The sequence below is a fragment of the Emys orbicularis genome, chromosome 13 (assembly GCF_028017835.1).
Source record: "Emys orbicularis isolate rEmyOrb1 chromosome 13, rEmyOrb1.hap1, whole genome shotgun sequence".
Lineage (NCBI taxonomy): Eukaryota > Metazoa > Chordata > Testudines > Emydidae > Emys > Emys orbicularis.
The window spans coordinates 13,331,010-13,403,098 of record NC_088695.1 but is presented as its reverse complement, the minus strand read 5'-3'; the positions used below and the strand labels follow the sequence as shown (position 1 = coordinate 13,403,098).

The following is a 72,089-nucleotide window of genomic DNA, read 5'->3' as shown; positions in this document are numbered from 1 at the left end:
AAATGACCTAACACAAGTAAATCAGACAACCCAGAGTTTTTGGCCAGAAACTCTTCAGAGTTAATCTGCTGATGTCCATGGAGCTACTCTGCATTTGCACTAGTCCAGCTAAAATGACTACGGAACCCTTACATGCCTTGCACTCTCTTTCTCCAGGCTGCCTTTAGCCATATTTGGATCCTTGTGTGTGTGTGTTGACTGTTGGCCAAACCCTGATCCCTTCAAAGTGAAGAGGCTAAATCCCAGTGAATGGCATCCACATTTGGTCTCATTTTCAAGAGTCAGCTTGTCTTTAGGAAACACTGCAAAACCTTCCCTTCCAAAAAGTCTTTCCACCTCAGCAAGAATGACACAGCATTATGTATTCCGGTATAAAATAATACAAAGATACATATCCACAGCTCTAGGCACCCTTACATATTCTTAATAACACAATAAAATCACAGCTGCACTAACAATCATTTCAACAGGAGTTCAGCCTTCCAGACACCCTCTTCAGAACCCCTCTCTCATTGTGGGGAGCAAACTTTCAGCTCCCTCAGAAAACCCCATTAAAGAGATGATACATCAGCACCCCCAAGAGATGACAAAACATCAACTACTGCATGTAACCAAACATTCCCTTCCCCCAAATATACCCACCCCCTAAAAAAACAACAAATATCAGGAACAAAGGAACAAACCACTCAACTAACTGATGAAACAAAACAAAACAAAGAATAGACATGCCAATAAACTATAAAACTCCAAAATCTCCATTCCCAAGCAGGGCTTTTTTTACCTAAAAAAGGAGAAGTACCAGAGGTTCCAACAGGGACTATGTTATGGCTACAGATTTTGTGTGGAAGCTGCTCAGATAGCATGATGAGAAGTAGTACAAAGTCCTAAAATAGCTAGATTTTGATCTTATGTACACTGGGGTAAAATTAAAGTGGTGTTAGGTTTTTTTTTTACCACTGTAAATACAGTATTTTTCATGAAGACTCTGCACACCATGTTCTGATGGAGACAATATTGTCACCTGTTGATTAGATTTATAAAGAAACACAGATTTAAAAGACAATCACGAGAGGAAGACAGACATTTTATTCTTGGTCAATAACCTGTGCCAAGTCAGTTTCTTCAGGGCAGCTTTGATCTCCTTGTTTCTCATGCTGTAGATGAGGGGATTCATCATAGGATGGACCACGGAATAGAGAACAGTGAGCAGGAGATCCAGGCCTGATGCTGAGTTGGAGATGGGTTTCAGGTAGGCAAAGGTGCCAGTGCAAACTAACAATGAGACAACAATGAGGTGAGGAAAGCAGGTGGAGAAGGCTTTATGCCGACCCTGCCCAGAGGGGATTCTCAGCACAGTGGTGAAGATCTGAATGTATGACACAATTATTAAAACAAAGCAGCTTAAGCCCAAGAACGCATTAAAGGCAATAACCCCAACTTCACTGAGATAGGAGTCAGAGCAGGCAAGCTTGAGTAGCTGAGGGATTTCACAGAAGAATTGATCAACCATGTTACCTCCACAGAAGGTTATTGTAAATGTGTTCCCAGTGTGCAGAGCAGAATTGAGAACACCACTGATCCAGGCACTGGCTGCCATTTGGACACAAGCTCTCCTGTTCATAACTCTCTCATAGTGCAGTGGTTTGCAGATGGCAACGTATCGATCATACGCCATGACAGTGAGTAGGGCAAAGTCAGCCAAAGCAAAGAAGAAGAAGAGAAAGACTTGGGTGATGCATCCAGAATAAGAAATTGACCTGGTGTTCAATAGGGAATTTGCCATGGATTTGGGGACAGTGACAGAGATGAATCCAAGGTCTAGAATGGACAAATTCATCAGGAAGAAGTACATGGGGGTGTGAAGGTGTTGGTCGAGGGCTACTACAGTGATAACGAGAAGATTCCCTGTCAGGGCTGCCAGGTAAATCATTAGAAACACCACAAAGTGCAAAATCTGGAGCTCCCGAACATCAGAGAATCCCAGGAGAAAGTACTCGGTCATGGTGGTTCGATTGGCCATTGTCCTTCTCAATACACCATGTGCTGCCTGTGAAGGGAAGGACAAGGCAATGTCAGGATTAGAGTGCTCCTCCCCTCCGACAATCAGCCCCCTAATCAGGAGAATTATCACACCACTGTAAATTGCCATATCTCCTTTAAAGTTAATGGATGGCGCCTGCTTCCATCATCTGAGGATCTTGTCCAAGATGTGGCTCGATAAAATGCAGTGTAAATATGGAACAAATTACAAGCCAGACCCAACAATCTTAGGAACGATGCTCATCCTATTGAGACAATGGAGCGCTATTTCGAGAGGAGACTAAAAAAGTTCAGCTTGTTTAGCCTGGAAAAGTGCAGAATGAGCAGGGGTCTGGTCGCACTTTGTAAATACATCAGGGGGGTAAACATCAGGGAGGGAGGAGAGCTATTGGTGCTAAAGGACCATGTTGGCACAAGAACAAATGGGATATACTGTCTGTGAGTACATTTAGGCTGGAGATGAGAAGAAGGTTTGTCCCCATCAGAGGAGGCAGGATCTGGAACAGCCTCCCAATTTGAGAAGTTCGGGACAATCAACTTAACTAGTGTCCACACGGGGCTGGATCAGTTTTTATTGGGGATTATATAACAGGGTTGCCAGTGAGAGCAGGGGATTGGACTTGATGACCTAAGAGGGCCCTTCCAGTCGTATGTTCTTATGACAAACAGCAGGCTCACAACTTGGACAGTAAACTAAACTTCTGAAACACCAACACATCCTGATTCCCTCTTCCCAGGGAAACACCACATAGACACACCCAGAGCCTTGAGCGCTAGCTTGCCTGTGATGATTCCACATTGAATTCTGTGCATATACGGCCTGCTACTTGCTTACAGATTGATTCATGGTACCAAGTCCCAGTTGCAGTGCCATCTCTGTGTGATGATGGACTAGGAGTATCATTCTATTACTTCCATGTTGTATCATTTACCTCTGTGACTTTATGTCTGTGCTGTGCGGGTCAGTGGCAGTCAGAGACTTGGGTTTTGTTCTTAGTTCTGCCACTGACATTCTGTGTGACCTTGGGCCAGTCATTTCCCCTCCCTGTGCCTCTGTTTCCCCTCCCTCTCTTTCTCTGCCTTGTCCACTTGATTGTGTGCTCTTTGGGTGACAGACTGTGAGGCCTTTTAAAACTAAGGGCTGGGGGAAAGATAACAGATGCAGAGAAGCACACAGTTCAGGTGGAGACATCCCTTAAGGATGAATTTATTAATGGGGAAACTCTATATCCTAGTATAGAGGATTGGAAAGATATTGGTAAAATAAAGGCAGGAGCTAGTGAGGAACAGAGTCCCATTTAAACATAACATATAAAGGCAAGCAACTAAACATCGACAAAATGTGCTCATATGCAAATAGTAAAAGTGCAAATAATAAGATGTGTGAACTCCAGTGCCTGCCATTAAACGAGGATATTGATATCATATGCATTATGGAAACTTGTTGTAATGAGGATAATCAATGGGACATGGTAATACCAAATTACAAAATATATAGAAATGACAGAGTAGGTCACGCTGATCGGGGAGTGGCACTAAACATTAAAAAAAAGCATAGAGTCAAATATGGTAAAAATCTTAACTGAATCAAACTGTGCCATAGAATCTCCATGGATAGAAATTCCATGCTTGAATAATAAGAGTACAACAGTAGGAATATACTACCGACCACCTGGCCAGGATGGTGGCACTGATTGTGAAATGCCAAGGGAAGCTTGAGAGGCAACAAACTGGGAACACACAAAAATAATGTCAAGTATCAGAGGGGTAGCCGTGTTAGTCTGGATCTGTAAAAAACGACAAAGAGTCCTGTGGCATCTTATAGACTAACAGAAGTATTGGAGCATAAGCTTTCGTGGGTAAATACCCACTTCGTCAGTGATCTACAATCCGTCCTGGAACGGATCCCTCACTTTCATAGGCCTTGGGAGGCAGGCCAGTCCTCGCCCACAGACAACCCACCAACCTTAAGCATATTCTCACCAGCAACCACACACCGCACCATTGTAACTCTAACTCAGGAACCAATCCATGCAACAAACATCGATGCCAACTCTGCCCACATATTTACACCAGTAACACCATCACAGGACCTAACCAGATCAGCCACAACATCACCGGTTCATTCACTTGCACATCCACCAATGTAATATATGCCATCATGTGGCAGCAATGCACCTCTTCTATGTACATCGGTCAAACTGGACAATCCCTACGTAAAAGGATAAATGGACACAAGTGAGATATTAGGAATGGCAATATACAAAAACCTGTAGGAGAAAACTTCAACCTCCCTGGACACACAATAGCAGATTTAAAGGTAGCCATCCTGCAGCAAAAAAACTTCAGGACCAGACTCCAAAGAGAAAATGCTGAACTTCAGTTCATTTGCAAATTTGACACCATCAGATCAGGATTAAACAAAGACTGTGAATGGCTAGCCAACTACAAAAGCAGTTTCTCCTTCCTTGGTGTTCACACCTCAACTGCTAGAAGAGGGCCTCATCCTCCCTGACTGAACTAACCTCGTTATCTCTAGACTGATTCTTGCCTGTATATTTATACCTGCCGCTGGAAATTTCCACCATATGCGTCTGATGAAGTGGGTATTCACCCATGAAAGCTTATGCTCCAATACTTCTGTTAGTCTATAAGGTGCCACAGGACTCTTTGTCACAAAAATAACGGGTGATTTCAACTATCCTCATATTGACTGGGTACATGTCACCTCAGGGCGTGATGCAGAGATAAAATTTCTAGACACCATAAATGACTGCTTCTTGGAGCAGCTAGCCTAGGAACCCACAAGTGGAGAGGAAATTCTTAATTTAGTCTTAAGTGGAGCACAGGATCTGGTCCAAAAGGTAAATATAGCTGAACTGAACTGACCATATTTAACACCCTTGTAGGGGCGGAACTTAATTTGACAAAGTCCCTCTCCAAAGGCTCTTAAGGAAACAAGGTAGCCATGGGATTACAGGGAAGATCCTCTTATGGATCAGTAGCTGGCTGAAAGATAGGAAACAAAGGGTAGGAATAAACAGTCAGTTTTCACAACAGAGAGAGGTGAACAGTGGAAACCCCCAAGGATCTGTACTGGGACTAGTGCTGTTCAACATATTCATCAATGATTGAACGGGGAAGTGGCAAAGCTTGCAGATGATACAAAATTATTCAAGACAGTTAAGTCTAAGGCAGACTGTGAGGAGTTGCAGAGGGATCTCACAAAACTGGGTGACAGGACAACAAAATGGCAAATGAAATTCAATGTTGATAAGTGCAAAGTAATGCATTTTGGAAAAAATAATTATATATATATATATATATATATATATATATAAAATGATGGGTTCTAAATTAACTACTGCCACCCAAGAAAGAAATTCACTATTGCCATCAGGCAAACAGAGCCAGAGGCAAAGTCAGACACAGAGTGCCAGAGCCAGGGGCAGAGGCGAAGAGTGCCAGAGCTGGAGGCGGTAAAGGGAAAGAACTGGACTGTAGTCCCTGAAGTGGGGGGGGGGGAGTAGGTTGTGTGACTCGGCCGGAGGGCTGGGTCACAGGAGGCCTGGCTTGGAACCATCAGCCAGAGGGGGGGGTGCACCCCGTTAACAACATAGAAAAGGTTCACACCCAACACAAACAATAATAAAGGGGGCAGCAGAACCAGGAAAGGGGGCACCCATGGAAGGTAGGTTTGGCCCAGAAGAATGGAGATAGGGAGTTGTGTGCAGGCATGCCGGGGGCGAGCATAGGGCCTCGTAGGCAGATGGGTCCTGGAGGACGCGCGACCTCGCTACAGGGTAGGTTCATGGAGTATATGTCCATCAATGATTAGTAGCTAAGATGGTCAGGGATGCAACCCCATTCTTGCGGCGACCCTAAACCTCTGACTACCAGAAGCCAGGACTGGAAGACAGGAGTGGATCACTCCAAAATTGCCCGGTTCTGTAAACTCCCCTGACGCTCTGGTATAGACCACAGTTGGAGACAAGATACTGGGCAAGATGTACCGTGTTCTGACCCAGTCTGGCAGCTCTTATGTTTTTGTTTTCTTATGTCTTAATATGTGTATGTTCTGTGTGCCCATTTACAGCATTTGTGCTCATCTGGCAGCAATGTTATTCACTAGGTATGGTGCTAGACCAGCAAGTCTGGTTTCTAAACCCATTGCCCTCTCATATGTCCATGGGTAGTGCCAGGATATATTGGCTGCTTAGTTCATCTCTGACCCTGGGTTTAAAAATGCTAGTCTGTATCAAACATATTATTTGGCTTTCAGCTTTGCTTCTTATTCAGTTTTGCCATCCTGCAGCTATACCTCTGAATCAAAAATAAAAATGGATGCAATAGAGTGAATGGGTTTGAAATTATGGTATCATTGGACAGTATTAGTGTTCCCCAAACTTGCTTAAAGTTAAGTTTGCAATTAGGGGTGGTCAGAAATTTTCTACTTAAATTGTTTTCAGAGAAAAAATGGGTTTTCAATTAAACAAATTTTCATGGGAAAATAGGGGAGACTTACCATGAAAATTTGTTTAATTGAAAACCAAGTTTTTGGGGCAGATTTTCAATGAAAATATTCAGCCTTCAATGGTTTTTAGCTTCAATGGTTTCTCAGTTGCCAAAAAAACCAAATTTGGGGATTCGGGAGACTTCTAAAAAATGTAATTTTTTCCCATTGAAAATACTTTGACTTACTCTAGGTGTTAGATGAAATTGATAGTATAAAATATTTAAAGAGTTCCAATTGCAATTCATGTTTATGATTATAAATGTGTCCTGTGCATTAATACTCTAACATATTATTTGAAATAGCAAACTTACTGTGTCGGTCTTTGTGGAATTTTTCTAAGCTTGTGATGCATTTGATCTTCCAGTTCTAGGAATCATTGGTCATTATCTATCTATCTATCTATCTATCTATCTATCTATCTATCTATCTATCTATCTATCTATCTATCTATCTATCTATCTATCTATCTATCTGCACCCAACACTCGTTTCCATGTCACTCCACCAGATTTCCTGAGTTGTTGAGTCTCTCTGCAGTTCCTAGCAGACAGGGATCCACTCCACAGCAGAGCGTTCCCTGCTTCTGTCCTTGGGCAGGCTTGGATGAGAGATGGGACTAAATGGGATCAGGGACTGAAAGTCCCTCCCAGCTCCAGAGCTGATCCTCACTTATGCAGGCTTTAAACATGGTCACAGCCCAGGATGTCCCTGATCTGGGGCTAAATAGATGAATCTACTCTCCACGTCGGTGAGCCCAGCTCTGTCTTCGCTGCTGGAGCAAACCACCCTGACAACCTATCCTAGCTGACCCTAACCCCACAGAAGGGGAACATGATGCCCCTGGATCTCACCTGGTGTCCCAAGGTTTTTACGGAATTATATATATATATATATAGCACAGACATGTGACCTACAATAGCTCAGAGCCTGGTGGCACCAGAAGCTCAGCTGGCCTGGAATAGCCTGTTCCTTCCTTAACTCCACATAATTACCTCTGGGTGAACAGAGATGTTTTTTTCTCCTGTACTGCATCAGCAGCTCTTTGGATGCAGCCACCAGAAGAACCTACAGCTCAGGTTGCCTTGGGTGTTTGAAGTTGGTCACTAAGAGGAACCCAGAGGCAAAGACTAAAAATGAAGGGCCATGTCCTCAGCTGGTGTAAATCAATCCAGCTCCTTTGATTTCAGATAGAGTGAAATCTGGGGTGTTGGGGGAGCAGGAGGCCCATAGTGAAAGTGAGTGGTGGTGGAGCAGCAGGGAGACAGGGGTGAAAAGGGAGATTAGGAGGAGGGAAGTGCTTTGGAGATGGGGGATTAGGGTGATTCTAAAAGACGGGTTTAATGGGAAATGGAGCTTGGGGTGATGGTGCACAGTGACAGGGAAGGTCTCAGGGATGTGGGGCTTTGGGGAGTGCAGGGGGCAGGGTTTTGGCAGGGTGATTTTTAGAGGGGTGTTTATTTGCATGGTTGTGTGACAGGTGGTTCATTTGGAGAGATGGGTGCTGGTGTGGCAGGGAGGTGGGATGGATAGTGGCTGTGGCAGGAGAACATTTTTAGTTTATTTGGGGTTAGGGATGTTTGGGGAATGTGTATTTGGGGATGTGGTAGCAGGGGTTGGATGGGTTTAAGCAGGGACTGGAGGATTATTTGGGGTTTATTGGTGGCCTTGGGAGGGAGGTTGAAGAGAGTTGGGTGGGACAGAGACCGGCTTGTTCAGTGTGAAACTCCAGAATGGTCGGGCATAAATGAAGATGGAAGGGCAGAAAATAAAGCACACAACCATGGTCTGGGCATGGATGATTGACAGAGCCTTGCCCTTCCTTTCTGTGATGTGCATCCTTATTTTGACCAAGATGATGGTGCATGAGAATATCAAAATAATGAAGATGACTGTGCTGATCAGCCCCTTACTGGAGACCTTCAGAAGCTCCCACCATAAAGGTGTCTGTGTAGGCCAGTTTGAAGATTTGAAAAAGATTTGGGGGTTGTGATCAAAAATCAGCTGAACATGAGTTCCCAGGGTGATGCTGTGGCCAAAAGAACTAATGCAATCCTGGGATGCATAAACCAGGGAATCTGGAATAGGAGTAGAGAGGTTATTTTACCTCTATATTTGGCACTGGTGCGACCACTGCTGGAATGTTATGTCCAGTTCTGGAGCCTATGAATCAAGAAAGATGTTGATAAATTGCAGATGATTCAGAGAAGGGACACAAGAATGGTTAAAGGATTGGAAAACATGCCTTTTAGTGATAGTCTCAAGGAGCTCAATCTATTTAACTTAACGAAGTGAAGGTTAAGGGGCGATTCCAGTCTGTAAGTATCTACATGGGGACAAATATTTAATAATTGGCTCTTCAATCTAGCAGAGAAAGACAGAACACGATCCAATGGCTGGAAGTTGTAGCTAGACACATTCAGACTGGAAACAAGGCAGTCCTCCCCTCCCCCCTCCCCCCCCAGTTCATTATTGTCAGGTAGCGCATGGGTTTGTTGATGGTCACATATCAGTCAATCACCATCACCACAAGGAAAAAGACCGCCGCAACACAGTGAAAGGGAAAAAGGACATCTGGGCAAAGCAGCTGGCCAAGGAGGTGGCCTTGTGCTCAGAAAGAAACCCTGACAATTTGGAGGGAATGGTGCTGAAGTTATAGGTGACATCTGAAAAGGCCAAGTTGTTCAGGACAAAATATATAACTGTGTGAAGATTAAAGTCAGAGACTACAGTGGCAATGATGGTAATGTTTACCAGTCAGGTCATCATACAGAATAACCAAGAAAAGGAGGAATTGCAAACTATATATCTGGGAGAGACTCAAGAAGACAAATTCCATCACTGTGGTGGCAAGTCTCTCTTGTTCCGTTCAGTGACTTTACAATGTACGTGCAGAGAGAAGATTAACAACAACATCAGTGCTAGAAATAATATTCAAAGATTTTTAAAAAATAAAAACTTTGTGGCTGCTGTAGTGTAGACAAGTACTACAGGAATGGAAGGGGTTCTTCCATCACTGTAGTAAATCCACCTCTGCAAGAGGCAGTAGCTAGGTCGATGGAAGAATTCTTTGGTCTACACTGGGGCTTAGTTCACTTAACTGCATCTCTCACACCCCTGATCTTAGCTCAGTTTAACTACATTTTTCACACTATTGAGCGATGTAGCTAGGTTGACCTAACTTCCTAGTATAGGCAAGCCCAGATACAGAGGAAACATTAATGACATAATGTTCTTGTAATTATTGTAACTCTAGATGGGTTTGAACCCCCACCTCTCCTCCCCAAAAACCATGACAATTTTGATAATTTCTAAATAAATTTCTGTCCATTATTTTTCACAAGGAATTGGTTATGTTTTTCATTGTTCAAAATTTTCCACAGATTTTTTCCTTTTTCCAATTCTTTTTTTGTCATTTAAAGAATATGTTTTTCAAAAACAATTATTTTTAAATTTTGAACATAATCTCAGCATTGGCACAAGGAAATCAATGAAAATTGACAATGCAACCTCCAACATCAAAAGCAAGAACCCAAAGATGGTGACTGAGCACAGAGAAAGATGAGATTCTCAAAGATGCCTAGAGGATTTAGAAGCCCAATCACTACTAATTTTGGGTGGCCACAGCTAATTTCCTTTGTTACTTTTGTTTTCTTTCTCAGCTCTTCCCCGGAGGGGGGGGGTGTGTGTGAAAGGGCTTGAGGGCAACCCACAGGAAGGAATTCCCAAGTGCTCCTTCCTGGGTTTAAAGGGGGTTTTGTTGCATTTGGGAGGTGGGAGCATTTACCAAGCCAAGGTCAGAAAAAAGCTGTAACCTTGGGAGTTTAATACTTGCCACTCCAGGCTACCAGCTAATCAAACAACATGCACAAACTTCTTAGGACACCAAAAATCCAATCCTGTTCTTAAAAAAGGTACATTTTATTAAAACAAAAGGAAAGAAAATACATCTGGAACTTAGGCTTTTGCTAGATTTGAAAAGAGGAATTCCAAAAATCAAGCACCCAAAATAGCTTTATTGGAAGTTCAGTTTAAAGCTTACAAGCAAACAAAAGCATCTGGGATTAGCACAGAGGAGTCCACAAGCCAATAAGAAATAAAAGAAATAAACCTCATCACATCTAGCTAAAAATTCTGATCTACTTACACATTGGAGTTCAGATAAGTAGTTCTAGGCATGATCTGATGACTTATAATCATACCTGGCTTAGCTGCTTATAGCATGGCTGCCCTGTCCCTTCAGCCCAGAGAGACAAAGGGAAAGTTTCTTTCCCAATTTTAAAAAGTTTTACCTTCCCATTAGCTCTTTTGGTCAAGTGCCCACTTTTTTTTCTTTACCTGGGAGACTTTTAACCCTTTACAGGTAAAGCAATAAAGAACAGCTACCAAGTGGGATTGTACAGCTAACTGGCTGGCTGGGTGTCCATCAAAGGGAGTTACCCCCCTCCCTTTTATTTATTACAGCATCCATAGAGATGAGGCATTTAATTAACAATGAAGCATTATTCACATCTCCAAATCTTCAGCCTTTATAATGCTGTGTTTGTACCATACCTGTGAAACTACTCCACACTATTTCAGAGGAGGTGAAGCTACTCCACCAATGGAATGGCCCCATTTGCAACCTTGGCTGGAATCAGGCATCTTCCTACATCCTACCACTGAGTATATAGTGGAAAAAATGGGATGTATGGATGTGCCACTCAAGTTAAATTTCTCCAATATGGTTATGACACCTCAATGCCCCCACCGATATAATAATTGGTTTAATACAGAAATTGAAGTACAGCTACAATTTTGGAAAGGTTTCCAAAACCCTTTAATAAAGCAACAAGGATGAGAGAACAGAAGCTCAGGCCTTCGCATGTCCATATGGAATACAGCAGATACTGAGAACCTTAAACTTAAAATAAACAGCATCATCAGTGGAGTAGGAAAGGCAGTAAAAACTGTGGGAGGTATTAGCAACCTGTTGCTTAACATGCAATAACTATTGATAACATACATTTGATTGCTCAAGGATTTGAACATCTCAGTGCTATTATCCTTTCAATTATCAATAGTTTGGAAAATAATCATAGAATCATAGAACTGGAAGTGACCTTGAGAGGTCATCTAGTCCAGTCCCCTGCACTCAAGGCAGGACTAAGTATTCTCTAGACCACCCCTGACAGGAGTTTGTCCAACCTCCTCTTAAAAATCTCCAATGATGGAGATTCAACGACCTCCCTAGGCAATTTATTCCAGTGCTTAACCACTCTGACAGTTAGTAAGTATTTCCTAATGTCCAACCTAAACCTCCCTTGCTGCAATTTAAGCCCATTGCTTCTTGTCCTATCCTCAGAGGTTAAGAAGAACAATTTTTCTCCCTCCTCCTTGTAACAACCTTTTATGTACTTGAAAACTGTTATCATGTCCCCTCTAAGTCTTCTCTTCTCCAGACTAAATAAACCCAATTTTTTTAATCTTCCCTCATAGGTCATGTTTTCTAGACCTTTAATTATTTTTGTTGCTCTTCTCTGGACTTTCTCCAATTTCTCCACATCTTTCCTGAAATGTGGGACCCAGAACTGGACACAATACTCCAGTTGAGGCCTAATCAGTGTGGAATAGAGTGAAAGAATTGCTTCTCATGTCTTGCTTACAATACTCCTGCTAATACATCCCAGAATAATGTTTGCTTTTGTTGCAACATTGTTACACTTTTGAATCATATTTAGTTTGTGATTCATTATGACCCCCAGATCTCTTTCCACAGTACTCCTTCCTAGGCAGTCCTTTCCCATTTTGTATGCGTGCAACTGATTGTTCCTTCCTACGTGGAGTACTTTGCATTTGTCCTTATTGAATTTCATCCTATTTACTTCAGACCATTTCTCCAGTTTGTCCAGATCATTTTGAACTATAATCCTATCCTTCAAAGCACTTGCAACCCCTCCCAGTTTGGTATCATCCACAAACTTTATAAGCGTACTCTCTATACCATTATCTAAATCATTGATGAAGATATTGAACAGAACTGGACCCAGAAACGATCCCTGTGGGACCCACTTGTTATGCCCTTCCAGCATGACTGTGAACCACTGATAACTACTCTCTGGGAACAGTTTTCCAACCAGTTATACACCCACCTTATAGTAGCTCCATCTATTTCCTTAGTTGTATTTCCTTAGTTTGTTTATGAGAAGGTCATGCGAGACAGTATCAAACACCTTACTAAAGTGAAGATATATCACATCTACCACTTTCCCCCATCCACAAGGCTTGTTACCCTGTCAAAGAAAGCTATCAGGTTGGTTTAACACAATTTGTTCTTGACAAATCCATGCTGACTGTTATTTATCATCTCTTTATCTTCTAGGTGTTTGCAAATTGATTGCTTAATCATTTGCTCCATTATCTTTCTGGGTACAGAAGTTAAGATGACTGGTCTGTAATTCCCTGGGTTGTCCTTATTTCCCTTTTTATAGATGTGCACTATATTTGCCCCTTTCCAGTCTTCTGGAATGTCTCCCGTCTTCCATGACTTTTCAAAGATAATCACTAATGGCTCAGATATCTCCTCAGTCAGCTCCTTGAGTATTCTAGGATGCATTTTATCTGGTCCCGGTGATTAGTCTAACTTGTCTAAATATTTTTTTACTTGTTCTTTCCCTATTTTAGCCGCTAATCCTACCTCATTTTCACTGTCATTCACTATGTTAGACGACCAATGATGTTTCGTTGGCAGTGGCCTGTGTAGCCTATGGAGACAGAGTAATTGAAATAATCAAACAAAGTTTGCTACAAATGAGGCTACAAAATTGGTCCTGCCTATTAAATCTCACATCTATTCTAAGACAGATATAGGAACAAGGCATAGAGAATGTGACCCCAGATTTCTTACAATTTGCTAAATTTGATAGGGTTTCAGTCCTGAACAGTGATAACAGTAAGAGTATTATTTATATTATGATGTCTATTACATGGTGGACTCAAGCCTCAGTTAAGGTATATTACGCTAACAGTATGGGAACCTTGAGAAACAACACTTATGTGCAACATTATCCTAATGTGCGCCTGGTAACAGAAACAGCTCCGGAAATCATCCAGGCCTGCTGTACAAAGAATAATGGGTGGTGGTTGTGCAAGTGCTATGCTACTATTGACATTAATAATACCAAAAAGAGCTGGGCTTGATTGGTACAAAAACAATTGGTCAATGAGGAAGTACAAGTAAACAATGTAGTTTGTGCATTGGGATATTCTAATTTCACAATGCATGGACAAAGCTGTCCTGGAAACATCACAGGATTCTGTGAAAAAGGTAACTGATACAGTCCAAATTGGAACGCATGCACTCTGGCCAGCAAGTGGCATAAGCACTCTCACTGAACTCATCACCCCTCCTGGTAACATCAATGATCTACTGGTCATATTGTTTCCCCCTGTTATGCAATTACAGTCAGATATCCATGATTTGGTAAAACGGACTAAAGAAGCGTTGATACCCATAGCTAACCAAATTCAACAACAAATAGAGGAAATAGAAAGAGTATAAGAGGAGAGGGAAACACCTTGGTGGGCAATTCCAGAAGATGTTACCCTGCACCCAATAGTCACAGCACTCAGCCTACTACTGATGGTGATACAGGCAGTAACTGTGATTGCCCTAATAGGAATGTGTTGCTATCTGTGATATCCAAATAAAAGGGCTAGATTACAATATCAGATCAGAAAAGGAATGGCTTTGGCTATTAACAAACCCATGGTAGCGGATAAGATTTAAATATTTACATGATTATTGATATTTATTAGGGATTTCTATGTTATTCGATGCGTTTTTATATTTTTATGTTTGAGTATAGGCATTATATGCAGTCACTTATATCACATATATGTAACACATATAACACACACATATATAGCATATATAGTGTGCATATATTACTTCTATACTAATTATTTTAGGAATAGGGAAGTGCCTTCAAGGCTCGATCATAAAATTACACCCCTTAATCAAAGTCCTGGACCTAACATTCCCAGGCCCACTATATGGCACTAGCACAATTGAAAAAAGAAAACTGTCCACCGGTCATATGAGGGAATGTGCAGACCAAGGGACAAATGGGGCATGAATGTATGGATGGTAATGTAAGGTGACCATCTAACAGTGTTTAGCCCACTAGGTCATCTTCAGTTCATGCATTATGCTTTTCCGGGAGGATGGGTAAAACATCCTCCCCAGAAAAAAGACAAAAAGTAGGGGAATGTAGTAGAGAGAGAGCCTGGAGCATAGGACCTGGTGCAAAGCCCAAGGCCTGAACCAAAGTCAGCAAAAAACATGCTATAAACCAAAATCAGGTCTTGTCATAAACCAAACTCTTGTTTGAAAGATCACTGTCCGATACATGAACTTGGCAAAAACATGAGTGGCATTGCTAAAACACAGACACTACTAAGAAGTCCTAGGCATTGAGTATTCATGAAAACACATTCCAGAAAGTAATGAAGTGTTGTTGAGACCAAGTTTCCCTAACACTCTTAGGGCAAGATTCTACCCCATGGACTTGCTAAGTCAGATGCCTAGGTGGGGTAAGTCAGGGTAGCCCCACCGAAGTCAATATATGCGCATGCATTTCCATGCACTGTCTGGCTCAGTGGAACTTCATGTGGACTATGGGATTAGTCATTGTGAACAGAGCTATTTGGGGATTTTTTTTGTTCCTGTGCACAACTTTGACCCCCCAAAAGTATTTGTTTTCAACATTTTTTTCTTCAAATGTCCCCATGGTCTTCAGCAAAAATATATTGGATTTTGTGCTTCATTTTTTTGGGGTACAATCCAGCCCCCCTAAATCACTGAGACCAGATATTTTGCTCAGAAATTTCTATTTTGACTAAAAGCCATTTTTCATCTAAAAATGTTTCTAGCAAAAGGTCTCCACCAACTGTAATTGCCGATAAAGGTTGAAAACTGGCCAGAGGGACACCGCCAGCTTTACACTGGTCTAACCTCTTTCATTTCACAACTTCTGATTTATTCCAGTGAGGACAGAACCTGCCTGGTGCAAAGTAGGAGCCAAATGTGTCCTCCCACTCCCACCATCCACAGGTGCGAATGGCTGTATGAGACATACTTTTCATGGACTGGGATTGGAGCAAGTGCTTCTGCATCTCCCATTTTGCCAATGTGCAAAGTGGAGATTCAGTTCAACATGCAGGATAGCTCCTGCCGCCAGAGGTCAAGTGGACACCTGGGTTGCCTCTTTCCCTATAAATCTCTCGGGCCCCAAAGCATACTGGACTAGAAATGCTATAGGCCAATTTCATATGGTTTTGTTACCTTTCTTGTGGATGTCAAGATACCATGTTGATAAATGAGAGAGAGAGAAAGAGAGTCAGAGAAAGAGAGAGAGAGATTGTCTATGGAGATAGATAGATCAATAGATAGATCGACAGATAGATAGACTGACCATCTGTATAACATACCAAGAAGCACACCTGTTTCACTGTGAATTCCATGCTTGGTTCATAGTTTGAAGTTCTGACAAGGTCCCAGGGAAACACTGAAGAGAATTTAAAAACATCTGCTCACTCTGCTCACAGACATTTGGAACTCTCAAAGAGGCCAGTCCACCTGCTCCAGAAGAAGGTGAGGCATATCTGCATTTCAGAAGGGCTATGAACATTTCAAGTGCTAGGTAGGTTCCTCTCCTGTTGAGGTGAAAAGAAACGTTCTGCGTGTGCCAAATTCTGTGCTGAATAACAGCAGTGTTAATCTTTTGTATCTTCATAGAAATCAATACATTTCCTCCAGATGAACACTGCTATTACTCTGCTACCTCAAATACTCCTGATTTACACCACTTCAACTCCATTCTCTTCAGTGGACAGATTTACAATTCCTCCTGATTAACAAGTAAGTATCAATAGGGTCAGAATCTGAACTATCACTTTGAGTAGGAGCTGGAATGTTCCTTTGTATTTTCATCCTACTAGGCATTTTGGGAAGCAGAGGTCAGAAATTTTCCATTAAAACATTTTTCAGTGGAAAACAGGGGTTTCAAAAAAAAAATCACAGGATGTGTTTGCTTTCCTCAAAAACAAATTGATTTTTTTTGGCCAGAAAATTGAATTTTTTCAGGTTTTTGATGAAAAGTAAAAACATGTTTGATAAAATTTTAGATGAGAATAGGGTGACCAGATGAGAGGAGGAAAATATCAGGACACAAGGGGCGGGAGGGGGAGGATCGCCAGCTGAGAAAAAAAAAAGGCAGAGTCCTGATTTTATCAGCCTAGATGAGAACTAAAAATGTTCTTTTTAACTAAACTTTCCATGGTTTAAAAAAAAATTCTGACAAGGTCTAATTTTTTATTGGGTTTACAGTCCTTACTAATGCTGAATTGCACTTTTGCCTCTAATCCTATTCCTTTAACGGGGCAGTTCTCATAAGTGAAGCTGTGCAAATCATTTAGTTTTTGGTTCCTTGGCTGAACCAAAAACATCAACAAAAATCAGTTTGGGTCAGTGAAATGAAAAACAGAAAAAGAAAAAAATTCATGTCAAGAGAAAGGTCTTATTTAACCGGAAACAACACATTTGATTTTGTTTTCCAGATTTTCCAACCCCCTTTATTATTATTAAATGTAATCAAATTAAGAAATGAAACTTTGTTTTAAAATGAAAAATCAAAACATTTTGTTTCAACTGCTCTCTCTTTCCCTCTTTTCAGCTGAAACTATTTGCCAAATTCGATATGAATTTGGCAAATAGGTTTGGTTGACCCAAAAATGCATTTTTCAGTGAATAAAATATTCAGCTGAAAAGTTTTGCCCAGCTCTGTTCATGAGCAGGTGCTACTCAGAATTACTGAGGCTCTGCAACTGAGGACTTTGAAACCACTAGTCCAAATCATCAGCTGGTGTAAATCAAAGTTGCTCCACTGACTTTAGATTATACCTCAGTTGCTCAAATTAAAATCTACTGTTGATGTTAAAAGAGGAGGAAGGACAATCCTGTGGTTAGAACTCTGGCTTGACCCTCAGGGGACATGGATTCAGTGCCTCTTCTGCCTCAGATTTGTTGTGTGACCTTGGCCTGGTGAATTAGAGCCCAATTTTCAAAGGTACTTAGGCTCCTAATGATGCCGATAGGTACCTAGTTGGATTTTCAAATGTGCCTAAGCAGATTAGGTAACAAACTCCCATTGGTTGCAATGGAAGGTGGATGCCTACCCTGCTCAAGAACTGTTGAAAATCCCACTGGGCACCTATCCGCATCTCTAGGTATCTAAACTCCTTTAAAAACCTGGCCCTTAGTCTCTCTGTGCCTCAATTCCCCAGCTGTAAAAAGAGGATAATAGCCTTCCCTGCGTTGCAGGGGTGTTTTGAGGATAAATGGATTGAAGACTGTGAGATGCTCAGATACCGTAGCAATGGGGGCTATATAACTGAGTGGATGCATGGAGCAAAGCACAGGAGACCCTGGTTCATACTGTTTGCGCATCATTTGGATCCAATCCTTTCCTTTACTCACATGAGTCATTGCATTGAAGTCACTTGACTAAAGTGACGCACTTGCATACATGTTTAAAGTATCAGGCCCTTTGGCCCCTCATATTTGGCATGAGAGAAAAGCAGCAATTTTGTTGTTGAAATCATTAGTGGAGATCTACTAAAAATGGATTCTCTGTTTTAAACAACTTAAGGCATCCATCCTGAAAACATTTACCCAGGTCGCTTAACTCATATCAGCAGCCTTCGGAAACGAGGGCCAGATTTTAAAAGGTATCTAGGCATCTCCGTTGCAGATAGGAACCCAGATAACTCAGATAACCTGTGTAAGTAAAATTACTTAAGTGTTTGCAGGAACATGAATAAGAATACGAATCTGATTACTGTATGGCATCTACATAGTATAGTTAAAGTTGTTTGAGTGCTCTGACTGTGCATTTCCATGCCTTAACATATCTGGATTCCTTTTCAGTGGAATCTTAATGTCCTAGTTTAATTTCCTAGGTTTCCAATGCTTTTTTGCAGGGATAATTATAACATACCTGTGATGTTTGTTACCCTTAAGTTGCTGACATATATTCTAGTGGTAACTGCATATTAAGTTATTATTATTTCAAATATTTATATTTTGAAATGAGAAAATCTGTACTTTCTCTTATATTTTAACCTTCCCCTCCTTTTTAGTCCACTTGAAAAAGGAGGGTAATTTAACTTTTAAGGAAAGCAACAAAAAGCTCCTTTTCTCTATTCATTTACTTTTTCCCACTGGAAAAAAAATAAAAAAAAAAATAGTGAGAGAAAAGATGGGGAAAAGTAGAATGCTTTAGTTTTCTTTTGTTTGGTTTTCTCTACAGGAAAGATGTGAAAAAAGTTTTCAAAGGGGAGGGAAAATATTTTTCCCTACCACTTCCTCTCTTTTCAATTTCCACCAAATTCCTAACTGGAAGAAAAGGGTGAAAAATACATTTTAAAAGAAAAGGAAAGGGGTGGGTAATATGGAAATTTGAAATGAACATTTTCCAAAGAAAAATAGTGTGGGCAAAAAAAATTAATGAAATGAAAACTGCCCATTTTATTTCTAATTTATTTGGAAGGCAACTGACTAACTAACTAAATTAACCCACAATGCAATACATACATTTCCCCCCAGTATTTTTTATACATTTCCTTGAATATTTGGTGGATTATCTATCTAATCTCTCTCTCTCTCTCTGAAGTTCCAATCTGCATGTCACCATGTGTAGGAATCTGGAAAGAATTGCCCCTTTGATTTCACATTACTGAATGTCTTCATATACATACTTTTTCCATGAGGGGGTAAAGTTTATTCTTATTTTTATTATTGTATTATTATTATTATTATTATTATTATACAATATTAACTATTATATACTCAGAGCTTTAATTACCCCCGGACTTTTACAAGACGTACAAGAAACAGAGGGTCATCTCCTCAATTGGTGTAAACTGGAATCAATAAGCCAAGTCCCCAGCTGGCGCAAAATCAGCCATAGCGTTATTGGCATCAATGGGGCCGGATTCGCAGTTGTTATAAATCAGAGTAGCTCCATTGGAGTCAGCAGGGCCAGCTCCCCAACTGGCATAAATCGGCAGTAGTTCCTTTTGAGTCAATCAGAGAGATGCTAAGTTGGTGTAAATCAGCTTAGCTATCAGTCTGGCCTCATTCAATTCAATTCACACCAGCTGAATATCTGGGCCAATTAAAAGAAGGCACAGTTCAATACCTAATCAGGGAGAGTCAAGAAGAATCTGAATCAAAACCAAGGATTCAGATTTGGGAGTGTTTGAAACCTGAACCGGAGTTAAGATCAATATTTTTGAACATTTTGCCCTATTGGGGTTGCTTCCTCCTTTTTTTTCTGCAGGATGGAGTATGTGAAAGGATCGGCAGGAGGAAACCACACAGTACGAACCAAATTCATTCTCCTGGGATTTTCCAACCTTCCTAGACAGAAATACTTATTATTCTCTGTGTTTTTATCTGCCTACTTGATCACCCTGGCTGGAAATCTCCTCATCATTGTCCTCACATTGGCTGACCCTGCCCTTCATATCCCCATGTATTTCTTTCTCAGGAACCTGTCCTTCCTGGAGATGTGCTACACATCAGTTAACATCCCTAAAATATTGGCCAATCTTCTCTCAGAAGATCAGACCATCTCTTTCATTGGCTGTGCTGTGCAAACCTTTTTCTTTTTTTTCCTTGCTGGGTCAGAGTGTTTTCTCCTGGCCTCAATGGCCTACGATCGCTATGTCGCAATATGCAAGCCTCTGCACTACTCAGTGGTTATGAGCAGGAAGGTATACACAGGGCTAGCTGCCGGATCCTGGCTCAGTGGACTCCTCATATTCTTTGGTCTGACCGTCATGGTGTTCACCCTACCCTTCTGCCATTCCCATGAGATTAACCATTTCTTCTGTGACATCCCTCCACTGCTGAAGCTGGCCTGTGGAGACACCTCCGGCAAAGAAATGGCTGTCTTCATCATGGCTCTGTTCGTTGTCACCTTCCCCTTCATGCTGATTCTCATGTCCTATGTCTGCATCATCTCCACCATCCTGAGGATGCCCTCGGGGGAGGGCAGGAGGAAGTCCTTCTCCACCTGCTCCTCGCACCTCCTGGTGTTGATGCTGTCCTACGGCTCTGCTTGTGTTATGTATCTGAAGCCCAAATCATCCTACTCTCCAGATACAGATAAATTTATCTCTCTGTCCTACTCCGTCATCACACCCATGATAAACCGCATTATCTACAGCCTGAGGAACAAGGAGGTGAGGGGTGCCTTCTGGAGAATGATGGGGAGAAGAAGGTTCTGTTGAATAAAGAAAATGGATTAATTGTAAGTGTCTCTGGTTCAATTCTTCATCTTCAACAATGAAACCCCTTAAGGTGCGGCTTCTGATCTCGTAGAGATGAGGTTAATTCTGAAGTAATATCACCACACTCAATGGATTTACTACAGATGGGTGGGAAATGCTTTTCCCATTCCATTTTTTTTAATTAAAAAAAATGAAAAAATTCCATCCTGAATCCGGAGGAAAAGTTAAATTCTCAAAACAAATTTGAAATAATAATAATAATAATAATAATTAATAATGTGCCAATTGAAACATTTCATTTTGATAATATACACAATTTTTGTTTTCTTTTTTACCTTTAATTTTTTTAAAACATTTTATTTTTTTTGGTAAAAATTAACTAAACTTTCTAAATGAAAAAAATCATTTTGAACCCAGAAATGAGAACTTTTCATTTTAAAAATATCAAAATGAGACATTCTAACAATTTTTAAATCTTTTTTTTTTTTCAAATTTGTTTTGAATCAGGAGATGTGTCAAAACTGATCCTTCCCCAGTTTTGGTTTCAACAACTAGGTGTTTTCTGACATAATTTTTTGCTGGAATATTCCTGGCCAACTCTAGAAGTTCCATTGGTGTAGATTTGGAGGGGCACTAGTAACAATGTTCAGGTAGAGGGGGGAATTGAACCTGGGTCTCTTACAACTCAGTGGAGTCCTGTAGTTACTAGGCTAAAGATTATCAGGGAGCTTCTCTTTCTCTGGGCCTTTTGGGAGTCCTTTGCCTTGCTTTTCTCAAAATGCCGGGAGGTTGAAACAAAATGAAGCAGTTTTTTTTGGTTTGCACAAAACTATTCAGCAAATTCAGTGGGAGACTTTGTGTGTGTTTATCTATTCACTAATGTGCAAACCAAAACCAGAAATCCATGAAAGTCAGTTTGTACTGCTTTCTTCTGGGTGTCTTCTTTGGGAAAGGACCCAGAATATCCACAGCTAATTGCTGAAATGGGACTTCAATTATGAGTAGTGGCTGGAGAGGGGCTTTAACCTGGTCTTGGGGCTTTCCCACTCGTTGGCACACCTCACAAGACCGGACATAATTAGCAACGTCCTTGCCCATTCCCTCCCAGTGGAAGGACTTCCCCAACAGGTCTTTGGTTGTGTTCACCCCAGAATGGCCACTGGGATGATCATGGGCTAAGCTCAAGAGCTTTACCCGATACCTGCTTTCAACTACCTGAAAGGGGGTTCCAAAGAGGATGGATCTAGACTGTTCTCAGTGGTACCAGATGATAGAACAAGGAGTAATGGTCTCAAGTTGCAGTTGGGGAGGTTAAGGTTGGATATTAAGAAAAACTTTTTCACTAGGAGGGTGGTGAAGCACTGGAATGGGTTACCTAGGGAGGGGGTGGAATCTCCTTCCGTAGAGGTTTTTAAGGTCAGGCTTGACAAAGCCCTGGCTGGGATGATTTAGTTGGGAATTGGTCCTGCTTTGAGCAGGGGGTTGGACTAGATGACCTCCTGAGGTCCCTTCTAACCCTGATATTCTATGATTCTACGATTCTATGATATTTAGTGGAAACTACCAACTGTCTTTGAGGATGCCAGTCTTCCTGGTGCCCACCAGAAAGAGTTTCCTTGTATAAAAGTCCTTGTTCTACAACAAACCGGGATCGGTTAGAAGAGCTGAGAGGCGGTGGGGTGCTCCGTGCCACCGCCCAAGCTTTCTGAAGGCTGTCGTCTGCTTCCTGCTCGGCCTGGAACTGTTCCCTTGATGCTGGAGACATCAGTTCCTCCTTGGACTGTGGACTTGGGCTGGAAGCGACGCAGGTGCTGGGGTAGTTTCTGTTGACTGTGAACCGCTCTCCGGTGGTGCACTACGTAATATTTCAGGCTCTGGCTGAGCCTCTTGGGTAGGGTTATCTGCTGCTTCGGGCAGTTCAGGCTCGCTGGTGCCCTCTGGCGTTGGAGTTGTAGACGGGTTTGCAAGCGCTGCACTCAGTGCTGGCAATGGTTCTGGTGCTGGTTGCGTTGCCCGTTCCGGTTCTGCGACTGGCTTTGGCTGGGTCTCTGGGATTGGATCCACTACGGCTGTTTCAGTCGTTGCCAGGGGATTCAGTTCCACCACCTTTGTCTGGGTCTCTGGTAACACCGACGGGGCCCTGGTGGACGGGTCAGGAACAGGGATGGGGGTGAAAGCTTCCTTAGCCTGGCTGCGGGTGACTATTCCCACCCTCTTGGCTAGCTTCACATGGTTGGCCAAGTCTTCCCCCAGCAGCATGGGGATGGGATAATTGTCATAGACTGCAAAAGTCCACATTCCTGACCAGCCCTTGTACTGGACATGTAATTTGGCTGTAGGCAAGGTTACAGAGTGCGACATGAAGGGTTGAATTGTCACCGGAGCCTCCGGGTTGGTGAGTTTGGGGTCCACTAAGGATTGGTGGATAGTCGACACTTGTGCCCCAGTGTCCCTCCACGTGATAACCTTCTTTCCGCCCACTCTCAAGGTTTCCCTTCATTCCGAGGGTATGAGAGAGACATCTGGGCCCGGGGATCCTTGGTGTGATTGTGGTATAATGAACTGTAATCGGTTGGGGTTCATGGGGCAGTGGGCCTTTATATGTCCCAGTTCATTACATTTAAAACATCGCCCTGCTAAGGTATCACCGGGGCGATGTTGCTTGGTGGAGACAGGTGTGGTGGGGTGAGAAGGCGTCTGGGGTTTCCCTTGGGATGTAGGTGGGGCCTTGGGTTGTCCCGGTGCTAAGGTTTTGTTTCGGGTTGCCCCTTCTGATATTCGCTCCAACTGCTACTAGTTTTTTTCTTTTCTGCCACCTCCACCCATATGGTTCCAATCTCCCCCGCCTCGGTTACAGTTTTGGGCTTCCCATCTAGGATGTACCTTTCTATTTCCTCAGGAACACCCTCTAAAAACTGCTCCATTTGCATTAGGAATGGCAACTCTTCCGTAGATTTAACATTTGCTCCTGATATCCAGGCATCATAATTTTTGTCAATGTGGTAGGCATGTCGGGTAAATGACACGTCTGGTTTCCACCTTAGGGCTCTGAACTGCCGACGGGCATGCTCAGGTGTTAGCCCAATTCTGATTCTGGCCTAGTTTTTAAAAAGTTCATAACTGTTCATGTGTTCCTTAGGCATTTCAGCCGCCACCTCTGCTAAAGGTCCACTGAGCTGCGGCCTCAGCTCTACCATGTACTGGTCTGTAGTGATGCTGTACCCAAGGCAGGCCCTTTCAAAATTTTCTAAGAAGGCCTCAGTATCATCGCCTGCCTTGTAGGTGGGGAATTTTCTGGGATGGGAAGTGGTACCTGGAGAGGGGTTGGCTGGTATATCTGGCCTAGCCCGTGCTAATTCCAGTTCATGCTTCCTCTCTTTTTCCCTCTCTTCCCTCTCTTTTTCTTTCAGCTCCATCTCTTTTTGCCTCAGCTCCATCTCTTTTTGTTTTTCCTCCATCTCTTTTGCCTGAGCTCCATCTCTTTTTCTTTTTGCTCCATAGCTCTCCTGTGGGCCTCCTCTTTTGCTTTCTCTTCTCTTTCTCTCTCCTCCATAGCAGCTTCTTTCTCGAGTTTTTTTAATTGAAGCAGTCTCTGATGTTTCCTTTCATTTTCTTCTGCTTCTAGTCTGGCCAGTTCTAGTTTGTTAGCTGCTTCACTGGCAGTCATTTTCCTGTTTTCTTGTGCTAGGTCACACCCCCTCTGCAGTTCCTGAAACTGGGATGCACTCAGCTCAGTCTGCTTAGGTAGCAGAGACTTTCTAACTAGCTATCCCCGAGAGGTAGAAAGAAAAAAAAAAACAATACAGCGTGTAAATTCCTTTTGCCATCTGTTTTCTCACTGCTTGAACCCTTCTCTTAACAAAGACCCTTGTTAAAAAAACTTAACACCTCTGCCTTCAGGCAAGGAGAGATCAGATATGCAGCTACCTTCAGCTCTGCTGTCCAAGCAGCTAGAAAGGAGAAAAAAAATCTTACTGGCTTTTGGTTTAAAATTATCCCACTGCTCTGCCACCATGTCAAGGCTACTTCCCCACTCTGAACTTTAGGCTACAGATGTGGGGGCCTGCATGAAAACTTCTAAGCTTAACTACCAGCTTAGATCTGGTCCGCTGCCACCACTCCCAATGTGCTAATTCCCTTCCCTGGTTAGCCTTGAGAGACTCTTCACCAATTCCCTGGTGAATACAGATCCAAACCCTTTGGATCTTAAAACAAGGAGAAATTAAGCATCCCCCTTCCTCTCTCCCACCAATTCCTGGTGGATCAAGATCCAACCCCCTTGGATCTAAAAACAAGCAAAAATCAATCAGGTTCTTAAAAAGAAGGCTTTTAATTAAAGAAAAACGTAAAAATCAGGATGGAAAATAACTTTACAGGGTAATCAAACTTAAAGAGCTCAGAGGACCCCCCTCTAGCCTTAGATTCAAATTACAGCAAACAGAGGTAAACACCCTAGTAAAAGGTACATTTACAAGTTGAGAAAACAAAGATAAAAACTAACATGCCTTGCCTGGCTGTTTACTTACAAGTTTGAAATATGAGAGACTTGCTCAGAAAGATTTGGAGAGCCTGGATTGATGTTTGGTCCCTCTTAGTCCCAAGAGCGACCCCCTACCCAAAACAAAGAGCACAAACAAAAGCCTTCCCCCCACCAAGATTTGAAAGTATCTTGTCCCCTTATTGGTCCTTTGGGTCAGGTGTCAGCCAGGTTACCTGAGCTTTTTAACCCTTTACAGGTAAAAGGATTTTGGAGTCTCTGGCCAGGAGGGATTTTATAGTACTGTACAAAGGACAGCTGTTACCCTTCCCTTTATAGTTATGACAAGGGGTAAGCAGTAATGTGACAAAGTTTGAAGATAATACAAAATTACTCAGGATAGTTAAGTCCAAAGGTGACTGTGAAGAGTTACAAAGGGATCTCACTAAACTGGGTGACAGGGCAACAAAATGGCAGATAAAATTCAATGTTGATAAATGCAAAGTAATGCACATTGGAAAATATAATCCCAGCTATACATAAAAAAGGGTGAGGTCTAAGTTCACTGTTACCATTCAAGAAAGAGATCTTGGAGTCATCGTGAATAGTTCCCTGAAAACATCCACTCAATGTGGAGTAGCATTCAAAAAACAAACAAACAAAAAAACAATAACAACTAATAGGAACCATTAGGGAAGGGGTAGATAATAAGACAGTATATATCATAATGCCATTATATAAATACATGGTAGGCAGACACCTTGAATACTGTGAGCAGTTCTGGTCACCCCATCTCAAAAGAGATATATTAGAATTGGAAAAGGTAAAGAGAAGGGCAATGAAAATTATTAGGGTCTATAAAATCATGAATGGTGTGGAGAAAGTGAATAAGGAAATTTTATTTACCCCTTCACATAACACAAGCCTTAGGAGGTCACTCAATGAAATCAATAGGCTGCAGGTTTAAAACAAAGAACAGGAAGTACTTTTACACACAATGCATAGTCAACCTGTAGAACTCATTGCCATGGGATGTTGTGAAGGCCAAAACTATAACTGGGTTGGAAAAAGATTAAGATATGTTCATGGAATATAGTGCCATCAATGGCTGTTAGCTCAGATGATCAGGGATGCCACCCCATGTTCCAGGTGTCTCTAAACCTCTGACGGCCAGAAGCTGGCACAGGACAACATGGGGATGGATCTCTCAAAATTACCCTGTTCTGCTCATTCCCTCTGAAGCATCTGGCACTGGCCACTGTCAGTGTAGTGGGCTATATAGATCATTGGTCTGACCCAGTATGGCCTTGCTTATGTTCTCACAGACAAGTTAGATCATAGAATGTGGGGGTCAGACTGTGTCGTATTTCCCTAGAAAGTGGGAATCAGGGTGTGTTTCCATTTTAGTATTTTAGAGCTGTACCCAAGTTGTTAGTCGATTCCCTGCCAGTACTGAGGGACCATCTTTCCTAGGTCTGATGGGTTTGGGTTGCAATTTGTTCCACTTTTTAATGTATTTGATAAGCAACATTTTGGGACAGATCCTCAGATGGTGTAAACTGATGCAGCTCCATTGACTTCAAGAGTTCTAAGTTAATTTACACTAGTGTGATAACACACCTTACAGATGTTTGAGGTAAGGCACAGTGGCAATTCCTACTCAATAGAAGTTACAAGTTCTGTGCTCCTTCGACATTCCCATCAAGAGATATTACTGAGAGGGGAATCAGGGTCCTTCCCTCTGTCACTCTGATCCTGACCAGTACCTTTATCCTTCCCTCCATCAGCAAGACACAATGTGCTGAGGAAGAAAATGTCCAGCTGAACCACCATGACCAAGTTCCTTCTCTGATGTTCAGGAGATGCAGATTTTACACTTCCTGGTGTTTCCAGTGCTCTATCTGATGTCCTGGATGAGGAGCCTTTTCATCGTCACAGTCATAGCCCTTGACCACCATCTTCACACCCTTTTCCTAATGAATCCGTCCATCTTCTCCTTCTCTGTCAGTATCCCCAAATCCTTGGCCAGCTCCCTCTTAAACACCAGGTCGATTTCTTATTCTGGATGTTTCACCCTAGACTTTCTCTTCATGTTCTTTGCTTCAGCAGCTATAGCATTATTCCCCATCATGATGTATGACGAATACATTGCCATCTGTCAACCACTGCTCTATGAGAGAGTAATGAACAGGGCAGCTGGTGTCCAAATAGCAGACAGTGCCTGTATCAGTGGAATTCTCAATTCTGCACTGCACACCGGTAATACACTTGAGTTAACCTTCCATGGAGGGAATATGGTGGCTCAGTTCTTCTGTGAAATTCCCCAACTACTCAAGCTTGCCTGCTCTGACTCACATCTCAGTAAAGTTGGGATTCTTGCATTTGGTGCATACTTAGTCTTGAGCTGCTTTGTTTTAATAACTGTGTGTGACAAGATGGCCAATGTTAATATGGTGGGTCCTGTGCTTTTCTTGGTGGGGGGGGGGCTAAGATGCCACCCCTTGCCCCTGCTCTTGGGGCACTGAGGTCCCCGCTAGTGGCCTGAGAAGGTGGTAGAGGAGGGAAGCAGGAGAGGGGTCTGGGTTTGCTCCTCACTCTGAGCCCCAGCCCCTCTCAACCCCTGCGGGTTCTTACACTCTTCCCCTTTGGGTGGGGTTACCCTCTGTCCTTAGATGCTGGGGGAGGGAGTCTCCCTCCCCTGCTGGGGCAGGGTCTCCCTGGTTTTTCTGGTTCTCTGCTTTTTCACCTACAAGCTCCAGTCCTCTCTCCTTCCTCCTCCTCCCTGACTGCCTGAAGCAGGGGTTTTTATTAGGTTCCTGACAGGGCCTTAATTGTCTACAGGTGCTCCAATTAACCTGTAGCAACACTCCCTAGTCTACAGGGAACCATGCCTTAATTAGCCTAGGGCTTATGTATTTCCCCTCTAGCACTTTCCCACTGCTCCCTGGCCCTCCTGTATCACGTGTCATTATGTTCAAATCTTCAAAACAGTGCTGAGAATCCCCTCTGAGCAGGGCCAGCATAAAGCCTTCTCCACCTGCCTTCCTCCCCTCAGTGTGGTCTCTTTGTTTCTTTGCTCTGACATCTTTGCCTACCTGAAAACCTATCTCCAGCTCTCCATTGGGTCTGGATCTCATGGTGTCTGTTCTCTATTCCGTGGTGCCTCCAATGATGAATCCAATCATCTATAGCATAAGGAACTAGGAGATCAAAGCTGCTCTGTGGAAAATGATTAGATCAAGATGAAGCCAAGGTCTAGGATGGACAGATTCATCAGGAAGAAGTACCCAGGACCGTGAATTGTTGTTAGTGCTGCAGAGAGTTGATAAGGCTGCTCAGTGTGGCTGTTCTTGGAGCTTGTATGTCAGCTGCACGAGCAGGGAATTCAGCTTGCTGATTCAGCAGACATCGATGTTGTTCATAAAGAAAGACTAGAGGCTTGGTTAGGTGACAAAGGCGCTCGGCCTGGTTTATTGTCAGCAAAGCATGTTACTAGCGCCCCACAGGAGCTAGAGGTGCACTAACACATGTATGCCTGTGCCAATGGTACTGGTTCAATCAGCACACCAGGACAGTCCCTTCGGCTAGCACGAAGATGCCCCTCTTATGACTTCTCCTTTTATACATTGATACACACAAGTGCCGTATTACACTCCAGATGTTGTTAATTACCACCCTAATCCTCATACCTGCTAGTCTGAACAAAACATACTCATCCATTATCCTGTCATCCCCTCCTTATCTTTATGAGGGGTCAGTGTGTTCTTGTACCATCTCTTAGGAATGCATTTACATAGTTACTTGAGAAAGCTAAGTCTTTTTGTACCATCCTCTCCGGTCAGGAATGTGCTTACTTGGTTAGCTGACACCTAGCGTGTTGCTATTCTGCCAAGGTCAGGCCTACTTTGGTTCACCCCATCAAGTATGCCTAGGGCTCCAGCAAGGCCTACACATGGTGGTGACGCCTTTGTTGAACTTGTTCATCTACAGCCTGAGGAACAAGAAGGTCAAAGAGGGCCTCAGGAGGAAGCTGTATTTCTTCAAGGAGCCCCTGGGCACTGGACTGTGTTTCTAAGTTAGGAATTATGTAAAAGTCAAGGTGTAAAATGTTCTAAAGAATCTAAGTGACTTATTAGCCAAAGTTCCATTTTTAAAAGTGTCCTAGTCAATCAGTAGCCTAAGTCCCATTCAAAGTCAATGAGACTTCAACTTCTAAGTGCTTAAATTGCTTTAGAAAATGAAATTTTGGTTCTTAAATCTCTTAGGTTATTTTAAGAATTTTGCCCAGTGGCAGTGAGTGGAGGAGACTTTGTGCGTGTGTGTGTGTCTGTGAGAGAGAGAGAAAGAGAGACACAGACAGACAGGCAGCATACAGTCAGGAGTACGCTAGGAAAGCTTTGCCCAAATAGCGATACCAGCAAACCTTCCTAGTGTAAATTCAGCTCATGGAGCCGGTAGACCCGTGTTTACCCTCAATAATACCCACTATAGCAATGTCACCCCTGACTGTCATTGCTAAAATGGCAAAACTGACTAGTGCAGATCCAGCCTATATCTGTCTGTTTGTGAGATTCCATTATAAGTGCCCATTTCTGAGTCTTTGCTTTGACTGTGTATCTGCTAGTGAATACATTTGCATGAATGTGTGTGTGTTTGTCAGTGTACTTTATTCTGAGTGTGTTCCTGAGGGTAACCAACATGCATGTGAGTTTTACATTCCTGTGTGTATCTTTGTGAACGTACATGATGTGAATGTGCATTAGTGAATGTATAATGCCATGTATGTGTTAGTGAAGCATATTCTGTTTGTTGTGGTGCTCATTATTTTGTGTGTGTTTCTAGGTGTGTATGGTTCTATATTTAGGAGTGAATATTATTATGTGCGTGTGGTTGTATGTGGGCTTTAACAATGACTGAACAATGAGTCCCAGAACCACAGAGGGCCTTCAACACCTAAACCCCAGATTTAGGAGCCTAAGTCCCAGTTTTAGGCACCACTGTGATCCAGAAAACCCCCACTCGGCTGCCACCTAACCATGTAGGTGCCTAAACTCACTCATTGCCTAAGTTTTTAGGGTAAATGTTCTCCAGGCACTAGCATTTCTTCCTCTGGGCATGTGAACCACTGTCTCATTCTAGGCCCCAGATGCCTAACTCCTGGGTAGGCTTCACAATGATCCACGAACTGAGGGAAGATAGGTGGAGAAGTGCTGTCTTGCGTGTTGGGCTGTGGATTGCTGGCAGAGTTAGGAACCTTCCTGCTGACTGGACTTGGGCGCAGAACTCCAGAAGAGGGGAGGTGCTTAGGACACGCCCTTCTGGTAGACATTTCCTAGAGGCTAGTTTACGTGAGGAGATGTCTGGGAGGCTTGCTTTTGTGGATCCCCTTCTAAGGCACCTATCTCTCCCCATGCATTGTATAGGGAGCTTGGCACCTAATTCAGGCTTGGATTGCATTGCTGTTCCAATGATTTTCTATCACCTAAAATTTAGATGCGGCAGTGCTCTGTATTGCAACAGCTAAATGCCTTTGTAGATCTGGGCCTGAGTCCCCATATAAATGATTAAATTCCTTAGCTTCCTGCAGACAAGGTGAAATTTTCACTGTTCCTGGACTATAAGAGGGTGACATTTTAATTCTTTCATAGGAGGTCAATATGATTCATCAGCCCATGTGCCAAGTCCAGGTAATTTTAGGAATCCGTCAGCAGTACTATTTGCTGTCTTGTTAATATTAAGACAATGTTTGCAATAATTATTTTGAGCCACATCTTCAGATATCGCTTTTATTCTGTCCTAATCCTGAAATGTGACCCACCTGGGCAGACCTTTCTGTCCAGAAATTCTCAAACTCTTTTTTTTCCAAATCATGGTCCATATGTCAGTAGAAAGATAATCTTGGGGAAACTTCTTTCATTCCTGATTGCACCACCTACCTCTCAATCCAGACACAATTATGGGGAGCCCCTCCCTTGTACATTCAACTTCACATAAAATCCCTCACAAGTTACAGCAATTGTGTATATGGAAATATGATACTTGGAAAGAATTTGAGGCTGGATTAAGGGTTAAGCACTATAAGCCAGCATCGAGGACCCAACTCCCGGAGTCATGGCATTGCAGTGGAATCTCAGCTTTCATTTTTTAAATAAAATTAATTTTCTATTCCTCATGGGATGGAAAGTTTGAAAATATAACCCAAGACTAAGACTATAGCCAAGTGTAAATAACAAAGCAACACCCATCTGAGTCTTCAGAAAGCCTGAGCTAATCGCTCTGAGATGGAGAAACTGCGTCAAGTGTGACCAGCACAGGAACACTTGCCTGAGTCTGCAGAGAGCCTGAGCCAGTCAGAAAATTATCTCCATAAGGTTGAGGTGCAAGCTGCTGCTCCCTGACCATGCTTGCCCTCAGTGGATGGACTGGGAAATACAGCCCAGTTAATTACAGAAGTAACACCACTTCTCCCCACCCCACTCTCTCCTGGGGTGCCTCTTAGGTGGCCTCTCTCCCACTGGAGTAGTTCCTTCCCCTGGGTAGGTGTCTCTGCTTTGGCCTGGTCCCCAGTCTCTGATCCCTCTCCATCCCTGCTACGTTTCCTATCAGCCCTAGGCTTACTGTCTATATACTCACCAGCCAGTTCACCAGCTGGGTGCACATGTCTCAGATTTCTGTCTATTAAACCATGATTTTACAACCTTAGAATCTTCCAGGGGTATTGAAATAGGATGGTGGCATTAAGCAATGAGAAACTCCAACACAGGAACAAAAATAAAGCTAGGCCTCATGGTACTCATGTAAACTGCCATAGCTCCATAGCACCATGACCAATTTACACCAGCTGGGGATCTGGCCTCATTGATTCCAATGGAGCTATGGATGATTTTCCCCAGCTGGGGGATCTACCACTTTGACTCCAAAGTAGCGACGCCTATTTACACCAGAAAGGAATCTGGCCCACTGACTCCAGTGGAGTCACATTGATTTACACCACCTTGGAATCTGACCGTTAATAGTTACTCAATCTCTCTGATGTGCCAGAAAACAATGTGAATTAAACATTTTTTAAAAATGTAATGTAGCATTGCATCTTCAGCCTAATGAGCCTTTTGTTTTAGTGTTGTGTGCAGGAAGAAAAATATGTCATTGCAAAGAAAGAAAGATAGATCTAACTATTCATCCTAACAGAAGTTAAAGATCAGATACATGAAATCTCCACCACACTGAATTCCTCCAAAGTTTTATCCGTAATGGGAATGAATCGCTCTGTAACAGTTAAAAGTTACACTCTTGTAATTAATCCCAGTGGACAAAGCGCTAAAATCATGCAGGCTGGTTAATAACTTTTGATTTTCTTCTGTTCAGATTCACTACCAAAAATATGGATTTGAAACTGTGTAATGGGCCAGATCCAGCTGGTGTAAATGAGCATATCTCCATTATTATCAATGGGCCAGACCCCTAGTAGGTGCACACAGCCCTAGTTACTATGAACTCAGTTGTACCAATTAACACTAGCTCATAACCCGGCCCTTAGTTTTTCGTGTTTGCTTCTGTACCTCTTTGTGACCTGCTTCAAACTCCCAGGGCAGCCTGAACTGTGGGTCCCTCCAGTGGCTACACCCCAAGAGCTGCTAATATAATGCAGGAGAAAAAAACAAACAAACCACAACTCTGCTCCCCCAGAGGTAATTATATGGAGTTAATGAAGGAACAGGATATTCCAGGCCAGCTGAGCTTCTGGTGCCACTAGGCTTTTAGCTATTTAGGTCACATGTCTGTGCTTCAAATCAGTGTTTTGTTCTGCAATCCCTTTGGGACACACCCTGGGCCTCAGCCCTGCCTTGTTTTTAGCCAAGAGTCCTTCCAGGGATGCTGCCATCATGTGAGATCCAGGGTGGGTGCTGTTCCCCCTCTGGTGGGTTAGGGTCAGCTCGGCAGGTTGTCTGGCTGGTTTGCTCCAGAGGTGAGATGAGAGCTGGGCTCACAGCCTTGGTGATCGGATTCAGCTATTTAGCCCCAGAGCAGATACATTCTGGGCTGTGACTGTGTCTGATGCCTGCACAAGCCGGGATCAACTCTAGAGCTGGGTAGTGCTTTCAGTTCCCAATCCCATTTAGTCCATCGCCTCTCACCCAAGCCTCCCCTAAGAGGGCAGCAGGGAGCTCCCACTTGGGGGTGAATCCCTGTCTGCTCGGAACTGCAGAAGGAAATCAACTAAGGGACATTGAAATGGCTGTTGGATAATACAGTGATGGGTACATGATAGCTAATGACCAAGCAATCCTGATGCTTGAGAATCGAATGCGTCACAAGTTGGGCCAAATTCCACAAAAAGCATCACAGTAAGTGTCCCTTTTCAATTCAATATGTTTGGGGTTAATATACAGGGGAAATTTAAGAAACTAAATATGAATTTCCGTCTGAAGTCTTAGAATTTTATTACCAGTTTGATCAAATATCTATGTCTGGTAAGATTTTTATTTCCCCTGTGGGAAATTTTGAATTTTCACTGAAAACCTGGTGGGTTTTTTTTCAATGTCTGGCAATCAAAAGGTTTCAGCTGAAAACTTGTCACAGAGTTATCTGATACAACATAGAAGTAACTGAACAGTGCTACTAGCTTTTAATTACACAGAGATGGAATCTAGCCAGTATGTGTTGCTATAAATCAATTTGTAAGCAAGTAGCAGGCTGTCTATGTGATGTTGGGGTGGACTCATGACAGACAATCTTCCACTTAGGAGGCTGGGTGAGTCTATGGCGTTTTTCTCTGAAAAGTGGGAATCAGGGTGTGTTGGTTTGCTAGGATCTTAGTTTCATGCGCAAGTTGTGAGCCCACTGTTTATCACAATAGAGGAACCATCTTGGCTAGAATTGTTGGATTTGGGTTGTACTTTGTTCCATCCTTCAGATTGCATTTGATCAAGCCACATCTTGGCCAGATCCCCAGATGGTGTAAACTGATGCAGCTCCATTGACTGTTAGGGAGCTATGCCGATTTACACGTGTGTGATAACATACAGGACTAATGGTCTGATTTGTAGAGGGGAGGAGCACTCACCACTCCTAGTCAATGAAAGTGATGGGAGAGCTGTGCACTTCTGACATTCACATAATGAGATATTACTGAGAGGGGAATCAGGGCAATTCTGTCTGTCAGTCTAATCCTGACCAGCACCCTTCTCCTGCCCTCCACAGGCAGGACATGATGTGCTGAGGAAGAAAATGTCCAACCGAATCACCATGACTGAGTTCCTTCTCCTGGGATTCTCTGAAGTTCGGGAGCTGCAGATTTTACACTTTGTGGTGTTTCTAGTGCTTTACTTGGCAGTTCTGGCGGGGAACCTTCTCATCATCACAGCTGTAGCCCTCAACCACCACCTTCACACCCCCATGTACTTCTTCCTGATGAATCTGTCCATCCTAGATATTGGCTCCATCTCTGTCACCATCCCCAAATCCATGGCCAACTCCCTCATGAACACCAGGTCAATTTCCTATGCTGGATGCATTTCCCAACTTTTTCTCTTTGTCCTCTTTGTTGCAACCAATGTTGCCTTACTCACTATCATGGCATACGACCGATAGGTGGCCATTTGCCCACCACTGCACTATGAGAGAATGATGAACAGGAGTGCTTGTGTCAAAATGGCAGCCAGTGCTTGGATCAGTGGTATTCTCTACTCTGCACTGCACACTGGGAACACCTTTAGTTTACCCTTCTGCCAGTCCAACATCATCAACCAGTTCTTCTGTGAAATCCCACAGCTACTCAAGCTCACTTGCTCTGACTCATATCTCAGTGAAGTTGTGGTTCTTGCCGTTAGTGCATGTTAAGCTGCTTTGGTTTAATAACTGTATCATATTTTCAGATCTTCACCACAGTGCTTAGAATCCCCTCTGAGCAGGGCCGACATAAAGTCTTCTCCACCTGCCTTCCTCACCTCATTGTGTTCTCCTTGTTCTTTTGCACTTCCTTATTTGCCTACTTGAAGCCCACCTCCAACTCAACCTCAGGTCTGGATCTTGTGTTGGCTGTTCTCTATTCCATGGTGCTGTCAATGATGAATCCGATAAACTACAGCATGAGGAACAAAGAGATCAAAGGTGCACTGAGGAAACTGACTGGGTGGAGGTTATTCACCCAAGAATAAAATGTCTGTCTTTCTCCCTTGATCATGATTTTATTCTGAGTTTCTTTGTAGATATATTCAACTCATGACAACTTTTTTCCATAAAAACATAGAATGCAATCTGTTTATATAATGGTAAAAATCCAGACTATCTCCACTCAAGTCATTGGAGTAACTGTAGAATTACACCAGAGTAAATAAGATCAGAATCTATTCGTCTAAGGGATTTCTGTTGACAGCAACACCATGCTATCTAAGCCCCTTGCACATAAAATGAGTAGCCATAGCTAGGTCCCAGGTAGACTTCATGGAGTCCCTCTGGTTCTTCTTCTTTTTGGGGGGATAAAATTCTGCTTGGGATCTGAGAGGTTTTATTTGCTTCATTGTCTCTATTTTTGTTTTTTGTTTGTTTTGTTTATTGGTTTGTTGGTTTCCTTGTTCCTGGACGTGGGAGTTTGAGAGAGTGGGAAGTGTTTGATTAGATAGGGATCTCATTTTTTTTCTCATATATTGGGTGTGTTAAATTCATCAACTCTTGGTGGGGTTTCTGAGAGAGCTCAAGTTTTGTTTCCAACAATGATGAAGGGGCAGAAAAGAGTCTCTGTAGCTGTCTGAATAGCTGATTTCCTGCTGAAATTATTATTTTAATGCTTCTGGGATTTTGCTGTGTTATTAACTATGGGTTAGGGCAACTAGAGCCTTAGATAGGTGTCTTTTTAGTATTTCCTTATCTAAATAAATAAATTAATGTTGCATCATCCTTGCTATGATGGAAAGGCTTTTTTGAAGAGAAAGGTTTTACATGTTTCCTAAAGACAATCTGACCCTGGATAATGAGGCCCAATTTTGATCCCATTGAAGTTTTTGGTGTGACAAATGTGGAATTGCTATGTAATATTTTCTCTTATGTTATGCTTTGTCTGGCTGTGATAAATAAATCAGACTGTGTTAGGCGAAGGCTGTCTGGTCACTCAACTTACTACTGGTCATAGTTCCTGAGGGAAGAACTGCAGGTACCAAACACAGTTGATCTGCTGAAAAATCGCATTTGGTGCACAAGGTGCTGTAGCCAGGGACCCAGTTTAAGAGTGGAAGAACCATGTAATTCAATCCTAAGAGAGATGCAGGCATGAGGCAGAGACCAGAGGGGGTGTGCTCAGAGACCAGAGAAAGGGCAGAGGTGCAGCTAACCATAACAATTGGGATTTAGCCATTCGCTTCAAAGGGATCTAGATTTGTCCAATGGTTTGTCATACACACAAGGCTTTGACTGTGTCTAAAGGTGCCCTGGATCACAGAATCTGCCTATTATTTATTTATTTATTTATTTATTTATTTATGTATTGATGTATTTATTATTATTATTATTATTATTATAGTATGTTTGTGCATATTAAATATAAGACAGAAAAAAGGAGATTAGATAGATTGATAGATAGGATATGTCTTCACTGCAATGGAAACCTGGGCTCACACTCAGGCTTGAGCCCAACCCCCACTTCCGTCTTCACAAAAATCTTTCAGATTCAGGCTCAGATCTAGTGTCCTAGGACCTTGTGAGTCTGGAGGGTCCAAGCTCAAGTCAAGCTCAGACCAAGGGTTCAAGGCCTATTGCTTTGTAGTGTAGACACAGCCCTCCACACCGACTCAGGTCCTGGGAGTCCGCCAAAAGTATGCCACAATCCCATGGGCCTTTCTCCTTTCTATCCCAAGAATCTCCAGTCCACTCCAGTGAAAACAGAAGCAACCTCCCTTGGTGTACTGCAGCAACATTGTGAGTCAGTGTTTAACCCTTAGCTTGTCTTCTGAATGCCGATCTGCAAACACCCCAGTAAACAGCCTTCTGTGTTTGCAATGGAGACTGACCAGAAGAAGTCTTTTGCAAAGTGCATTGCTTCATGGACAGAGGAGCACAGCCAGATTTGGGGAAATCGCTGGTGCAAGGCTGGCAAAACAGTGGACTTTAGTAAGAGTACCAGGAATGATCATGCATACCAGCAAGTAGTGAAGAAGCTGGCAGCACTGCAAATTTACCAAACCAGTAACAGTGCAGGGAGCGGATTAAGTGTCTCAAGACTGAACACAGGAAAACTAGGGACCAGAACTGTATCTCAGAGAACTCACTGATGTTGTGCCCATTTTATGAGGAATTTGACTAGGTATTGCACTGAGCACAAAGCCAGCGGTGGTGCGTGATGACCTGGTCAGCTGGGATGGCTCCCTGCTGGTCCCAGATTCCAGCATGGGGACTGATGGGAGCCAGCAGCAGGTACCAAGTGAAGCCAGAAAAGTGACTTTGTTGCTGAAACCGGTTCCAGAGGAGGCTTTGGACCAGGAGCAGCAACAGCACATCCTGGGGCCATACTTGGAGGAGCTGTTTGATGCCTGCCCTGAGGAGCAGCCCGCCGCCCAACCTGCAGCAGACAAATATGAGACAATATGTAATTATATAGCTGAGATACATTGATGTGGAACAATGCAAATACAGAATGTGGATACAGAATGTGGAACAATGCAAAAGTTATGAGAAGCCCTTGATAGCAGCATGTATCCATTAATGGCAGATTGTATGCCAGCAGCGTCGCCCCCCATCCCTCTCTCACGCATGGAGTTCAAAATGGCCATTGGGAAATGAAAACAGTAAAAATGCCTTGAAAGTGACCTTTTACTGGAAGAGTGCAGATTTTTGCTAGGGCCATTCCCATTTCTTAAAAATGATAATCTTACACTGCCACGCCTGTAACCACTCAGAGGGATAACGAGCTGACTGGAAAGAGTGAACTTGGGGAGGGGGGAGGTGGAAATGTGTTCCTTTCACAAACCTAGTCCATTTCAGTCAGAGGCAGTCCGTGCAGTCCTCAGGTGACAAAATCATTTGTCCCAAAGTCAAACAGGGTTTGAAAATGGTTTCAGAGTAGCAGCCGTGTTAGTCTGTATCCTCAAAAATAACAGGAGTACTTGTGGCACCTTAGAGACTAACAAATTTATTAGAGCATAAGCTTTCGTGGGCTACAACCCACTTCTTTGGATGCATCCGAAGAAGTGGGTTGTAGCCCACGAAAGCTTATGCTCTAATAAATTTGTTAGTCTCTAAGGTGCCACAAGTACTCCTGTTATTTTTGAGGGTTTGAAAATGTGTCCCAAAATGTGCCGTGGGGGGGAAAGGAGAAGAGGTTTAAGGGGAATGGCTGTGGATTTCTGGGTGTTTGCTTGCAATCATAATCAGCTGAGCCATGAGGGAGCTGATACAACATCCTGTTGATTCCCTCATGAATTCAGGTGCTGATAGATGCAAGCTTTCCCTGAAGCAGGAACTCCAAATAGGTAGTCACTTTGTGGGGAAGGGCATATTTTCCATGGCCACCTTGGTAGCTGGCTAAGCCACTCCACTCATAGATGTGCTGTTTAGTCACTATACATTTGAATGTTTTGGCTGCATACGCTGCAGGTTTCCCATCAGCAGCTTGGAATAACATCTCCTTTTGCCAGTCAGGCACCAGAAGAACAGTTATGTCCTCCAAAATGTGGAAAGCCTGAAATGACAGAAAAAGCTTTTGTAGCAAGGACACTGACTGCCTCCCCTCCCAAACACATATAGTCTGTAATTTTTAGAAAACAAAAAACAGCTTTGAATTCTTAACTTATAATTGCCTCTGCACATCTTTCACTGCCATTAATCAGGCTGTGTCCAGGGAGCTTCTGTGGCCTGAAGCATCCCTCTCACAATATCCTGAAGCTCAGTTTGGAAAAGTAACATTTTATGTCCTTGAAATTCCACTAGGATTTTTTCCTGTGCTCCGCCACTGAGCTATTTGAGACAATACCTTTCTGTGTCTTGTCCTATTCAAGGCCCCTCGACCTCTACGGCTGTAACACCTCCACAGCTCGCCCACAGTGAAGTACAAGCCTGGCCCATCGTACCTTCATGGACAGTTCCAAAAGGAAGCGTTTCTGTGGTGAACTTATGGTTGAAGTTGTTGACACAGCCAACAAGCAGGCCTGGTACCAAAACCAGAGGGACTTATGGTGAGAGGCCAGGGGAAAGGTTCAGGCTGGCTGCACAGCTTGAGTACCAGGTTTCAGGGTGGGAGCAGGCACTTGCTTCGCAGTTCCTGGAACAGGAACGGCAGCTGAGGGAGGAGGACAGAGTTCAGCACAGAGAATGGTTTGAGCAGCTGACATCAATAATGGCTGCAAAAGCACCAGCTACTGCTGCATCACTCTCACCAAGGCCCGAGTCCCCTGCATGGTATCCTGGGATGCAGTCCAGAAACAGCTTGGAATACTCCATGGCTGTGTGGCCCATGCAAGCAGGCCCCATGAACAGCTGGACAGGGCAGCTTAGCCCCATGCAGTTTCCCCATCCTGACCCCCTTCTCTGTGGGTGCCTCCCACTCCCAATGCCAAGTGTGTGGAAAATGGGGAAAGAAGGGAAACGAGACCGGGGGCAGGGGACATGCAACAGTAGGGGTTTTTTGTCTTCTGTTTGCCCTTGCTCATGCACTGTGTTGTTGTTGTTTTTTTTCTTTTTCTGTAAGGTGCTGTTTTTACCGGTGTGTTGTTGTGGTAATGGCTGGTCTGCCTGGCAATGAGTGAATGTTGTACTTTGCTAATACATGTTTATAAATAGAGCTTCTAATTTCATCAAGAATGTTCATTGCTATCACTGCATCACAACATATAATGTGTATTTAAAATGATAAAGGTAAACACATGTGTGATATTACAGTCTATATGATTTTATAAACATATGCTAATGAGTGAATATAATGTAAGTGGAATATGCTTCATGCAAAAGGTCTCTTGTAAGGTATCATTACAAAACTTATAATCTACTGAGTGTGATCATCCTATTTGTATAAAGGTAACACTCTTATAACTGAAACTAGAAATATGAAATAGAACTCTGAGGGCCTATTGTAATTATGCAAAGTGTGGGCCATTAATGGTTGTTTGGAATCTTGATGACTCCCAATAGCCAGGACAATTGACTGAATGGCTCTGTTTGCAAGCAGGCCTTCCTGTGAGTTAGGCTGGGAGGAATGAAGGCTTGAGGTCTTACAGTGACATGTGAGCATATCGCCTGAACTGGAATCCATCTTTAACATGGTGCTTTTCCAGTGAGGAGGGGTGGGAACCCAGAGGGACAAAGGATTCCTGCCTTATGCAAAAGGTATATAAAGGGGTGGAACAGAACAAAAAAGGAGAGGAGAGCCATCATGAAGAATCCCCTAGCTACCACCTGAGCTGGAACAAGAGCTGTACCAGGGGAAAGAATTGTGCCCAGGCCTGGAAGGTGTCCAGTCTGAGGAAAAAACTTACTGAAGCATCTCTAAGGGTGAGATTATCTGCATTCAATTTGATTAGACATAGATTTGGGCATTTTATTTTATTTTGCTTGGTGACTTACTTTGTTCTGTCTGTTACTACTTGGAACCACTTAAATCCTACTTTCTGTATTTAATAAAATCACTTTTAACTTATTCATTAACTCAGAGTATGTATTAATACCTGGGGGAGCAAACAACTGTGCATATCTCTCTATCTGTGTTATAGAGGGTGAACAATTTATGAGTTTACCCTGTATAAGCTTTATACAGGGTAAAATGGATTTATTTGGGTTTAGACCCCATTGGGAGTTGGGCATCTGAGTGCTAAAGACAGGAACACTTCTGTAAGCTGCTTTCAGGTAAACCTGCAGCTTTGGGGCAAGTAATTCAGACCCTGGGTCTTTGTTGGAGCAGACAGGAGTGTCTGGCTCAGCAAGACAGGGTGCTGGGCTCCCAAGCTGGCAGGGAAAGCAGGAGCAGAGGTAGTATTGGCACATCGGGGGGCAGCTCCCCAGGGGGTTTCTGTGATCCAACCCATCACAACATGATCAGGGACAATTAGGAATTAGTAAGCAAACACCATTCCTCTATACAGTTAGGTAAAGCAATCCACACTTCACTCACTTCCTTATATGAATCCATACTATGAAACCACACCCCTCCATTCATAAGTGGTCAAGTCATTCATAAGTACATTGCGTGACAATCAAGCTATCACCCGTCTCCAAGCACTGACCCCTCCAAATCAGTGAGCCCTGTCCCCACCCCTCACAAGCACATTCATAAAGGTACTATTCCCCCTCTTCCATTGGGCCTGCAAGTCCATGATATGGGAGTGCAAAGCATCCCTGACTTCTGTTGCCCAGGTGCATCCGGCACCAGCTGTGGTAGGTGCACTGTCTGGCTGAGTGTACCAATTCAGCAACCCCTCACTGTCATAGATCCATTCAGGGAGAAATGGCTCTCCTCTGGTTCACAAGGATTGTGAAGAGCACAACAAGCCACAGTAATGTGGACAGCATTGATGACACTGGCATCCAAGTGGGTCTGTAGACATCTCCAATGGGATTTCCATCTGCCAGAAGCACATTTAACAACCATTATGCGCCTGCTAAAAGTGTAATTAGACCTTTGTTTCCCAGGGCTTCTGAAATGTGTACAGTTTCAAAGCCGAGTCAAAATGGTGGGGAGAGTAACTCCATTTATGACAATATAATTTGGTGTGAATAGTGTCCCAGCCTGTCCATGAATGTAGACTCTTGATCGATGAAAAAAACTCTGCCATCATGAACTCTCTGTGCCCTAGTTTAAAGATGCTACTTTGTTTAAAACACGTGCTGTGGGTTATCGACTTTGTTGCTTACTCAGTTTAACCATCCTGCAAGTATCCCTTTTAAACAGAATTAAACATGGTTGCAATAGAGTGACTGGATTTGAAACTGTGCAATTATTGGACAACGTTAATGTTCCCCACCCTGGTTTAAAGCTAAGTTTCCAGCTGGGGTGGTCAAGTATGTTCTGCTTGAAATATTTCAAAGGAAAATAGGGTTTTCAAAATATAATTTTCTTTGAAAAACTTTTTTATTGTTATTATTTCCGCTGAAATTGTTTAGTTCTCAGATGCCATAAACCAGAAATATCATCCAATAACACCACAACTTCAAACCCATTTGCTCTATTGCATATTTATTTCTGTTTCAAAGGGATACTTACAGGATGGTTAATCTGAGTAAGGAACAAAGTCAATAGCTCATTCCCCTCGGTCGCCTCTGAGAGCTGTTCTACCTCCAAACCTGACTGGGGAAGCAGCTCAGCTTCCCCATCTCCTCTCCTCCACCTGCCCCCCCCCCACAGCTGAAGAATTGGGAAGGCTTTTGGCAGCAGTTAAGGGGGATGTGGAAGGTTGAGACCTTTCCCAAGTGTCCCCCAGCGACTAGTGGGGAAGCCCCAAGATGGCAGCCCTGGGAAGGGAGCAGATCTGCAGCCCCTGCTGACTGAATCCCCCAACTCTCCCCAGCCAGCAGCTTCCCCCGCTTTTGTGCCTCAGCCCAGCTTGATCAGCCTCTATGGCCCGTTGAATCGTCAGCCTCCAAGGCTGCCAGGGACAGGGCGGCTCTGGATGGTGGCTCTGATGAGATGTACACAAGGCCACGGGGAAGTGGGCTGAGGCCCAAAGGGGTGGGAAAGGCTCGCCGAGGGCACAGGGGAAGTTCCCCACCCTTGGCATGAGCAATGTCAGCTTGGCCTGCTGCTGCTGCCATGCTGTAATTAAATAGCCTGGCTGCAGAACTGGCTCTGAACTGCTCTGAGCTGCTCAGGAGATGAACAGGCTCCATCCTGCTTGTGGAGCTCACTTCATCTCTAACCATGGCTCCTGCTCTGAGTCATTCTCTTCCCTGTGCCCAGGCCACTGAATGGGACGGGAGTGACTTTCGGGGGCCAAGAGGTGAGAGGCCCTGGGTCTTGCCCCCAATCTCCTGAGCCTAATACAGCCTCTCACCTTGTCCCCATCATCTGGGAAGCTTCCCCCAGCATGGAGAAGGCTAGGACCAGCCCAGCCTGGCTGACGGACAGCGGTGGGTCATACATGGCCAGCTGCACCACCTGCAGGAAGGATCTTCTCTGCCCTTTGGAGAAGATCTCTCCAAATCCTTAAAAGTTACAGGGCACGAGCCTTTGTCAGATTGCCCAGAGCCAGGCTTCAAACCCTTGGGCTGGAGTGATATCGTCCTAGAGTAGCCCAGGGGAAGGTAAGATTCCTGCTGTAGCCAAGGCAGCTAAATGCCCTTGAGAAGCTTTGGGGTCCCATGGCTCAGGGAAGCCCCTTCATTATCAGGTCAGAGGATCTGAGGCCTCTAATGGCTCTTTATGGAGCAGGATTCACTGCAGGGGCTATGACATGCTGGGAATTTATCTGTGTGTGTGACCATGGCTCACTCTGGGGTGTATCTCACACAGACCATACAGGACCCTCTGCTAGTCCAGCAGAGAGATCTCCTGTGGCTCAGAGGCTAGAGGCTTGAGGCTGACTCAGGTCCCACTTCCCTCCCCACTGACATTGCCCCCAGGCTTTCGTAGGGTGCACTAATGATGGGAGCTCATCGATTGCCCTGGATATGTCACGTCCCCATGTGGGTGATGCTGCTATAACCCCGAGAGGGCCAGCAGCAATGCCCCCACATATGGCCAGGAAAACAGCCTGCAATCATGGGTAAGTAAAACCACTGCCACATAGAGACACCATCAGGGATTAAACCTGGGCCCTTCAGCATGAGCCTATGGCACCCTTCTATTCAGAAAGCTATGGAAGTCTTTGCTTGCAGAGACCCTTTCTCCATTCCCACTGTCAGACCATTGCACTTGGTGACAAGTGAAGGGGCAGGAGAACTCCTAAGGACTGCACTGTTGGGTTTCACTGTGAAGTCTCTGGGTTCTATTTACAGAGAGTTCTATTGAGGACATTTTCCTTCTCTAATCCAGGGTCTCTCTTCTCCCAGATTATCCTCCAGTGAAGCCACCCTGCAGAATATGGCAGAGCAGTTTGGTGATGGTTTGGAGGAGTCACCATCTAGGTGTGCAGCAGCTGTAGTGCCTGGATGGATAGTGATCCAAAACCTGCAGCCCTAACATCCCAGGCTAGCCTCCCACTGATGACAACGGCAGTTTAGATTTCATAACTAGCTGATGACACCTGGGACATAGACAGAGGACTCAGATATGCAGCAAACCAATGGCAAACTCAGCTCCAGACAAGAAGGGAAGGATGTAAGTGGAAGAGCAACCCTGGGACATCTGGTGAGCTGCTGCAGTCAAGCAGTCACAGCCAGAAGATATAAAATGGGAACCTCTTTGAGGTAGCTGAGAAACAGCAGTTTGGCAGCTAGATCATTAGCAATATTTATGGAATAAATCTCAAAGGCTTTTTTCTGTGCAATGAAGTGTATAAAACGTGTCTCTGTACTATTACACTAAACTTGAAAATAGCCTTGTATAACTTTAGGAAGGGGTTATCAATGTCACAGGGCACTTTAGGAGCTAGAAGTCTCAGATTCATAGAATCATAGAACCATAGAGTTAGGAAGGACCACAAGGGTCATCTAGTCTAACCCCCTGATCAGTCCCTAGGTCTATGCTTCTACCACCTGATCTCAACCAAACAAATGCCTCAGGTGGCAGCAGCAGTAAGATCTATCCTCTTTGTGGACTAGCCACAGGAGAGGGATTTAATACATGCGGTCAAGGACATAGCAGGGCATGAGAGACACCTTGAAGAGTTGCCTGTAAATGCTGCCCTCATGGAGAAGCACATCAGGGTACTGTGGGCTGGGCAGGAGCTGCGTGCCTCCAAACCTGCCCATGCTGAGGCTCCAGTGAACTCTGTTCCAGATCTTGAAGGATCCTCAGTGCAATTGAAGAGCCAGATGGTGCCTGGAGTCTCTCCTCCCTCCCCCAGCAACACAGATGAAGCTGTTTGCAAATATGTCAATGGTCATCTCCTGCAACACTCTCATTTAGTTCACCGAGGGCATGTCTATATGAACATTCACACATGGGGGCAGCGAGAGAGGCTCACACACTGCAAAGGGGAAAGCCCCCCCATCTCAGCTCATATGAGGGAGGGAAGGACAGGGGCTCAGACCCCCCTAGAAGGGCAAGGGCCCCTCAGATCTGGGCACACACATGGCAGGGGAGCATGTGGGGCTTAGAGGTGCCCCTGCCCCTATTCTCACCCAGTCCTCCTGCCACTCAATCCCACATCCCCCAGCCCAGTGTCACATCCCTCCATTCACCCTCACACCTCCCTCACCTGAGCCCCCAAACTCCCTCCCTTCCCCTACCATCCATCCCCATTTATCCCCTTCCCATAATCCCTCACTGCAGTCCCAAATCCTTCTCCCCCATTCCCCCACTCCTTTGCCCCCCAATACCCCTCACCTCCCAGGAACGACTCACACATCTAACTTCCCCCCCCCAAAGACTTTGATTACATTCCCCCCAAAATAAAATTGCTACCTAGGATTCAGAAATTGTAGCATCCTCCAGCTACTCGGCCCAAAATACCTTTTGTCATGGGTGGGAGCTTGTCATTAACTTATCCTTAGTTATAAGAACATAAGAACGGCCATACTGGGTCAGACCAATGGGTCCATCTAGCCCAGTATCCTGTCTTCCAACAGTGGCCAATGCCAGGTACTTCAGAGGGAAAGAACAGAACAGTTAAGCAAGTGATCCATCCTCTGTCACCCATTCCCAGCTTCTGGCAAACAAAGCCTAGGGACACCATCCCTGAACATCCTGGCAAATAGCCATTGATGGACCTATCCTCCATGAACTTGTCTAGTTCTTTTTTGAACCCTGTTATAGTCTTGGCCTTCACAAAATCCTCAGGCAAAGAGTTCCACAGGTTGACTGTGCATTGTGTGAAGAAGTATTTCCTTTTGTTTGTTTTAAACCTGTTGCCTATTAATTTCATTTGGTGACCTCTAGTTCTTGTGTCATGTGAAGGAGTAAATAACACTTCCTTATTCATTTTCACTACACCAGTCATAATTTTATAGACTTCTATCATATCCCCCCTTAATCGTCTCTTTTCCAAACTGAAAAGTCCCAGTCTTATTAATCTCTCCTCATATGGAAGCTGTTCCATACCCCTAATCATTTTTGTTGCCCTTTTCTGTACCTTTTCCAATTCCAATATATCTTTTTTGAGATGGGGCAACCAGATCTGCACACAGTATTCAAGGTGTTAATTGGAGGGTGAGTTCAGAACCAGTAGTCTCAAGGATGTCTGCAATTCATCCAGTCATTAGTTCCCCTCAGTTTAACAGTTCAAAGAAACAGAAGGAAACTGTCTCTTTCAGGAGTTGTACATTGGGAACCCCTCAGTCAAATGACCCCAAATCTGGATCACTAATGCCACCCTAGTCTCCCAAGAGGCACATCAAATTTCAAAGCAATCCAAGTAACCATCCACATTTTAAAACATGCACACTGTAAGTAGTGAACGTTTTCTTAAATGCCATTCTCAGTTTGGGTCCCCCACATTTTTAGTTAATTCCATGCACTACCTTGGGTAAAACTCAACAGATTTAGACCATTTTGACCCGCATCACACCAGTAATTTGATTTCTTGCTCTGAGTAAAAAAAAAAAAAAAAACCACTCTGGAAACTTTTTTATCTTCGCAACCCCTAGCTCAGATGTCCCCAAATTTGGGTCACTAACTCTGCCTTGCAGCTTCCTGAGGCACATCACATTTCAAAGGAATTAGACTGAATATATTGATGTTAGAAAAGTTGACCTTTGAACGGAATACATGACACAACCTTAGTTATAGTGGTGCTGGGATGTCACTATAACAATCATCTGTTCCTTTACGGGCTGGGTACAGATCTCACAGATTTCTGTCTGTTAACCATGGTCTTGGATTATTCTATGAGCATTATAATAGGATTGTGCTGTTAAGCAATGAGAATCTCAGATAAAGGAACAAACATAAAACTAGGCACCACAGTGCAGATATTCAGCTTATGTACATTGGAAAAGCACCATAGAACGATGCCAATAGCTACCAGCTGGACATCTGGCCTAATTGACTTTAATGGGGCTGATTTATAAAAGCTTGGGATCTGGCTTCATTGACACCAATGAAGCCACAGCTGATTTACACCAGCAGGGATCTGGCCCTTCATATTTGTTCAGTCTCTCTGACACATCTACAATCAGTGTGAATTAAACATTTTAAAAATGTCATGCAGCATTGCACCTGAATCCTAATGAGCCTTTTTGTTTAGTGTTGACTGTAATAAGAAAAAAAATGTAATTGCTAAGAAAGAAAGAAAGAAAGAAAGAAAGAAAGAAAGAAAGAAAGAAAGAAAGAAAGAAAGAAAGAAAGTTGGTCCATTCATCACAATAGAAGTTGAATATCAGGGAGAGAGAATCCCCACAACACTGAATTCCTCCAAAGTTCTGTCCTAGTGGGAATGAATCACTCCTCCACCATTAAAAGTTACACTCTTGTAATTAATCACATGGGACAAAGAGCTAAGAAAGTGCTGACGGGTTAGGAACCTTTGTCTGTTCCATTCCGATTCTGAGGCAAAGAATATGGATTTGAAACCGTGTAATGGAGGAGATCTCCAGCAGGTTCCACTGAGATCAATGGACTGTATTCCCAGCTGCTGTAAATCAGCCGTTTTTTCATTGGAGTCAACAGGACAGATCCTCAGTTAGTGTAAATCAGCCATAGCACCATTGAAACCAAAGGGCCAGATACTCAGTGGGCATAAATATCCCTACTTCTCTGAAGTCAATGGAACTGTATCAGTTTACACCAGCTCATGGTCTGGTCCTTAGTTTGTAATGTTTGCATCTGGGTATCTCTTAATGATCTACTTCTAACACGCAGGGTAGCCTCAGCTGTCAGCTCCTCTGGTGGCTGCATCCCAAGAGCTTTTTTTCCCCAAAAAAAATTCTCTGCTCCCCCAGTGGTAATTATGTGGCGTTAGTGAAGAAACAGGCTATTCCAGGTCAGCTGGGCTTCTGGTGCCACTAGACTTTTAGCCATTGTAAGTCACATGTTTGTGCTACAAATCAATGTATTTGCAATCCCTTTGGGACACCCTTTGTGCCTCAGCCCTTCCACGTTTTTAGCCAAGTGTTCTTCCAGGGATGCTGCCATCGTGTGCAATCCAGGGTGGGTGCTGTTCCCCTCTGCAGGATTAGGCTCAGTTAAGGCAGGTTGTCAGCATAGTTTGTTCCTGAGGTGTGATCAGAGCAGGGCTCACAGCCCTGGAGACCAGATTCAGCTATTTAGCCCCAGAGCAGGTGCATCATGGGCTATGACCGTGTCTGAATCCTGTACAAGTTGGGATCAGGTGGGAGGGGCTTTTTAGTCCCTCATCCTATTTAGTCCCTCACCTCTCAGCCAAGCCTGCCCAAGGAGGGGAGCAGGGAGGGCCCATCTGAGAACTGGATCCCTGTCTGCTAGGAACTGCAGAGAGACCCAGCAACACAGGAAATCCAGCAAAGGGACACAAATGACTGCTGGATAATACAGTGTTGCGTGCCTGATAGATAGATAGATAGATAGATAGATAGATAGATAGATAGATAGATAGATAGATAGATAGATAGATAGATACCAATGATTCCTAGCACTGGAGACTGAAATGCTTCAAAATTTGGGAAAAAATCCACAGAGACCAACACAGTAAGTTTGCTCTTTCAATTAAATATGTTAGGATATTAGTATACAGGGAAATTTTAAGAATATAAATATGAATTACAAATAGAACTCTGTTAGATGTTTGCTATCAATTCAAACATCTAGAGTCTGTCAGAATTGTTTTTTATCAGAAAAAACGAGTTTTCAAATAAGTCCCAAAAATCCCCAAATTTTCTAATTTTGGCAACCAATAAAAATAATTTTCAGCTAAAAATGGCAGCACATTGAACATTTTCATTCTAAATTCACCCCCCAAAAATGTTTTTTTCAGTTTTCATATATGAAGATAGCTGAGGCTTTCTATGAAAATTTGATTGCCATGACTTGAGGATTACAGTAACTCAGCCAGAGGTTAGGGGTCTATTACAGAAGTGGGTGGATGAGGTTCTGTGGCCTGCAGGAGGTCAGACTAGATGATCATGATGGTCCCTTCTGACCTTAAAGTCTATGAGTCTATGATTAATTCAAAACCCAATTAATTGAAAATCCCAATTTTCTTTTGAAAACAATTTAAGCAGAAAATTGGAAACTTACAGTTAAGAAAGAGTGGGGAACACTAATATTGTCCAATAATACCGTAATTTCAAACCCATTCATTCTATTACATCCATTTTCATTTCAGTATCAAAGGGAAGCTGTGGGATTGTAAAACTGAGTAAGCAGCAAAGCTGATAGCCCCCAGAATATGTTTTATATAGACTAGCACCTTTACACCAAGGGTCAGAGTTGAACCAAGTAGTCAAAGCCTGTCTATACTGACAGAGAGGATAGATCGCTATAGAGGGGTCAATAGGATTAAAACACAGAGCTCTTGATCTAGCACCATATCCAGTGTACAAAACTTCTATCAGCTGAGCACAAACGCTGTAAATAATAAAACAGAGCCCATTCCTGAAAGAGTCCTAGTAGACAAGGCAGACAATAGGTGGGAGGGGAAACAGAGGCACAGAGAGAGGAAAAAGCCTTGTCTGAGGGCACAGAGAAGGTCTGGCAGAACCAAGAATAGAACCCAAATCTCCTGAGTACTACTGAACCACTCAGCCAGACACAGAGTCGCAGAGGGAAACAATACAACCCAGCAGTAACTGAGTGATGCTGGGATTTGGTGCCATAAATCAACGTGTAATCAGGTGGCAGGCCATCTGGGTGGTGTTGGGCAGGACTCATTACAGACAAGCTGCCACTTAGGATGCTGGGGGAGTCCGTCGCATTTCCCTGGCAAGTGGAAATCAGGATGTGCTGGCATTTAAGTATTTTAAGCTACACCTATAATACGAGTGGGGGTGTGATTCCTCTGCTCATGTACTCATACCTGTGCTAGCTCTTATCAAGTATAAACAGCAGTATAGCTGCGGCAGCACGGGTAGTGGCAGCAGAGGCATGGGTGAGCCATGTCGAGTACATACCCACTGGTTTTAGGCAGATTTGTACTAGTCTCAGTCATGCCTCTGCTGCTGGTACTCATGCTCCAGAGGCTATATTGCTATTTGTATTCACGCTAGCTCACAGAGAGCTAGTGTGAGTGTGCGTACATGAGCAGGGGAATCAAACCCTGGCTCATAGTGTAGACATAGCAATAGTTTCATGCCCAAATTGTGAGCCTAGTGTTTATAGCACTAGGACAACCCTCCAGTGCGGAACAGGTGGATTGGTGTGGTACTTTGCTCCTTCTTTCATACTGCATCTTTATCAAGCCATATCTTGGGCAGAAGGTGTAAACTGATGCAGCTCCATTGACTTTAAGGGAGTTATGCAAATTTACCCTAGTGTGATAATGCACTGGTCTAGTGGTCTGATTGTCGGAGTCAAGGACCACTCACCTCTCCTAGTGAATTAAAGTGATAAGTGTTGTGCACCTTTGACATTCACACCTTGAGATATTACAGAGAGAGAATCGGGGTCATTCCATCTGTCACTCTAATTTGACCATTGCTCTTCTCCTTCCCTCCACAGGCAGGACATCATGTACTGAGAAGGAAAATGTCCAACCGAACCATTGTGACCGAGTTCCTTCTCCTGGGATTCTCTGAGGTTCGGGAGCTGCAGATTTTGCACTTTGTGGTGTTTCTAGTGATTTATCTGGCAGCCCTGGTGGGAAATCTTCTTATTATCATGGTTGTAGCCCTCAACAACCACCTTCAGACCCCCATGTACTTCTTCCTGATGAATCTGTCCATCCTGGACCTTGGCTCCATCTCTGTCACCATCCCCAAATCCATGGCCAATTACATATTGAACACCAGGTCAATTTCTTATGCTGGGTGTGTTGCTCAAGTCTTTCTCTTTGTCTTCTTCACTGAGGCTGACTTTGCTTTCCTCACTGTAATGGCATATGATCGATATGTTGCCATCTGCAAACCACTGCACTATGAGACTGTGATGAACAGGAGAGCTTGTGTCCAAATGGCAACCAGTGCCTGGATAAGTGGTATTCTATACTCTGTGCTACACACCGGGAACACATTTGCATTGGCCTTCTGTGGAGGCAACACGGTGGATCAGTTCTTCTGTGAAATCTCCCAGCTACTCAAGCTCGCCTGCTCCGACTCGTATCTCAGTGAAGTTGGGGTTATTGCATTTAATGCATGTTTAACTTTAAGCTGCTTTGTTTTAATAGTTTTGTCATATGTTCAGGTCTTCACCATGGTGCTGAGAATCCCCTCTGAGCAGGGCCGGCATAAAGCCTTCTCCACCTGCCTTCCTCACCTCATTGTGGTCTCCTTGTTTGTTTGCACTGGCGCCTTTGCTTACCTGAAACCCACCTCCAGTTCAACATCTGCTCTAGATCTCATGGTGGCTGTGCTCTATTCCGTGGTGCCTCCCATGATGAATCCGATCATCTACAGCATGAGGAACAAGGAGATCAAAGGTGCTCTGAGGAAACTGACTGAGTGAACATTATCCACCAAGAATAAAATTTCCAGATTTTTCCCATTCTGTGCGTCTTTACAGGTATAATCAGCTGATGGAATTATTGTCTCCGTGGGAATTTGATGTGCTATCTGTTTATGCAAAATGCTGTATTTCACAGTAATAATAAGCCAAACTGAGTTCATTGAAGTCAGTGTCATTACTCTAGATTTACACTTATGTAAATTAGATAAGAATCTATCTATCTATCATAAATAAATGTCAAAAAAGCAAGCCGTTGTTAACACAGAGTTAAGGTTGCCCGGTGGTATCTCGTGCCCTTCCATAATGTCAGGTTCAGCATAACTCAAACAAACCCAAGAATTACAGAGTTAAAGCGCATGCCCATGTAACCTTCACTCTGGCCCCTGGAGCTGGCAATACCACTGGAAATTATCTGCATGTACTACAGCTGCACACCCTGTGTTAGATGTAGCTGTATTGAATGGTGGAGGCAGTAGGTGATGCAGGTTGGCAGAGGTGTATTTGTGATATGAGGAGATCTGGAGATTAGTTTGAGGAGCATCACAGAGCTGTGATTGTGATAGGAGATCTGGGTCTGACCCTCCTCACCCCCCATCTCCCAAATGTGGGTGATCAAAATAAAGATGTGCACATGTACCTAGAGATTCCCGTGTGCATGATTTCAGTACAGAATTGTGAAGGTGGTGTCAGTAGCAGAGCACTGGGGTCTTCTTTACATGGGTATAGTCAGTAGTGAGGTGGGATATGAGAGCAGGCTGTGGATTTAATGAAGTATAAGTTTAGGTGGTATCCTGTATGCGTGTGTAAAGAGGTTGTAAGAGGGTCGAAAGCGGTTGTTAAATTTTCCAAGTGTGGTATTCTGTGAGGGGTGCAGGCTCAGTGTTTGAGTGTAAGGCAAGTGCAGTGAAAAGTCAGAATGTGAGTATGTCTGTTATGGGTGTTGTGGGGCATCACTCAAAGAGCGCAGATTTATGGGTTGTGAGTGTGTTTAACTTAAGTCTGTATTTCCTGGTTTTCAGAAGCTTTAGTTTTGCTGAACTCTGAATTTTGGAAAGGCACGAGCAGTCACTGGGAAACCTTAATGCTGCGATAACAATTTTTTTTGCTATTTATTTTCCTAGGTTTCTTTAACTATTGGTAGGAGTTAGTGGTCATTGTGGCATTTGTAGATAGCAATGGGTATGGATGACAAGTGGACCAAAAGGCTTTTTTAAGAGCCACCACAATTTTCTGGAAAGAGCTGTACTGTGTCCACTGCTTGGCCAGTCTGGGTTCCCCTCACCTCTGGCTCCAGAGACTCTTGGTAAGTGCAGTACAAAGCTGGACACAACCATCTACAGCATAGGAGGCTCAGTGAAGTGTCCTATTCATCTCAATGAGCTCTTCTCAGAGAAGTGAGAACACCTCAAGAAGATGAATACAGCCTGAAACAATCCTTCTGAGAGGTGTGGGGTCAGACTCCTGAAGATAGGCTGGGTCCCCAGATATTGGCACACACTCAGGGGGGGAATGTAGGGCTGTCAGGTCCCCTTGCCCCTATTTTCCCCCACTCCCCTATCATTTACCCTCTTGTCTTCCTTCCTAGTGCCACACCTCTCCTCTCTTACTCCAACTAGCCCCCAGCCCTCCCCAACCCACCCCATGTATCCTTCTCCCTATAATGACCCCTCTTGTCACGGGCCCCTAAATCCCTTTCCCACTGTTCCCAACAATTCTTCAACCCCTAATCATCCTCCCCTCCCTACAGGCATTTGCATATGTAATTTATTTTCCTTTCAAAAGTAGTTTCAGCACCTTCTGAATGGTCTGCTGTGCTCAGGTGATATTTCCCCCAAATTAAAGATCTTTGGACAGAGGCTGACGCTATTTATCCTGAGTTTCACCTTTTGGTTACCAGTTAGATTTGAACTCATATATCCCACGTGGTGGGGAGGTTTGTGGGCCAGAGCATTCCCCCTTCAGCATCTTAGGGCCTGTGCATCAAAGGTAGCTTTCACACAGCTCATCCTCGCTCCCTACACATGCATGGTGTAATCTGTTGGGCATGGCACAAACACGTCAAAGGTTGATGCGCCTAACTGGAGAGCTAAATTTTTGACTGATAAAACTGTAATTTGATTTCCCCAAAACTTCTGGTGGGTGGACTGCACTCTGCTGGGGTAACCCTTGAGCGTTGGAGACCCTGGTGTGAGGATCTGTGCCCTGGTTTGATCTCTAGCTGTGTGCAAAAAATCAGCACTGACATACCCCAATTTTAAGAAGAATGAGAAGTAAGTCCACTGGTGTCAATGGGGCTGATGCCCCTCTCACTCACCCTGGTGTAAATTAGGAGTATCTGTACTGGGAGTCAATGTGCTTGATTCCCCTCTCACTCACTCCAAGGTAAATCCAGGTTGTTACAGTGGAGTATGTCTGGTCTAAGGAAGAGGAAATTGAGGCCCTTTGACTCCAGCCCCCACCGCATGCTCCACCCACTGAACCCTCGTATTATAGTCCCTGAGCGTCTTGCTCCCTCTGCCTCACACAGCCCAGACCCCCAAACAAACACCCACAGCCCCTAATACCATCTCTCCCCTGTCACAACCCTCCACCCCACAGACCCTCTCAGCCCCTGTTCTTTGAGATTACCCCTCCCACAGCCCAGAGCCAATTCCCCACCCAGAGTTCCTGACTCAGCTTCCTCAGAGATCCCTGCTTAACCCCTCTGCCCACTAGTCCCCCTCCTCTGCTCAGACCCAGAATCCTGACATGCTCCCCAGTTCCACAGAACAGCCCCCCACCCCATGTCCCTTCTGCCCCACCTCCAGACACCAGCCCATCCTCTCCTCCTTCTCCCTATTGACAAGCCCTGGCCACCATTTCCTTCCGCCCCCACCCTCGTCCTTCCTCTGCCTGGCCCAGCTCCCCTCTTCTGAAGAGTGCCTCCAAGGTAGCTGCTGCCCAGCACACAACTAGCCTGGTAAACTCACTGCCACAAGGTATTGCTGAGACAAAGAGCTCAGCAGGGTGAGACATTGGCATGTGTCACGAGATACATCAGATCAGAGGATGAATTAAATTTCCATGGAGCAGGTCTCCAGTCAAACATTCACTCACAGGGAACGTCCCTGACATGGAGATCAATGTAGAATTGTCCATATCGGGGTCCCCTAGCCCTCTCTCTACAGGAGCTGGCGCTGGTCCCCCAGGAGTCACTGCTCTGAGTAGGGCTGTTCCCAGGAGCCTGTGGAAAGATGAACATTTAATCCCATAAAGCTCTGCCAACTCTCAGGGCTGGATTCAGACACTCCAGGGCCACGTATGGAGCTCTTCCCGCTTGACCTGTGCCCCACGTGGAGAAGAAATGGCAGGGTAGCCCCTCAAAGAGAGGCTGGGACAGTGGCATGGATCCCCTGCTCCCTCCCCGAAGAGGTAGAACGGGACCCTCCCCCCCACCTCTAGGGATCAGGTGGCCACAGAGAGGGAGGGGGCAGTAGTGGTCCTTTCAGTCTTTACCTCCCCAGTCAGGGTGTATCTGATTTGTTGAGGGGGTCGGGACTGCTGTGCTCTCCCCCCCTGGGCCCGCACACAGAGCTCCCTGCTGGGATGGGGTTGGTGGAGTCCTCCAGACAAATGGGCAGGGAGATAAACCCCCATGGAGATGCCTGGGGCAGTTACTGTCTCCCAGAACAATTGTCTCAGGCTCTCTGCAGACTCAGGCAGATGCTGCTGCACTGGCTACACTTAGAGAACCTCCCCAACCACCATCTCGAGCTACTGTTCTAGGCCGCAGGTGTTTGCCATCTGGCTCTGGCCCCTGTCAGATTTAGGGTGCTGGACTCTGGAAATTCCTACATTCCTATGGAAAACAGGCACAATCCATTTGAAGAAAATATGACAAATATTTGCCTGGATCTATTAAAATTCATTAAAAGCTCAAACAAAACTGAATTTTGGATCATCTCTAAATGAATGATTAATTATGAATTATTCATCCAATCTCAGTAATTATCCTCCAGGTTACAGGTGGGGAAAGTGAGGCACAGAGAGTTGAGATAATTTAGTTGCATAGCTGGGCTTAGATCACAGGAGCTCAAAGTGTCTTGACCTCGTCTGCCTGGCTGCACTTGTTGTCATCTGATGCTGGGATTCTCAAAGAAGTCTAAGGGACTTAGTCCTCCAAGATGTACATGCCTTAATCGCCTAGGCTCCTTTGCAAATCTCAGCCTTCATATATCTGAAATATATGAATCCCAGGCCATAGAAGTTATCATGGTAGACACAAGGCCAGGATTACCAAGGGGCTTAGGCCTCTAAAGAAGCTGATAGGTGCATAGTGGAATTTACAATAGCACCTAACCAGGGTAGGCTCCTAACTCCCATTGAGTGGTGTGACGGGCTGTACCAGGCCTGGAGGCCCTGCTGGAGGCTTCGCAGCCCTACCACATCCAGCCCCAAGAAAGAGCAGAGGAGATGAGTCCTCCAAGCTGCCTAGAGTGGCTGCAGGGAAGCAACCAATCACAGAGGCTGCAGGAAACAGGCAATCAGAGTCCAGCAGGCTCCTATAAAAAGGAGCTGCTGGACAGAGCAAAATCAGTTGCTGGCTGGAGCCAGAGGAATGAAGCTGGTGCTCCTGGCTGGTTGCAGCAGTTCGAGGGGAGTGAGAAGGAGCAGTTGCTGGGGGGGGGGGGGGAATAAGAAGGAGCCCCTGGCTGGCTGCTGGGACTGAATTCAAGACTTCAGGCTGAGCTAAGGGTGAAGGAAAGCTGGGTGGGGGCTGCGGGGAAGTGGCCCAGGGAACAGAAGTGAGCAGTGAAAGGGACACAGCAGGCAGCTGCTCTTTGTAGGGTCCCTGGATTGGAACCTGGCATAGTGGGTGGGACTGGGTTCCCCCCACCAGACACTGGGGAAGTGGCTTACTCCCAGAAGAAGGAAGTTGATGCAGGCCCAGAGAGGGGCCAAGAAACAGATCCAGGGAAGGGTCAGCAAATTATTGAACTTTGGTATCCCCTGGAAGAGGATTGAATTGATAGTGACTGATAGTGGAGAGCTGGGATCAGAGAGGGTGAAGAGTCTCCAAGGAGGAAGCCCTTGGGGCATGACCCCACACCAGGGCCGGGACTGGTTAAAGACTGACCCAGGGAGAGCTGCAGGAAACAAATGAGGGTGAGAGTGAGAACTGAGCCCGGGGTGGGCTACAGAGATGTTCCAATGGAGGAGTACTGTGATAGGCCCCTGTTGGACTAAATAAGGACGTGAGCCCAGGGAGGGCTGCAGGAGGTGAGACAGACACCAACTGAGGGGTACTGTGATAGGCCCCCTATTGGACTAATTAGGAATTGTGTACCACGGAAGGGGTCTGTTTTGTCTGTCTGTTCATGTACAGACTGAGTATGATGCGGCTGGAGGGCTGAGTCCCTGAAGACCTACCACAATTGGAAAGAGAGTGCAGGCACACCCACTCAGCCAGCAGGAGGCGCTCACGAGAGGTGAGTGGCCACACCATTACAAGTGGCCATAGGACTTAGTTATAGGCCTTGCTGGAGCCCTAGGCATAACTAACAGTGTGAACCAAAGGCTGTGAACCAGAGTTGGCAATATAACAACACACAAGGTATTGGCTAACCAAGTAAGCACATTCCTGATTGGAGAGGATGGTACAAGAATACCCAGAGTTCTCAAGTAACTACATGAACACATTCCTAAGAGATGATACAAGAACTCACCAACCCCTCGTAAGATAAGGATAGGATGATAGGATAACGGATAAGGATGTTTTGTTCGAACTAGCAGGGAAAAGGATAAGGGTGGTAGCTAAAAACATCTGGAGTGTGTTGTCAGTTAGCATGTGTGTGTGCTCTCTCTGTATACTGTACCAGTCCTGCAGAAAGACAGCTCAGCAGACCTTGATAGTACTGCCCAGAAAGACCACAGACTCTGTTCAGTGGCAAAAGCGCTCAGCCAGGTTTATTGTCAACGAAGCACAATACTAGTGCCCCATAGATTCTACAGGTACACTAACACATATATGCCCATTACAATGGACCAGCTCAGTCAGTGGTGGGACTTTCCACTGCCCCCTAGGCCAGACAAAGGATTAAGGTGAAGTATCCCAACATTATAGACTGAGCCAAACAGCTTACGTACCACCTCACGTGTTTCATGACATCTGCTTCTTACCTCCCCTTGTATCTTGCTCCAGGTGTCTTGGGCAAAACATCCCTATTCATCACTTCTGTCAAACCCTCTTATCTTGTGTTAGGTCAGGATGTACCTGTGCTGATCTTCTGGAGTGTGTTCACACACATATTCAGTATCTGTTGCTTCTTAGGAGTACCTGTGTTTTAGCAACACTAGCAATACCTTTGCCAAGGTCACGTATCAGACAGTAAACTTGTAAGGATCTGCTTTTATACATGGCCTGACTTCGGTTCTTGGCATGGCCTGACTTTGCTGACTATGATACAGGCCTTAGGTCATACACTAGGCCCAGTGCTCCAGACTCAATCCCTCCTCTACACTAAACAATTAAACAAAAAAATTGCATTAAAAATTTCTGTCACTCTGCCAAAAGACGAGAGGATATCAGAAATTCTCAGTATGTCATCACTTTCTTACGTGCTGTTTCAACTGCCCAGATACAGAGGAGACATGCGGTGAAATCCATTCCCTGTTGAAGTCAAATCAAGATTTATCACTGATGCCAAGGGGGGGCCCAAGATTTCACAGCATGGATGCTGTTTTTATGATGCAGGAAATCATCTCAGATCATCCTCATTTATTTTCAGCCTAAAACAATTAGCTAAAGATGTCTGAATTCTTGACAAAGCCACAAACTCACTGAGCACTTTGCTTATTGCATCAGCTTCCTTGTTTCTCAGGCTACATCTGAAAGGGTTGATCGGTGGGGTCAGGATAGCATAGAACACCTAGGACTCTTTGTTTGGGTCTCTCAGTCTGTTGTTGTGCATGCAGTGCAAATAGCTTCCTCTGAGTATCTCTTTCCATGCAGGTCTTAACAGCCATCATGAGTAAAGGCCTCCTGTAACTTCATTCCAATTGATAGTAACATGGAGAGAGAGTAAAAGAGCAACCTTCCACTCCAGCTACCATGCAAATGCAGTGATAGGGGCCCTGATGCCAGTTCTTGGAATTGAGAGACACCATTCCCCTCTCCTTGCCTCTCACCAATCTGCTACTCCTATAAAACACAAGTCCTCTTTCTTTGACTGTTGCTTTGCAAAGTTTCTCTCTGTCACAGGGTGCTACTTTGATAGGAAATTCATGCAAAAATAAAATAAAATTAGTTTACACAAAAGGCTGCATTTTCATGGAGTTTGTGCATAAAAATCTTGCTTTGTGCCATTAAAAACACATTTTCAGAGAAAGTCACAACCTTCAGTGGACCTCAGTGGGGTTCAGCTGGTGACCGAAATGTTGTGGGGAATGACTAGAGAAGTTTTGACATCATGGTGTATTTAGATAAATACAAACTTGTGTAGAGACTCAAATCTCTTGCACCTCAAAGAGTAACCATAGTCATGAGATGAAAAAAATGAATTTCACCCCAAGGGGGCGCTGTCCATGATCCCAAGCCTACTAGCATGAGAATGGAGAACACTGAACATAACCCCTTACTCTTCTTTCCTGTCATCAGGCCACACAGCAGGTAGATGGCAGAGCTAGAAGGGAGGGATGCAGTGCAGGTAAAGGTAGGGGGCAGAGGTGGCAGTCGGGGGGGTGGGTTGCGGGAGCTATAGCCACCCCAAAATTTGCCCAGCCCTGAAGGCAGCTGCAGCTGTGCAGGAGTAAGCCTCGGCAGGGAGTCAGGGGGCATCAGAGCAGCCCCCGGTCCATGTCCCAGGGCTCCCAAGGGCTGGAATACCTCCCAAAGCAGTACACCATCCATCTGTGCTTCCCCCTACATTCCTTCCAGCTTCCTACTAGTCCCCGCAACTCCTCCCTTCAATGTAGCCCCTCACTAATTTTGTCTTTCTGTTTAGCCAGTGTCTGATAACACATCCTCTTAGCCACAATAATGTTCAGCAAGCCTGTGCCAAATCGATATGGATAGTTGTACTATTGTCGCAAGTACTATAGCTCATACCCCTCCAGGACCTGGGATAGAATCCAGGAGTCCTGACTCCCAACGTTCCTCTGATGTCTAGCAAATAATTGTGTAACCCACTGGCACAATGTGTCTCCTCCTTTTCTAGTAGTTTACATCTCTCAACCTTCCGACCTGTGCATGTGTGAGAAGGGACCAAAAGGGGGAACATCTGTGTTGTTGGTTGTCATATTTCCACACTGTGTGAATCAAATTGCCAGAGTGGCATATTTGGCTCAATTACAAAGCATGTTTCATAGTTAAAACGTTTCCATCAGCTTTTATTTGTGCTTTCCTGTGTCCATCTCCCATCCCCACCAAGACAGGGGTTCTAAAAAGAGCCTAAAGGAGTTAGGCATCTAGATTCAATTTACTTTTCATGGTGGTAAAGTGCCTAATTCCTTGAGGCTGATTTGAAAATCCTGATTGAAATATCTAATTTGCAAACTCGGGAACAAGTAGACAATATTTCACAGAAATCTTACTGTCCAATTATTATGCTCCCCACTTTGAGAGCCCAGCCCATCATACTTGACCAATGTGGACAACCCTTACTTGGTCATGTTGTCTCACAGAAGGGGGCAGGACTGCTCACATAAGAGAGGATTAGTAATCTGCTTAGGGACAGCAGGATCAGGCCCTTGCTATGTACAGCAGGACATCTCAGTCACACAACTCAATCATCTCGCAGAGAGGAGAGAACTCCTTTGAGCTAAGCAGGCTGATTGCATCAGGACTGGTTTTCGTGCTGTCTATGTTGCAAACAGTAGGAACTCCCCAGAGTCAGCCAATGGAAAACCCCACTCAGAAGTGGCATCAGGAGAGACACAATCTTCTCCTGCAAAAGATACAAATACTAAACTGAAGGTAGGACAAGAAGGAATCGGTTCAAATTGCATCAAGGCAGATTTAGGATAGATATTAAGAAAATCTTTCTAACTCTAAGGGTAGTTAAGTACTGGAACAGGTTACCAAGAGAGGTTGTGAAATCCTCATTTTCAGAGGTTTTTAAGAACAGGATAGGGATGATCTCGGTTTACTTGGTCCTGCTTCAGCATCGGGGGCTGGACTAAATGACCTCTTGAGGTCCCTTCCCGCCCTACATTTCTATGAGGAGGCAACCACGCCCCATCAACAGAGGTAAGAGAACATGGTGCAAGTGAGGTCTCGGTACCTGCTCATCCCATCAGGGGGACCCAGATCTCTTTACTGAGAGAACCGCATTTCTGGGGAGAAATGAGAGAGAAGAACCTGAACACTGGTCACCAAATCCTGAGAGATCCAAGCTAGACGGGAGGCTGAATATGCTGTGGTTGAAGGTGAGTGTTATCTCTCATACTGCCACACACTAAGATAGAGCCTGCCATGCAGTGCTGTCAAAGGGCTGTGCAATCAGTGGTGATTCAGTCTTGCCTTCCCCCAGAGATGCCAGTCAGTGTTAATATTGTCATGTAACCAGCGGGGGGACTGAGGCAGAGAGAGGGGAAATGTCTTCCTATTGCTCACCATCATTGGCAGAACCTGGAACAGAATTATAGAATCTAGAGACAAGAAAGGAAAATTCTGTCCCCTCCAGGCCATATCTCTGCCAGGACTGGCCCTAATAGTACATTTATTAGTGTTTGCTCCACTTTTCTTTTAAATAACCCAATCAATGAAGAACATAGGGATTTCCAGACTGAACCAGATCCCAGATCCATTTAGCCCAGCCTCCTGTCTTTGACAGTGGCATCCCCAGAGGTTGGAGAGGAATGTGTAATAACGCTGCAGTAACACTTGTGGAATGATCTGCCCCCACATCAGATCTCATCCTGATCTCTAATAGTTAGAGGTGGGCTTAAACCCTTAACTCCAATGTGTAAGATCCCTTCCAGAACTGTTGTTAAACTCCGGATAGAATCATAGAAATGTAGGGCTGCAAGGGTCCTTGAGAGGTCATCTAGTCCATCCCCCAGTGCTGAGTCAGTACCAATTATAACTAGACCATCCCAGTCAGGTGTTTGTCCAACCTGTTCTAAAAACTTCCAGTGATGGGGATTCCACAGATCACCTTGGTAACTTGTTCTAATGTTGAACCACCTTATAAATAGGTTTTCTTTCCCAAATATCTAACCTAAATGTCTCTTGCTGCAGAGCAAGCTCTGACTTCTTATCCTTCATTCAGTGGACATGGAGAATAATTGATCACCATCCTCTTTATAACAGCCCTGGACATATTTGAAGACTGTCAGATCCCTGACAGTCTTCTTTTTTCAATACAAGAAAACATTCCTGATTTACATATAAAAGTCAAGTTCCTTTTTGAGTCTTAAGTTCTTGGCCCAAACATCTTCCTGTGGCAATGAGTTCTAATTACTGGCTTCTAAGCAAGGCAGTTTCACAGCCAGCCTGATACTTCTCACTGTCAGGATATATTACCTAATATTCACCTGAAATTTTCCCTTATTTATTTCCTCCCTTTACTTCGAGATTTGCTTTGTTAATCATTTGTCAGCTAATTCCTATTTATATTTTACAATATTTTTAGGTTGTTTTCTCTCTCACTGCTTATGTGTCAATAGAACTGGTTGAAAAATGTTGTTATCTGAAAGTTATTTACATTTATCAGGAAGAAGTTTACATTTTTTCAAACTTTTGATGATTTTTTTTAAAATGAATACATTACATTTAAACTTTTTGTTTTTTTCCTTTTTTCCCCCTGTTTACCACTGGGTGAAATAAAATTAATAGTGACATTTCCCCCCAATCTTCCCCTCCTTTTTTGATTTTTTTCCCTTTTGCAATGCAATACATTTAAAAAGAAATCCTCAAATTTTTAAAAATTACAGAATGGCAAAGTATAAGATTTTCATTTTTCCTGTTAACTCGCAGTAACTTTTTCAAAGTTGTTGAAGTTCAGAGTGGGAAATTGAAAAAAAAGATAAAAAAGATTTGGGAACAAAAAATAAAATACCTCAGACATGATGGATGGCATATTTTCTGAGTCATGTGAGTTTATATTTCTTGTAAATGTACAGCTTTGCTAGTGTAAATGACAATGGGGATTTTGATCATTCAATTTTCAGAATGTTGCTAAGCAGTTTGAATCAACAATATTCCTTAGTAGAGAAATCCAAAAGTTAATATGTGATGATCACATAACAACATAAACACTGATCTACATGGTACAGCATAAATGAAATCAAACAATGACTATCTAAATAGGCTTAAGAGGTGAGGGCTTGGACTGGCACAACCACATTCATAGAGTGTTGGTTTCTGTCAGGGACAAAGGAAGTTTCTGAAGTCCAAACCAAGCTGATTCTCAGCCAGCAAAATTGTGGGGTATTTTACGAGTCCAAATGAGTCTGTCTGAATTCAGGGAATCCAGTGCCTATACCTTCATTTGCCAGACTCCTCCTGGTGAACTGGTTTCCTCACTATACATCACTAGTGTCAATCTTTGGAGCAGATTCAAGGGAGCAAGGCTTAGTCTGCTGTTAGTCAGATAAATCAGGGTCTTTACACAAAACTGAGCTTGCTTTAGCAGCACGTTTGTGTGTCAGTTTTTCTCACTCACTCTCAGATATCATCAGCCTCCATTGTCTCACTCCCAGCCTACCAGCCTATGTGCTCAGCCCAGTATTTGGGCGGGTGACATGACGGAGAGGGAGCATTTGAACATTAATGCTTTTAAATTGATAATGTGATATTGACGTTTAACAAATGCCATTCTTGTTGTATTGTAGAGTTTGGTTCATTTCCCCCATGGCAGACACGGAACAGGGAAATCAAACCTCCTTCACAGAGTTCATCCTCCTGGGATTTGGGAATATCCCCAAACTGCAGATCCTTCTCTTTCTGCTCATCCTTGTGATTTACATTGTGACCATGGCTGGGAGCATCCTCGTTGCTGTGCTAGCTGTGGCTGATCAGCACCTTCACACCCCCATGTACTTCTTTCTGGGAAACTTGTCTTGCTTAGAGACCTGCTATTCCTCGACCATCCTTCCCAGGATGCTGGCCAGTTTCCTGACTGGAAACAAGACCATTTCTGTTGGTGGCTGCATCACACAATGTTACTTTGTTGGTTTCCTTGCAGCCACGGAGTGTTATCTCCTAGCAGCGATGTCTTATGATCGGTACCTAGCGATATGCAAACCACTGCATTATGCAACCCTTATGAATGGCAGTTTCTGCCTCCAGCTAGCAGCAGGGTCTTGGATAAGTGGGTTACTGGCTAGTTCCATAGTAACAGGTATGATGTTACAATTAACTTTCTGTGGTGCAAATGAAATTGATCATTTCTTCTGTGAATCTACACAAATAATACATCTCTACTGCAATGACATCTACCAGGTGGAGCTTGTAATCAGCATTGTGGCTGCTTTACTTACCCTGCCCTCATTTGCTTTAACTGTCACATCCTACATTTGTATCATCTCCACCATCCTGCGAATCCCTTCCACCTCCGGGAGGCAAAAGGCATTTTCTACCTGCTCATCTCATCTCATCGTGGTGACAATTTTCTATGGGACCCTGATCATTCTGTATCTGCTACCAAAAACCAACACACTCAGAGACCTCAACAAAGTGTTCTCTGTCTTCTATGCAATTCTAACTCCTATGGCCAATCCCTTCATATACAGCCTGAGAAACAAGGAGGTGAAAGAGGCTCTGAGAAAAATTGTCAGTAAATGTGTAGATTTTACAAGGATTCAGAAATGCTACTGTAGTTTTTGAAGACAATATAATGATGAGTGCAGCTGATTTAAACTTTATGCTCAGAGGTTGTGTAGCCCTTACTTCATTCTAAGTCTTTGGTAGTGTGAACTTGTAATGCTTGAGGATGTGGAAAGATTTGAAACTGTAAGGTCAATCAGAACCAGGATCTTTGTGTTCAAAATAAAATTGAACTTTATTTTCCTTGTTGATTGTGAGTAGATATTTTGGTGAATTCCATAGACTAAAACAAAGTAAGAATGTAAAATAATGACTTAGAGCTGGATCCACAAAGGGACTTATGGCTTGGCTACACTTGCAGATGTAGAGCGCTTTGGGTTAAACCAGCCTTCGCAGAGCGCACTAGGGAAAGCACTCCAGCCTGTTCACACTGACAGCTGCAAGAGCACCGGCATGGCCACATTTGCGGCACTTGCAGCTGTATTGGGAGCGGTGCATTACGGGCAGCTATCCCAGTGTTCAAGTGGCTGCAACGTGCTTTTCAATTAGGGTGGGGGTAGGTTGGAATGTGACAGGGAGTGTGTTCTGTGAATGTGGGGGGAGAAAGAGTGGGTTTTTGGGGTGCTCAGAGTGTGTCAGCATGCTGTCTTGTAAGTTCAGATGCCCCTCCCCCACACCTCTCTCTCACTCACTCAAAGCAAACAGTAAATGTTTGCTTTTTCTCAGTGCAAATAAGCAGCCGGCTGTCTGAAACAGAGCTTTGAAAGGGCACTTCTGCATTCCTGCAGCCGATTTCACAACAATGAGAAGAGAGGCCACTTGACTTAAGGGGATTATGGGATGTTTCTGGAGGTTAATCAGAGCTCAATAACGCAATTCCTCATTCACACTGATGCTGCAGCATCTCATCCAATACGCATCAGACGTTATCCCTCTTGGGGAGGTGGATTACCAGAAGCGCTCTAGTCAGGGAGTCAGAGCGCTGTATGTGCCGTGCCAGTGTGGACGGGGAGTAAGGTAGAGCGCTCTGGGCGGCTTTATTGCGATATAACGTGCAAGTGTAGCCAAGCCCATAGGCATTGCAAGGCCTAACTTCTCATGCCTTGCTAGTCAGTGGAATCCACACCCAGGCTGGTGGGATCAGGGTTCATGTCTACATTGAAATAAAAAGGCCCACGGCAAGGCTGTTGCTGGCCCAGTTGACTTGGGCTCGTGGGGCTTGGGCCGCAGGGCTAAAAATGGCAGTGTAGACGTTTGGGCTCGGGCTGGAGCCCGGGCTCTGAAACCCTGCGATGCGAGTGGGTCTCAGAGCCCAGGTTGCAGTCGAAGTCTAGACATCTACACGGCTACATTTAGCCCCTCAGCCCAAGCCCTTTGTGCTCGAATCAAATAACCCAGGCTCTGAGACTCGGTGCCATGGGATTTTTATTGCAGTGTAGATGAACTAATACAGTTTAAGGCCAGAAGGGATGGCCAGACCATCTAGTCCAACTCCCTGTATAGCACAGGCCACTGACACCCCCCAGCACCAACACACTAAACCCAACAACCAAAAGGAGACCAAAGTATCACAGCCCTCAGGAGTTGAGACTATGATGTGCCACAGGCAGAGAACAGGAGGGACCGACGGGGACCAGTGCCTGAGGCCCCCACAATGGCAGGGAGATGATTAAGTGAGATACACCCAGATAATCCTGAAAAGTGACCTGCACCACCCACACTGCAAAAGAAAGTGACCCCCCCCCAGATTACTGCCAGTCTCACCAGAGGAAAATTCCTCCCAACCCCACATGTGATGATCAGTAAGACCCTGGTCATGTGAGCAAGAATCAGCCAGCCCATGACCTGAGAGAGAGAGAGAGTGTTTGGTTCCCCCTCAGAGCCCTGGACCTCTCTGCCAATGCCCCATCTCCAGCCATGGCCATCCCTGATGCTTCAGAGGAAGAAGAGAAAAAAATATCAAGGTACAAAAAAAAAAATCCCTTCCTGACCCCTGCACGTGGCCAGCTGAAATCCTGAAACATTGACTTTAAGTAACTTAAGACATAAACAAGAAGTTAACCTCAGGGCTGCCGATTCCTGCCCCCCACTATCTATTCTATGCCCATCTATTCCTGCCCCTGCGTGCTGAGCTTTAGAATCTCCTAGTGGCACATGAGGTAACAATTTCCCCCCACTGCTGTCTGGCAGAGCAAGATGTTTGACTCCATCATAAGTTGTCTCCATAATGGCAGCATCCTTTTAGATCTGGCCTAGGAAGAGTGTCATTGACTGCTCAGGTCTCATTTTCACTTTTGTTCTCATTATATTATATTATATTATATTATATTATATTATATTATATTATATTATATTATATTATATTATATAGCAGCCAAAACTTTTCAACCTTTATATAATATAATATAATATAATATAATATAATATAATATAATATAATAGAATAGAATAGAATAGAATAGAATATAATATAATATAATATAATAAATTAATAGTTATAACAATAAAGTCAAAACAAAACATTTCAGTAATTTCCCCCTCAACAATTTCAAATAAATCGATACATTCCCACAAAACACTTCAGTTACATTGAATCAGGGTTTTTAAATGGAAAGCTGTTCCACTGGAGAAATTTCAACCAGGTCTAATGGTGATGATTGTCTGCACTGCCCCTTACTATCTGCTGTGCCTTAAAGACACCGTCCAGTGCTATAGTCAGAAGGCAGAACTGTCCAGCATCTGAAAATCTTTCCATAAGGATAACAAAGGGGAAACCCTCTCAGGAAACTCAGGAGGATCTGTGTGTGTTTGGGTGGGAGTATGTAGTTCAGAGGATCCATTTTTGTTTTTTCTCTCTCTGCTACAGCAACTCTGCTGCAAGTTTTTAAAGATCCACTAATTCAGAGATTCATAAGTTTTAAGACAAGAAGGGGCCATTTTGATCATAGAGTCTGACCTCCTGCGCAACTAGACTTGGGAGGATTTGATTTTTATCAGTAAATATCAGTAAACATCAATTTTGCCACACAAATACAAACTGAGAAAAAAAACATTTTCATCTATAATAATTATAGATAGGCAAAATAAGAAAAATGCTGCTTAAAATTTTTTAGAGTCAAAATCCAGTGATTAAGACTTTTGAATTAGGCTCATTACAAGCAAACTAATTGTAAAAACAGGTATGATTTGTTGATTTAAGGATATTCATTGTATATTTTGACATAGGATGTTGACAATTTGTGTTTTAATGGTTTATAAACTTTAGCTTTTTGAACCTCAATGTCTATTGTCATTAAATACTTTCCCCCCATAATTTCACACAACCATGAAAATTTAAATCAATAAAAACCTAAAAAAATGCTTAAAATAAGCATTGATATTATCCATCAAAATTATTTAGAAAAATGAATTTTGCCAACCCTATGCACAGCACAGGCCAGAGATTCTCACCCCATGATTCCTGCATTAAGCATATTGCTTCTAGTTGTATCTTCTAGGAAGAAATGTCCAGTCTTGACTTAAAGACTCCAAGTGATGGAGAATTGTTCCCATGGTTACCTACTCTTCCTCTCCATCTCTTGTGACCTGGGCAGAGGAGAATGACTGACTCAGTGGAACATCCCTATGCAAACCTTTCACTGGTCCAATCAGAGGTTGCCAGCTGGCCTGCAGTAGTGGAACTTTGTTAATGGTGATGTAGAAAGGAGATACATATTCTTGGTCCCACAGAACCATGGCTCAAGATTTTTCCCGATGCACTGTTCTTTCTCCCAATATTTTCATAAGTATTTTATTGTCTAAATTTCGGGAAGCTCATCCTTTCTTCAGTGGGGGTTGATGGGTGTGCAAATAAAATAAAATGAAGTAAAATAAAATAAAATATTCAATTGCAAGTTTTCCACTTTTTCACATTTGATTTCATGCATATTTATTTCCTCCCACAATGGGGACCAAGACATAGCTCATATGAATTATTAGTATTAAAGGTGGAATAGAAATAAAATTGCGTTGGAATCCTTTCTCTCTGTGTGTGTATGTGTGTGTTGGTAAAGATGGGGAAGATGTTGAAGGGGGATGTGTTATATACAGAAACCCTGAAAGATTTATTGTTGTTGCTTTCCCTTTGAGAAAAGTTTTATTTTATTTTATTTTAGTTTAGTTTATTAATGTATACTTTAGAAATTTGATGATATCAAGATGTAAAGGCAAATCTTTCTTTTTTTGTTGGAGATGTCCCTTACTGGATCCAGAGATGTGCACTGTGAGCTTTCTCAACCCTTATTTGAAAGTTTTTGAATATTTAACAGAGAGCGCTTTTCTCCACAGTGTGCTTGGGCATTTGAGCTAAAACTAAGAGTCACGATTATAGGGCCAGCTGCACAGTTATCCACTTTCCAGTTTTTTTGAGAGCACCCTAACAGGTGATAGGTCTGTTGGACTTACTTTTCTGGAGGTGAAATTTCCCAATTTTTCCATTTTTATATGAGAACCTGGGAATACTACTCCACACTTTTGGGTTTGGGGCACCTGTGTTTTCTCCCTTCTGAAATCTGTAACCAGTTATATAGTGACCAAATGCTTACTTTTATTTAACAGTTGGACCAAAGCATTAGGATAAAACGATTTAAAAACAGCAAACTGTCTACATACATAGTTTTTCTTAGAAAGCTCACAATAGAGATTTGTGAGGTTGCAATCATAACAGAAAAGTTTTTTGATTAGCAAAAGAGGCATATTGACTTGAAGACTATTTCAAACATTTTTTTCTGCTTTTGCCATTGCTGAGTGTGACCAAATGTGACTATATGGGTCTGTTTTTTTCTATTTTTTCTATTCTAATTAGAATAGGTGGGTCCATTCTAGTCTATTAACTAGAACAGAAGGGTCTATTCTATTCTATTCTATTCTATTCTATTCTAGAACAGATTATATTCTATTCTAACCTAGAACACATGGATCTATTCAATCACAATCCCGTGTCATTGTTTATCATTTAGAGGAGAAAGTGAATCTCCCTAGGCACCTCTGCTGATTGGCATTGTAAATCAATAGGAGGGGAAAGTTAATAGCATATTTATTTTTAGACCATATGAACAATTGTGTTCAATAGAGTCAATCTTCTACCCTCCCCCCCCCCCAAAAATGGCGAAAATCAAAAAATATTTTAATTTGGAAATGCTACCAAGGATGCCTCATGGGAGCTGTAGTTTAGTTGCCTTATGACCGCATTCCTCTCTAAGTTTTGGGCTCCATAGCTGGACTACAGCTGCCATGCTGCACCAACTCCTCTCAACAAGAGAGAGACTATGGTGTGTCATGGGAGTTGTAGTCTGTCCAGGGAATGTAACCCATGCAGTAGAATGGGTGCTTGAAGCACCTGAGCCTCAACTCCCATGAGGCACTATGGCAACATTTCTGAACTGAACTGTTTTGGTTTTCAGCCAAAATGTTTCAGTTTCTGATTTTTCACGAAAAAGTCAAAATTTTCCATTGAGGAAAAAAATATTTCCAACCAGCTCTACAAACAAAACTGCAGAAGGCAATTGTGGAATAAAATGAGCTATTCCGTGATATGAGTCAACAGTGTGCCCTTGTTGCCAAGAAGGCTAACAGCATTTTGGGCTGTATAAGTAGGAACATTGCCAGCAGATCGAGTGACGTGATCATTCCTCTCTATTCAACATTGGTGAGGCCTCATCTGGAGTACTGTGTCCAGTTTTGAGCCCCACACTACAAGAAGGATGTGGAAAAAATGGAAAGAGTCCTGCAGAGGGCAACAAAAATTATTAGGGGGCTGGAGCACATGATTTATGAGAAGAGGCTAAGGGAACTGGGATTATTTAGTCTGCAGAATCTCCTTCCTTAGAGGTTTTTAAGGCCCGGCTTGACAAAGCCCTGGCTGGGATGATTTAGTTAGGGATTGGTCCTGCTTTGAGCAGGGGGTTGGACTAGATGACCTCCTGAGGTCCCTTCCAACCCTGATATTCTATGATTCTATGCAGAAAATCCCCATTCATCCCGTACAGTAAGAAGTAGGTTTAATATGGGATGAGTGCTCAGAAACATTATTAACTGATCATTTGGAACAGTAGGATCAGAAGATATTTGCTATATTCCTTTCTCAACCAAATCGTCCATTGTCCAAGACTGGTGAGGAATTATTTACTATAGTTTGGTACCCAATGTTACTCATGAGCTGGAAGGCCTAAGGCCAGATTTTTAAAGGCATTTAGGCATCTAGTGGTATTTTCAAAAGCACCTCCCATTGAAATCAATGAGTTTTAGGAGTCTAGGTGCTTTTGAAAATCTCACTAGGCACCTAAATACCTTTAAAAATCTGTCCCCAGTGGCCTCACTAGAGTGTTTGGAAGGGAGGAAATGTCTGAGTTGGATTTCCATCTCTTCTTTTGAATTACCTTAATAATATTTTTCACTCCTCTCGGGGCCTCAAATATAATGGTGATGGTTTTATAAAAGGGGTATAATACTTGCCTAACATTGTACAGCATCATCAGCTCTACACACAGAAGCAGGAATATTGCTATCCCTAGTTTTCTGATAAGGAACCTTAAACAGCAACTTTTTCACAAATTTGGGTGCTAAGCATTGGCACCTAAATAGCTGCTGAAAGGCCTAAATAAACAAAGTCTGATTTTCAAAGGCATCAAGCTCCTCAGCATTCATTTATGAAGTCTGCACATTTTGGCTATAAACTTTATGCCCTAGTTCTCCACTTCTGTAATGTGAATACTATTTCCCCCCATGACCTCTGAATTTATCTATTTGATACTCACTGAGGTTGTAGTTTTACTGAGGTTGTAGTTTTTGAAGGGGCTTAGGGGATTTAGGTGCCAATTCCCTTTGGAAGTCTGAGCACTGGGCATATAACTCACTTAGAACCCTATGGAAATCTCAGTGGGAGTGACCAATTCTGGTAATAACACAGAGGCAGCAGTAGGGGTTGATATGGACTGAGCTCCTGGAGGCATTGCATCTCAATAGGGAAGTCCACATAATAAACTTCACTGTGCAATGCTCTATGATCATGTGGGCTCATTCCCTTCTCATCACCTCGGTGCGAATCAGGAGTAACACAACTGGAATCAGTGGGACTTATTCCCCTATTACTCATCATGGTGTAAATTAGGAATAACTCTGTTGGTGTCGGTGGGGCTGATTCCCCTCTTGCTCACCCGACTATCAATCAGGAGTAACTCCATTGAAGTCAAAGGGCCAAATCTACTTCTCACTTATGCTGGTGTAAATTATGAGTAACTCCAGTGAAGTCCTCACAGTTACACTTGTGTAAAACTGTTGTAAGTAAGAGGAGCACCAGACCTATCTCACAGAAGTGGAAGGGACCCTTAAAGGTCATTGAGTCCAGACCC

General features: G+C 43.7%; 4 protein-coding genes and 1 pseudogene across 4 annotated transcripts; 4 read left to right on the top strand and 1 right to left on the bottom strand.

Moving 5' to 3' along the window:
- Window positions 1-1,063: 1,063 nt before the first annotated feature.
- On the bottom strand, window positions 1,064-2,029 carry LOC135887459 (olfactory receptor 14A16-like). The gene has a single exon (XM_065415210.1). It carries the CDS (start codon window positions 2,018-2,020, stop codon window positions 1,064-1,066), a length of 957 nt encoding a protein of 318 aa, XP_065271282.1. The 5' UTR covers window positions 2,021-2,029.
- Window positions 2,030-19,935: 17,906 nt separating this feature from the next.
- On the top strand, window positions 19,936-20,889 carry LOC135887989 (olfactory receptor 5V1-like). The gene has a single exon (XM_065415795.1). The coding sequence runs from the start codon at window positions 19,936-19,938 to the stop codon at window positions 20,887-20,889; it is 954 nt and encodes a 317-aa protein (XP_065271867.1).
- A 13,705-nt stretch (window positions 20,890-34,594) lies between these two features.
- LOC135888345 (olfactory receptor 14I1-like) lies at window positions 34,595-35,523 on the top strand (annotated as a pseudogene).
- A 15,515-nt stretch (window positions 35,524-51,038) lies between these two features.
- LOC135888415 (olfactory receptor 14A16-like) lies at window positions 51,039-51,953 on the top strand. The gene has a single exon (XM_065416222.1). It carries the CDS (start codon window positions 51,039-51,041, stop codon window positions 51,951-51,953), a length of 915 nt encoding a protein of 304 aa, XP_065272294.1.
- Window positions 51,954-63,786: 11,833 nt separating this feature from the next.
- Window positions 63,787-64,761, top strand: LOC135888395 (olfactory receptor 2G3-like). The gene has a single exon (XM_065416204.1). It carries the CDS (start codon window positions 63,787-63,789, stop codon window positions 64,759-64,761), a length of 975 nt encoding a protein of 324 aa, XP_065272276.1.
- Window positions 64,762-72,089: the final 7,328 nt, after the last annotated feature.

Coding starts and splice junctions, on each gene's coding strand:
- LOC135887459 (XM_065415210.1), bottom strand. CDS start 2,020: ATGGCCAATCGAACCACCATGACCGAGTACTTTCTCCTGGGATTCTCT.
- LOC135887989 (XM_065415795.1), top strand. CDS start 19,936: ATGGAGTATGTGAAAGGATCGGCAGGAGGAAACCACACAGTACGAACC.
- LOC135888415 (XM_065416222.1), top strand. CDS start 51,039: ATGTCCAACCGAACCATTGTGACCGAGTTCCTTCTCCTGGGATTCTCT.
- LOC135888395 (XM_065416204.1), top strand. CDS start 63,787: ATGGCAGACACGGAACAGGGAAATCAAACCTCCTTCACAGAGTTCATC.